Source organism: Ochotona curzoniae, unplaced genomic scaffold (genome assembly GCF_017591425.1).
Source record: "Ochotona curzoniae isolate NIBS_2020 unplaced genomic scaffold, NIBS_Ocur_1.0 contig_3037, whole genome shotgun sequence".
In the NCBI taxonomy this organism is placed as follows: Eukaryota; Metazoa; Chordata; class Mammalia; order Lagomorpha; family Ochotonidae; genus Ochotona; species Ochotona curzoniae.
Window position 1 is genome coordinate 4,212,568 of NW_024465699.1, and position 60,948 is coordinate 4,273,515.

General features: G+C 52.2%; 1 protein-coding gene across 1 annotated transcript; it reads left to right on the forward strand.

The window, feature by feature from the left end:
* The first annotated feature begins 25,742 nt into the window (after positions 1 to 25,742).
* On the forward strand, positions 25,743 to 57,825 carry STEAP3 (STEAP3 metalloreductase). The gene is made up of 5 exons (XM_040979118.1): positions 25,743 to 25,771; positions 42,108 to 42,607; positions 43,387 to 43,914; positions 52,576 to 52,740; positions 57,457 to 57,825. The coding sequence occupies exons 2-5, from the start codon at positions 42,116 to 42,118 to the stop codon at positions 57,736 to 57,738; spliced, it is 1,467 nt and encodes a 488-aa protein (XP_040835052.1). The 5' UTR covers positions 25,743 to 25,771; positions 42,108 to 42,115; the 3' UTR covers positions 57,739 to 57,825.
* Positions 57,826 to 60,948: the final 3,123 nt, after the last annotated feature.

Sequence of the window (60,948 nt, forward strand, 5' to 3'; positions counted from 1 at the left end):
AAACAAGACACAAGATACTGGAATTTTTTTTCTGTCATGTTTGGAGAATTTGCCATAGTTTTCATTTTTTAATAAAACCAAGAGCAACTTGGGGAGTCTTTTTGCTCCCAGGAAGCTGTTTCATGTCAGGTGATTCGGGTTCAGATAGATACAATTACTCTCTATTCTTTTCTTTTTTTAAGAATTATTTATTTATTGGAAAGTCAGATATACAGAGAGGAGGAGAGACAGAGAGGAAGATCTTCCATCCGATGATTCACTCCCCAAGTGAGCACAACGGCCGATGCTATGCCGATCCGAAGCCAGGAACCAGGAACTTCTTCCGGGTATCCCAAACAGGTGCAGGGTCCCAAGGCTTTGGGCCGTCCTCGACTGCTTTCCCAGGCCACAAGCAGGATGGGAAGTGGAGCTGCCGGGATTAGAACCAGCACCCATATGGGATCCCGGCACGTTCAAGGTGAGGACTTTAGCCTCAAGGCCACGCCGCCTGGCCCCAGTTACTCTCTATTCTGAGGGTTTTGATTTTACAGTGCCGGAAGAGGGAAGACCCAGGAATCTTCATTTGGTTTCTTTCTTTAAAGATTTATTTCTGTATATTAGAAAGGCAGATCCCAGAGAGAAGGAGAGATAGAAAGATTTTCTGTTCACTGGTTCACTCCCCAAATGGCTACAACAGCATGAGCTAAGGTGATCTGAAGCCAGAAGCCAGAAGCTTCTTCTGGGTTTCCCAAAAGGACTTGGGCCATCTTCCACTGTTTTCTCAGGCCACGAGCAGGAAGCTGGATGGGAAGTGGAGCAGCCAGGATACAAGCCAGAGCCCATATGGGATGTTAACCCAAGCAGAGGATTAGCAAATTGAACCATCGCACCAGACCCAGGAATCTGCATTTTGAACAGGTGATCCAAGTGAGTCACATGCTTCAGGCACCCAGCAGTCCTTCAGAATGTGCTCTCTGCTCCATGCTGGGAAAACAGGACCCATGCCACACACTCCACGCAAGATGGGGAAGTTCAACTGGGGACATGCCTGGCTTATATCTGAGAAAGAGCAAACAATCTCAACACCAACGCACGCCCAGGGCAAGCACACATTGCCCCAGAGTTACAGGGGAGTGGAAGGCACTTTCTGCTTTGGTACATTAGCTATTGGATAGTGTGGAGCAGAAGCCCAGGCTAGGGATGAGGCTGCACGCTCTGGCATCTATGGAGGTCAGGGAGTTGGAGTCGGAATACATCCTGTGGCATGGCTACCCAGCACCACGGATCCTTGCTAACAGATTCAGGAGGTCTGGAATGGGTCTGCTTGTTCTTCCTTCTATGGCTGACTTGGGTGGTCACAACCCCAACTTTCTGCCCATCAGACTGGGTGGCTGTTGAAGGCTGAACAGGCAGATGTGACCTGCTTTGGATACGAGGTGGACAGAAGGCCCAGCATCACAGCACTACGGTAAGGGCCTGGGAGCACCCCCAGACACAGTGAAGGGCTCCTCTTTCCTTCTCCATCCTCCCCACCCCTGGCAGGGAGGGGCTTTTTTTCCTTCTCCTGTTCTGGAGACAAAGGCCCGTTTCCGGTTCTTGGTTCTTTTTCCTGACGTCTGTCTTTGCCTGGCTCCCAGTGGATTACTCAGAGAGCAGGGCACCAACAACAATAGCCCAGGGAACAGTTCCAGGCCTTCTGGGCAGGGATCCATTTTCCTGTTATTTCTTCCTCCCATTTACTTAATGACCAAATCGAGTGTCATCCCATATTGAACAGCCATGAACAGACCCATGATGAGGGAAAATGGTCCAGCCCTTGCCAGCAAGGGGCCCTGTTAGACCCAGAGATGCTTCCAGGCTCTGCCCTCCCCCATGCACCTTTGCACCTGCTACTGGGGCCTGAGTCATCCTTTCCAGATTGTAATCTTCTACTCTACGGCTGCTGGGCCCCTGTCTTCAGCCATGAACCCCAACCCTCACAAAGACTTCTAAGGCAGGGCCCAACATCCCCTGCTCTCCCAGCAGTGGCAAAGGCAAAAAAAACACCGCGCCAAGTGTTTTTCCAAGTATTGTGTCCTTTAATCCCCATGGCAACCACAGAAACCAGAGAAGTTCAGTGATTCCTCCAAGGCCACGCAGGGAAGCAAGGAAAAGAGCTACAAACCTGTGCTCTCCTTACCACTGCCCCATCTAGTCCTTGAGGCCACCAGAGGGCTCCTGAAACCAAGCTCTGCATTGCCCTGGGCTTCCACGTTCTAGATCCACGAGCAACTGTCAGGCCTACATGGGCCCTCCTGCAGCCCAGCACAATGTCTCTGCTTCATGGTATCTAAGTGGCACCCTCTAACCTTGGCTCTTACTTCTTATATGTTGTACCTGCTCAGTCTGGGTCTCTAGCCCACCCCAGATCCACAATTCCCCATGCAGAAGCTTCCCTCATCCTCCACCAACTTCCTTCACTAGCACCTACCTGCACTGTGGCTCATTGGGCCTCTATATCTATGCCCACCCAAGCCAGGAAACTCCAGGGTCAGCATTGCCTCCAGCCGCCCGGGCTTCTATCTGCACAATTCAGTGTTTGTTTAACTGGCCAGTCCATATGTCCACTTGAACCTCACCCAGAAGCCACCTCCTCCATTTCTCCCAGTAGCAAGTTCCCCCCAGTTCCATTGTCTCAACATGCTCTCTGCTCGGTGGCTGAGATGAACTTTTGACCCATGAAGTGCTTCTGTTGGAGGAACTTGAATAAAAAGCTTCAGTGGAACTGGCACAATAGCTCAACATGCTAATCCTCCAACTGCAAGTGCTGGCATCCCTTATGGATGCCAGTTCATGTCCATGTTGTTCCACTTCCAATCCAGCTTCCTGGTTATAGCCTGCAAAAGTAGCGGAGGATGATCCAGGTCCTTGGGACTCTGCACCCACATGGGAAACATGAAAGAGCTCCTGATTCCTGGCTTCAAATCAGCTCTGGCTATTGTAATCACTTAAGTAAAGGAGCATATGGAAGATTTCTCAGTATTTCTCTCCTTTTCTCTGTAAATATGCCTTTCCAATAGAAATAAATAAACATATAATTTTTTAAAAAAATGGTATCATTGGGGTGGAACGATAGCTCAACTGGCTAATCCTCCACCTTCAAACACCAGGATCCCATGTGGGCACCAGTTCATGTCCTGGCTGTTCTACTTCCTGTCAAACTCCCTGCTTATGGCCTGGGAAAGCAATGGAAGATGGCCCAAAGCCTTGGAACCCTGAACCCGCTTGGAAGACCCAGAAGCTCCTGGCTCCTGGCTTTGGATCAGCTCAGCTCTGGCTGTTGCAGCCACTTGGAGAGTGAACCAGAGGATGGATCTCTCTCTCTCTCTCTCTGTGTCTCTCTATCTCTCTCTCTCTCTCTGTCTGCTTCTCTCTATAACTCTACTTTTGAAATAAAAATAAGTAAACCTTTTTTAAAATAAAATTACATCGGGGCCCGGCACAATAGCGTAGCAGTTAAAATCCTCGCCTTGAACGCACCGGGATCCCATATGGGCGCTGGTTCCAATCCCAGCGACCATGCTTCCCATCCAGTTCCCTATTTATGGCCTTGGAGGGCAGTTGAAGATGGCCAAAAGCCTTGGGTTCCTGCACCCATGTTGGAGATCTAGAAGAGGCTCCTGGCCCCTGGCTTCGGATTGGCTCAGCTCCAGTCATTGCAGCCACTTGGAGAATGAACCATCAAATAGAAGATATTCCTCTCTGTCTCTACTTCTCTCTGTATATCTGCTTTTCCAATAAAAATAAATAAATCTTTAAAAAACTAAATAAAATTACATCATTGATAAATTGTACCAGTATTTTTAAAAATAAATACGTAAGAAGCTTTGCTGAAAGAAGCTAGCAAGTCAAGAGGCAGGCCTGAAGAAGATGCACAATTGCCTTCATGGAGTTTGCAAGCAGCCAGCTGTCCCTTGTCAAGGGACCACAGAGCCAAGACTGGACAGGGAGAGAGAAGCGTCAGGGGTGCTGCAGCAGACCCCATGAGAATGGCCTCATGAAGCTCTGCTGCCCTTCAGAGCTGTCCCCAAAGGAGGCCAAAATACCAGCTGGACTATGGGCTGTTCCCGGAGACACCCAGGATTTGGGGTCAGACACCCACCCTCCATTTCCTGGGAGGATGGCAGTGTTCCTGCCATCAGCTGGGAAACTGAGTGCCTCGATGCAGAAAGGGGATCCGGAAGGCCTGCCCTGGCATATGCTATAACAGGGCATGTACATAGATGCCCAAAAGAAGGGATGACCAGGCCCAAGATGGAGCAAGAGGGAAGAGAGCAGGAGCCAATCTTCTCATTTAGCCTGGGCTTTGAAATGCAAGGGAGGTGTTAAGGAGACAAGCCAAGTGCCTGGAACTTCTCCAGCTCCTCCTCATACAACTCCCATCTCGGCTGATGCTTTCTCAGCACTGGTCTTGTACTCAGGCCTTGCAGTGCACAGCATATTCAATCCTCCAAGAACCCCAAGAATTAGATGACTATTATTGCCCCTGCCTCACATAAATGGAAAACAAGACTCAGAGAGGTGAAGCGTCTTGCCCAAAGTCATGCAGCAAGGAAAAGGTTAACTCCTTTGCCCCTTCTCTCTAGAGAACACTTCAGCCTTCCCTGCTCAGCTCCAACCCACAAAGGCTCTCTCATCCCCCTGGGGGAACCAACCCTTACCTGACCTCCTGACTGTGGGCTGCCCTGAGCCAAACACCTTGATTTCTAGCTCTCCCCCTCCCTGGATCAGGTCAGCCAGCAGGTTGTGTCATCCCTAGGTTGAATGTCTGTCTGCCTGTAACCACAGTCACACAACTCCAGGAACACATGACCTTGCTGGGCTAAACGTCACTTCATATCCTTAGTTCTGAACTTGCCCTTTGCTAACATCTCCCATCCCATACTGGTCTGCAAAGTAACACATCTCTCTTCTGCCCTGCAGAGAGATGCCTCTCCTTTGTCTGGGCTGACACAGCTGGTCCCATCTGATCTACTTAACTCAGACAAAAGCCATTAGGTAGATTCAGGGGTACTCAGTGCCCAGCAACTTGGCTATGAAATAATACACTCACTGCTTCCACTGAGGGCAGTTCAGGGAAGAGGCAGTCATTTGTGCTTTGTGCTCCTGGATGCTGTACATTGGACATCCACACAACTGGTTGAGAACAGGCAGATCAAAGAGTGAAGGGAGCAGGACAAAGGAAAGAAGCTATGACATCAGGCTCCAAGCAAAGTCCCACCCTCACATTGAGGGATGACACCAACTTGAAGTTCACCAGCTGGACCTTTGTCCCATCACCCTGTCCAACACAGTGTAAGGGCTGTGGTAGGAGGATGCCAACTCCCCAGCACTCCCGGGCCTCAAGGTGTGCAGCAGGTGTTCTGGGTGTGACTCTGGAGGAGTCTGCTGGAGGGAGTCGCAGATGCAGATGATTAGACACAAGGTGGCGCTCAAGCCAGGAAAGGACGCACAAGCATGTGACCAACGGTGTATGTGGGCATTTTAGAAGTTGGTGGGGAAATGCAAATGAAAAGGTCATTCTATTACAGGACAGGCAAATCTGCAAACCGTGTGTAGCTTTTTCTTTCTTTCTTTCTTTCTTTTTTAATTGGAAAGGCGGATATAGAGAGAGGAGAGACAGAGGAAGATCTTCCATCCGATGATTCACTCCCCAAGTGAGCACAACGGTCGATGCTATGCCAATTCGAAGCCAGGAGCCTCTTCCGGGTCTCCCACAAGGGTGCAGGGTCCCAAAGCTTTGGGCCGTCCTCGACTGCTTTCCCGGGCCACAGGCAGGGAGCTGGAAGGGAAGCGGGGCTGCCGGGATAGAACCGGCGCCCATATGGGATCCTGGGCGTGCAAGGCGAGGACCTTAACCACTGCGCCACCGCGCCTGGCCCATGTGTAGCTTTTTCATACCATGCACCTGCCAGGAATTTTTTTGAAGATCTCTCGTATCTGCTTCCTCTTTGCTCTAGAAGCGACAAAGCCTTTGGGGTCTCTGGCTTGTGCCGAGTTCTGTGTTGCTCAGTCGATGAAACTCACATGTCATGAAACCATCCATCAGGAGTAAAGTGTCTCCGAAAGCTCCTATTATCTGTAGTCCTGGTTTAAAGTGAACATCTTGCCCAGTGGTTATAATATTGGCTAAGATACCCAAATCAGGGGCTGGTGTTTAAATGGTGCAAAAGTTGAAACAACTGCCTGGGAGAGCAGCAGCATTCCATATGGTGCCATTTCAAGTCCTGGCTGCTCCACTTCCACACCAGCTGCCTGCAAATGTGCCTGAGAAAGTAGTTGAAGATGACCTACATGGTTTTTTACACCTGCTACTCACGTGGAAGATTTGATGGAGTTCTTGGCTCCAATTTTGACCAGGCCCAGTCCACCCATTACAGCCATTTGTGGAATGAAGGTTTCTTTTTCTCTCTCAAGTCTGCCTTTCAAATAAATAAATCATTATTTCTTAAAAATGATGCCCACATCACATATTGGAGCGTCGCATAAAGTATTGGTTTGATTCAGGGTTCTGGCTTCTCATTTCAGCCTCTTGCTAAATGCAGGTGCTGGGAGTGTGTGGTGGTACCCCTTCCCCCCGCCCCCCGCCTCACCGGGCGGGTGGGAGACCCGGATTGAGTTCCTGGCTCCTGGCTTTAACCCTGTCCAGTCGTGATCGCTGCAGGCATTTCAGGAGTGAAATAACAGGAGGAGTTCGCTTGTCTCTCTTTGTTTCTGTCTTTTCAGATCAGCTCAACTCCAGCTGTTGTGGCCACTTGGGGAGTGAACCAGCGAATGATCTTTCTCTCCGTAAATCTGACTTTCCAGTACAAAATAAACAAATGTTGAAAACAAAAATCTACACTCATGAAAGGCATGAGATTTCCCCAAGAGGAAAGAACCCAGGGTTTAGAAGCTTGGGATCCTCCCCAGAGCCTGGAAATGGAAACTAACTAGATTTTGAGAGACTCTCTAAGATACCAGGAAGATGCAGTCTCGCAGCCACACTAAATCCGGAGGCCCCTGACCTCCTAGAAGACTCCCACATCTCAGCCTGGCTTGGAAACCAGGGGGCACACTGGAGGTTGGGAAGCTGTCAGAGTTACCGATGAGAGCAGAGCGCCAGAGGGCTCCCCAGTCCTTGCCCCCCTGGGGTGCTCACCCTGCGAGGCAGCCCCAACTGAGACACACACAGTGGCCTCACTGGTCTTGACACATGTAGGCCTGCAGCCAGTTTGAGCTGATATCAACAAAATAAAAACAATGTGATATCCTTCCGCCCCCCAACCAGAACTAATCCCTTCCTCTAATGCAGTGCCCCAGTCCTGGCTCTGCATGCTCGTCCTCTCCAGACACCCTGATCTCTTTCTAGGGGAAAGATGGTGGATGTTTGTTTGTTTGTTTGTTTGTTGTTTTCGCGATGCAGCTCAGGTGCCTGGCAAGGGTCCAGCACCCCGTGGGTCTATTATAAATGAAATCTACTATAATCAATCTTCCTCCACATAGGCATATAAGACGCACACGCACTGTTGCTTGCTTGCATGTCTGCATCCACACGCCTCTCTCTTCACCTTTCCAGCTCTTGCAAAGTGTTGCATAGTAATAAGATTGGGTGCATGAATGAATGGAGGGCTGGATGGATGGACAGATGGACACATGTATGTGTGGTTGGGAAGACAGACCAGCAATACTAGCACTGGTGACCTAGTGAAGGAATGATTGTCCCAAAGTGATCCGTCTATCTGGGCCATGCCATTTCCTGTTGGCTGAGCAATGCACATGCCACAGGGCCTAGCAGTTCCAAATGCGAGGCAGTATGTGGCCAGAAGAAAGTGCCCACTCTGCCCGCTTCACCCTGACAGCTATCGCCCCAAGGGCCTGCAAGTCAACAGCTCCCCTCCCCAAACCAATTCCCCTATCAAGAAAGAGAAGTTCTAGCAAAGCATTTGCATGCAGGAAATTAGCATTTAGGACATAGACAGGGAAGTAGGAAAATAGCTCAGGAGCAAATCACCAAGCACTACTCTGGCGGTGGGTTCTGACAGGTACTGGCAACTTCACCCTCACCTCTCCCACTGCACATGCCCCCATTGCAAATGCTCGCAGGTGGAGCCAGAGCTCATTCTCCCATGGTGCTGTGGGCTTGCCCCGCAATTCAGTCTCTAACACAGCACCATCAGACAACACCTACCCACATTTCCAATGTGCATACCACTCAATCCAGCTATTCTAGCCCCTAGGAATTTATCTCCCAATAAAGCCCACTATAGGTTTAGGAAATGCACCAACACTGTTGGTAGAAGCAAAGCACAAACATCATTGGGCTTCTGGGGTCAACACTGTGGTGTAGTACGCTCAGCCTCTGCCTATGGTGCCAGCATTCCATACAGGCTGCTCTACTTCCTGCCCAGCTCCCTTTTGCTGGCCTAGGAAAGCAGCAGAAGATGAAGAAGATGACCCAAATGCTTGGGCCCTTGTACCCTTGTAGGAGACCAAGAGAATGGTCCTGGCTCGTGGTTGGCCCAACTCCAGGAATTGCAGCTGTTTGGAGAGTGAATCAATAGATGGACGATGTCTCCTTCTTTCAATGTCTCTCTTTCTCTCTGTAACTCTGCCTTTCAAATAAAAAATAAAATCTTTTCTTTTAAGTATCCACATCATAATTTAAAAAGAAATTATTGGGATTCCAACCTAAGAGGGATTAGATGAATAAATCAGAAATATTCTACTGCTATCAAAAATAGTGAAGGGGGCTGGCACAATGGCTCAATTGGCTAATCCGCCACCTTCAAGCACCATAATCCTATATGGGCACTGGTTCGTGTCCTGGCTGCTCCACTTCCATCCAGCTCCCTGCTTATGATCTGGGAAAGCAGTAGAGGATAGTCCAAAGCCTTGACCCTGCACCCATGTGGGATGCCTAGAGGAGGCTCCTGGCTTCAGATTGTCTCAGCCACCACTCCCAGTTGAAGAGGCAGCAGAGCTGGTGGGGTCCCTTCTGTCACCCACAGCTTGTTCCCAGCTACTAATGATTCCTGGCAGTTTCCTTTCAGCCACCTTGGATTCCAGTGACAACTGCGCTCTGCTCCAGGCCGTCGGAGTCTGGGTGTCAGAGTCACAAATAGGGGAAACTGGGGCAAGAAGGAGATAGAAGCACCTCTCTATGGAGGTGCTGCAGGCTGCTTTCAGCCCAGGTCTTCCATCCCATTTGGATAGCACCCCTGCTGGTTGGTACACACACCTGCTTCAAGGCTTACTTCTGTACAATTGACCAAGCAGCTGCCTCCTTCATTTGCTTACAGATGTGTGAAAGATAATCTGTATTTCCTCTTTCTATGCTTCAGTTTTCCCACCTTAAATGAGGTGATTGGATTGAGTTGGGATGGGTTGGGTTGGGTTGGGTTGGGTCATCTCTAAGGCTACTCCTGCTGCTCTAGGCAGACATCAAGCATTTCTTCTGCAAAACCCTAGCATGCTTGCACACATGGGAAGACAGAAGCACAGAGAGAGAGAGGAAAGGCAAATCAGCCAAAGTTAAAGAGGGAACCAGACGTGCAGGGGAGAACTGTTAGTACTGCAGGACTCCAAAACGCACCACAGGAATTGATGAGCATCCTTTAAATGGAGGCCTCATTGCCTGCATCTCAGCTTTTACTTGTAGATCAATACCCATTAATAATTGGAAATGGACAGACGCTGGTAAATGTCCCCAAAATAACGGGAACTCATCCCTCAAGTCTTGGCCATCCCAGTTCCTGCCTCCTCTGCATCACTGCTCCATCCCTGGAAGCCTTTATGGTCAATCTCTCCAGACATAGGCCACCTTCACAAGTCACTTAAAACCTGTCTTCTTAGCCACTGTCATCAAACAGGTGTGGCTATTGAGTGAATGAAAAAATGCACCCTTGACATCCTTGCCTCTAAGTGAGAATGTTGGGCTGCAATTATCAGGGGGATCCTTGACATCCCTTCTTGCTCTGACATCATCACCATCATCATCATCCAAGACTGAGGGAGTGACACTGGGTTACATCATAAGGCACCTCAGAGCAGTGGGTTGGGGGTGCGGGATGAGTCAGTGTCTGGATTGTTTGGCCCTGCTAGGTCTGTCCCCATACTGCATCTGGTGTTGCTTGGGCTCCATTCCACACCCTTTGACCACCACCTGATCACAGTCAGGCTCCCTGAGGGCTTTCTCTCCCTGTCCAGCTCCAGGACTTATTAGACACCATGATGTGCTGCCTGTCTCATAATGGGCATGCACAGCCTGGGAGAACAGCTCTGTTTAGGACCAGTGGAGCAGTCATCTGTCACAGAGATAGGACTGTAGGGTGCACCATGGATAGGAAGAAAGGAAGAGGTTTCCAAGAGAACAGAGATCAGCTGAGCAACATGGCCCTGACTTGACTTTCTTTTCTTCTCCCTCTTGAGCTGAGCTTTCCTCCTAAATAGCCTTCATGGATGCATATGCACTCATACACACACACTCATGTGTTTGCACACACACACATACATAAGCACAAATATGTACAGGTACACTCACATACAACACATGTGTATGAAATATATGTAGACACATGTATGCCCATACATATGTGCTTACACATATATATACACTCACATGGATATACACACATGCTCATATGCTTGTACATGCTTATGCACACACATTTAGGTGGTGGCTCTGGACTTTGTGAATCTCCTGGCAGGCATATATACCCAGGGGGGTTTGAGCCCGAGCCAGGAAAGACAGGAGGCAACAGTGCTTCCCAGGTATGAATGAGATTCTACGAAGGGCAAAGGGCAGCCAATATGGAACAAGGAGGAGAAAACATTGCATAGAAAACTCAGCAATGAGGCTGGTGTTGTGGAGCACCTGTTCCAAAGAGACCTGCTGTGATGCTAGCATCCCAAATGGGTGCCAGTTCAAGACCCAACTGCTCCACTTCTGATCCAGCTCCCTGTTAATGCGCCTGGGAAAACAGCAGAGGATGGCTCGAGTGCTTGGATCCCTGCACCCTCATGGGAGACCTAGATGAAGCTCCTGGCTCCTGGCTCCTGGCTTTGGTGTAACCAACCAGTTGCTGAGCAAGCAGAGGTCTGTGAAACCAGTAGGGTTCTCAGTCACAGTCCTATAAAGATGGGGTTTAGGCTAGGCCTCCAACCCGCTGTGTTCTGGTGCTGACATTAAGGGCCTGGAGAGGATTCCATGGGGTGAGGAATGCCAGGCAGCCGAGTTCCAAGTCTGTGCAGCCCCCACTGAAGCCCCACATTAGGCTTGTCTGTTCCCCTCCTCACCTAGCTGCCCACCCTGCCCAATGCCCTGGCCAGGTCCTGCAAAGCTGTCACATCCCTCTTCCAGCCTTGCGTGGCTCTTTCACCTACATCTCTGAGATGTAAATGCACAGGGTTTGAAAGGCTGGGAAGGTAAGTGGGCAAGGTTAAGGGAAAAGGAAGTCAAATTCAAGTTGGGACAATCCCCAAATGTCGAGGCTGGGAAAGCTTCTGGGTGCTCTCAGCCCAGACTTTCTAGATTCTCAGAAAAAGACCTTGGAGCAAGCAGGGTAGTCAGAGTGCCCCGACAGGTTTTAAGGAATCCTGTGTTCCTGCAGGATGCAGCAGGAGACCTCTGACCCCAGCCATGCCCTCGGGGAGCATGCTCAAACTCAGGGTGTGCTAGGACAACATTCCATCTGTGTTTCTGACCCACACAAGCTCCAGTGTATGCAACCCGCACAATGGCAAGCATGACACCCCAAATAACATTGCAGCCCAACCTGGGCACCAGCCAGTGTTTGCTGTTTCATTAGAGAGCTGCATGGACAAGCTTATCTTTTAATGGAAAGCAATGAGAGGGAACAGAAGTAACCGCCCCCCCCCATACCAGATCTGCAGCTGGCATTTAGTCTGATGCCTAAGACACTGGCTAGGGAAACCCTCTCCCGTACATAAATACCTGGATTCAACACTGACTCCAATTCCCTGCTAATAGCGACTGTAGGAGGTTGTGGTGATGGCTCTGGTGGTTAGGATCCTGTTACCTACATGGGAGAGACCTGGATTGAGTTCCTGAACCCCAGCTTTGGCCTAGCTCAGTCCTGGATATTGGGGGTATTTGGGAATTTAAGAACTAGCTGATTTTCTCTCTCTCACCCTCCCCCTCTTAGATAGATAAACAAACAAGCAAACAGCAAATAAATAAATTGTATCATCCATTAAAAGGACAAGAGTTGTTTCCTAACACTTCTTTTTTTGCTCAATTGTGGGTACACAGTCTGTGTTTGCTAAGCATGTAAAGGGTTAGGTTGCACAACTGTGCGAGAAAGCTCAAAAGCCACTGCCTTATCCCTCTCTGACAAACTACCAGCCAAACCTTCCAGAATGAACAATGGCCAGCAAAAGAGGAGACAGTGCCTGGTACAATAGCTCCATGACTAAATCCTCACCTTGCAAGCACCGGGATCATGTATGGATGTTGGTTCCCATCCAGCTCCCTGCTGTGGCCTGTGAGGGCAGCAGAGGAGGGTGGTCCAAAGCATTGGGACCCTACACCTACGTGGAAGACCCAGAAGAGGCTCCTGGCTTCAGATCAGCTCAGCTCTGACCATTGCAGCCATTTGGGGAGTGAACCAGCAGAGAGATCTTTCTGTCTCTCCTTCTCTCTATCATTTTGTTCTTTCAAATAAAATAAATAAATATTTTTTTTAAAATGAGGAAACAACCCTGCAGCCCTGCAAAAGCTACTGCCCAAAGGAACCTCTGTCTCCTGCAGAGAGAAAGGACCTGAGGCTGGAGTTCCACTCAGTGCTGCCACTGAAGGATCGGTGTTCCCAGCTGAGAATTGAGAGGAGGAGGGTCTAACTTGACAGTGTCGGAGAGGAAGAAGATAGAATGCCCAGGACCCAGAGTCCCTCGGGGTCACTGGTAAGCATTCTTGTCTTTCAGAAGGAGCATCTAGCTCTTCCTGCCTCCGCCCTTGCCGCTGCACACTCAAGTGGGGTTCAGCCATTCTCAGGCTCATGGCTCATGCATATCCTCAAGGGAGCTCAAGGTCAGGACAAACTCCTTGCTTTTCTTTCCTCTCCCTCTCTCTCCCTCTGCCCCTCCCTTCTGTCTCTCCCCCTCTTACTTTCCAAAGGGCAGACAAGGCTCATGCCCAACTCCCAGTCTCACCATGCCAAGGTACCACCTGCAGGAAGCTCCCATCCAAAGTACATTACCCAGGCCTGTGGTTTAATTTTCCAGCAGCCACTTGCCTCACTAATGGTCCTGGGAAATGAACTGGGCTTCCATCCCACCCCAAGTGTGCTCTGGCCTCGCACACCACACCCACCTCTGCCCCGCCCTGGGAGTATGGGCAGGGTGGAGGTGGGAGACAGAACACCAGAACCATTGCTGCCCTGCAGCCTAGCTTTCCTTACTGCTATCAGCTCCAGTTTCACCTGAACCAAGCGACCGGGATGGCCCCTGCTGAGAGCTTTGGCACTTGTCCTTGAACCTGCATGCTGGAGAAGTTAAAAGCCGTGTTTCATTTTATCTGGGATCCAGTTAAATCCCAAAGCCCATGCTCTGGGGAAAGATTCTTGGGGGACTAGGGGTTGGTGGTGAGGGAGCCTGGGTACCCAGGGCCAGCTCAAACTACCCATGTGGCCTCAGCGAATGCTGCGTTGCCTAGGATATGGGCTCTGACCAGTCTGTTACCCCAGAGACAGCACCCATGGCTTTGAGGCTGGAATCAGCGCCAACTCCCCTCCGATTATACTTTCCCTCCAACGCTGGGAGTTCTAAAACACCCAGAAAACCAGTCCCCATGGGCTGCTTTCTGCAGCCTCAGATCTGGCCGCCACCCCTGAGGCCAACGGTCATGTGTCTGCTTTAGTGGCCACTGGGGACTGTTAGTGCCTCACAGCCTTTGGAGAGAAAATGGAGACCTTTCTTGGCCACAGCACAAGTTAGGACCAGCAAAGATACCCACAAATCTTGGAGCTAACCCAGGTCCCACGCTTAGCATTCATCCTGACCAGCAGCTCTACTCAGCCAGTACTTGTCCTGCCCATATGAGTCCCTGGGACTGGGGGTGAACTGGGGTGGCAGGGGGCATTTGGGGTGTTATGGCTGGAACCCACTCATTGGAATGCTTGTTCTCTCTACACCTTAGAGGCCAGACCAAAGCTCTCCAGACCCAAAAAGAGGAGCCTGTTCTCAAAGGCCATCTCTCCCCTACCTTCCCATGCAGCACCATCTCCCTTCTCTGATGGCTAAGAGAACACCTGTTCCTCCTGCAAGAAACTGCCATCCATCCACCAGCAGAGTGCAACCTAAGAGAACATCAAAGAGCAGAGATAGAGAGATCTTCACTGATTCATTCCCCAAATGGCTGTGATGGTCAGATGTGGGCCAATCCCACGTCATGATCCTAGAGCTTCTGTCATATGATAACACTATTGACTCAAGCAATTTTGCAAAGCTCTTGCATGTGTGTGGAATGTCCCTCCCCCACTGCTTCTTCTCAGCACCAGAGGGCCAAGGCCTCTCCCTGGGAAGTCCTCCCAGGACTTAATGCAGAGTCAGAAGTCAAAATGGGAAGAGAGGGTACTCCATTCCCCAACCAACGGCCATCTCAGGGCACCCAGCAAAAGATCACCTTCATTTACATGCTATTTGCATATATCTTCATCTGTTCTGTATGCCTGGCATGTCTTGTAGCCAATTACTGCATTTAGGCAGCTTTGCATCCTGGGCAGGTGTATCAGCAAAGAGTTGGCCTCCTGGACCTTGGGACAAGATGGCGCCCAAATCCCTCCCCACCCTGAGCAGAAAGTCCTTACTCTGACCTTGTCTTAGACTGTCTCAGAACAACTCCGTAGGCATTTTGCTCTCTGTTTTGCTCAAGTGGTAAGGAGTCTTTTAAACCTTCTCTTAGGTCTCATAACTTCTTTAAGGATGTTTGCATATATCTTCAGACAGCTTCCTATCTCCTATTTGCGAAAGTAAGAATGCTGGGGGTAAACCATGGAGGCCCCCAAGGCAGTGGTTTTGATCTGTCCAGAGGAGGATACTAAACCCCAGCTCCCTTTTAAAAAACTAAGGTTTTGCTTTTTTTATTTATTTTTTTTTTTTATTGTAAAGTCAGATAGAGGAAGAGGAGAACAGAAATACCTCCCATCTACTGGCCACTGCCTTCCCTGGCCACAAGCAGAGATTAGATCTGTCAAGATTAGAACCCATATCTATATGATTGTAGTTGCTAGGCTACTGCACTGGACCCTCTGCCTCCTCTTGTTTCTATTCTTTCTCTTCTCCAGGTACCAGTAGGAACTACTTGGAATGCTCAAAAGAGAGGGCAAATGTCCTACAAATACCTGGTTCACCTGCAGGACCCCCTTTGCATGCCTCCCTATCACCAGCTCCTTCCAGGACACCCCAAACCCCTTCCTATCTGACCCTTCATTCCTTTCTGCAGCTGAAGAAGTGTCTTTTTTTCTGAAGTTTATTTTGTTTACTTGAAAGGCAGAGTTGCAGAATAAGAGGGCTGAAACAGAAAGGGTGGTGTCTTCCCTCCACTGGTTCACTCCCCAAATGGATTCAATGCCAGGAGCTTCCTCTGAGTCTCCCACGTGAGTGCAGGAACCTAAGGACCATCCTCCACTGCTTGCACTGGAAGTTGAGGGAGGCCTGGGCCACTGCTTCCCAGATTACTCCACACCCACACCACCTCCGATCAGGGCTGATCCGGATAGGGGAGTGCTCCTTGTCCCAGGCACTGATCTTCCATCTGCTAAACTTCTGGGATCCCAGGAATGGATTGTGGGGGTAACAGTTGGGGGTAGTGGGGAGTGAGCTGTGATCAGGGCCACCCGTCCATCTGTACTTGGCCTGCTACTGCACTGACTGTCATAGCCCCATGTCACAGGCTGAAGATATAAGCTGTTGGAACATTCAAAGACTTGCTCTTTCCAGGTGCCAAGTTCAAGATTGGGCCATGACCCTGCAGCCATTTGCAGATTAAGGACACAGTTTTGACTTTGCTGCAGCCTGTCTCCATCGGTCCTCTTGCTCACCCAACCCCCACACCACCTGCTGCAGCACCTCCCAGGAGCCCCTAGTCTGGAAAAGCAACTCTCAGAGCTGTGGGGAAGGCTCAAACGCGGGATCCCAGACTCGCAAGCTGGCAGCAAACCCAACAAAGAGAGCATACCATGACCCACGGATCATGGCGGCAGATCTGCCAGCATCCAGCATTCAGGGCTCACCTGAGCTATGTAAACACCGCAAGAACCATGATATGGAGCAACCCAGACTAGGCCAGAGGAAGATACCCACCATCATACATATGGCATAGGTGGGGTGGCAGACCAGGCTGAACCTGTTCACATCAACCGCTGGTGAATCTGAGCGCCAGCATAGAGTACTGGTCAGGCCAGGTTCAGTCACAACACGTACCAGTGCACATTAAGGAATGCCAAGGTGAGCTGAGCCATACCAGATGTGGTTGCAGCGCCCAAACAGCACACGTGAGAACTGTGAGAGGAGGAGGCAAAGCAGACAGGGGAATGTGGGCTCCCCTGCTGGACAACACTCCCACTGGAGAGCTTGAGTTGGGATGGGAGCAGATCAGACCAGGCAGGGCTACAACACCTGGGGGCCTCATGTGAGCTACATTGGGGAAGGGCCAGATTGGGTTGACTGTTCCGACTGGTGCAAGCAAAAATTAGAGTGGATGAGGGTTGGTTGGGCTTAACCACATCATCAGATGGCAGAGGCTGGCACTGGGAGCTAATTCTGTCAACTTAAATGCCAGAACCACCTGGAGAGTGCATAATCTGGAAGTTGGAGTGGCCTAGTAGGGAGATAGCGGGCACCTCCCTGGTGGGTAACCACACCCACTGGAGAGTACAAAAACCAGGACGGGGCAGGGGCAGCTAGACAGAAAGGCACCTGCCAGTATGTGCGTGGGCTGGATAGTAGGTTGATTGGGTTGAACTAGGCTTCAGTGCCCATTGACAATTACGAGAGCTAAATGAGATGTGGGACAAACTGAACAAGTCTGCGGTACATACTAGCATGCATGGGAACCAGGGTAGGGAGCAGGCCTGGTGGGGGTTATTGTGGGTAGCCCCAACTAGGCTGCAGCTCCCACTGGTTTGCATGAGGACCGAGTATGAAGTGGGTAGGATGGAGCTGGACTACAACACCCATTGGTTCAAGTAGAAGACAGGGCTGGAAACAGAAGTGACCCAGCAATTGCAACGACCAGCATGTGCATAAGCTGATTGGCGTGACGGACGGTGCCAGACCCTGTACTGGCAAACTCACACAGGAATCAGGTTTGGGATTATCTCAGATGAAGTTTCTTTGGAGATCCCTCCAACTGAACTGCTGATCTCAGAACCCCAACCATGAAGCACAGACAGTAGATTCTGAATAGATTTCATTGCAATTGGAATGGCGAGATCGGCAGCAATTCAGCCCTGTTGAACTATCAAAACTGCTTGAGCAGGACCCTCGGAGCGTGCCTCACATTGGGGACCTGGGATGGGTGGGAGGCTGGGTGGGGCTTTTCCCTTTGTTTCTCCCTTTACCCCAGAGACAGGGGAGGAAAAATGATGTTAGTGTGGAAACAATGGTCTTGCCCACTTTCCTGTAGGCTTTGACCCTTGGTACCCTAATCAACTAAATAAGATTATTTTAAAAAATAAATTAATTTAAAAAAAAAAACAGGATAAGAAAGAAGACCTTTTCCCAGGGGAGGAGAGAGGTCTCCCTGGAGATACATTTCTTTAAGGAACTGACTGATTTGTTTGTTTAGAATGCATTCAACTTTCATTTGAAAGAATTATAGAGAAAAGGAGAGACAGAGATAGAGAGATCTGCACTTCACTGATTCATTCCCCAAATGGCTAGAGCAGCCAGAATTGAGCCAATCCAAAGTCAGGAACCAGAAACTTCCTCCAGGTCTCCCGTGGGTTCTGGGATCCCAAGGTCCTGAACCATCACCTGCTGATTTCCCAGGCCACAAAGAGGGAGCTGGGTCAGACGTGGAGCAACCAGAACACAAACCGGCACCCATATGGGATGCCAGGGCCGCAGGTGGAGGATTAGCTTGCCACACCACAGCACCAGCCCCAAGGAACTTCCTTTTACAGTTGTCTGCTTTCCTCTCTGACCATTTTTACTCTTGGATGATGTGACTGTTATTTTTTTTAAGGTTTCATTTTTACTTATGGAAAAACAAAGTTACACAGAGAGATAGAAACAGAGAGAGATCTTAAACTGTACTCCTTACATGGCCACGATGACTGGGGCTGGGGTAGATTGAAACCAGAAGCCAGGAGCTCCGTGCTGGTCTCCCATATGTGTGGCAGGGGCTCATGCACTTGGACCATCTTCTGGGCTTCCCCACATGCAGTAGCAGGGGAGCTAGATCTGAAGCCGATCAGCCAGGACTCAACTGGCACCTACGTGAGATGCCAACATCACAAACAGTGTGTTAACTCACTGTTCTAAAACACTGGCTCCAGTGTGTGATTGCTTTTTTTTTTTTTAAGATTTATTTACCTTTATTGGAAAGTCAGATATACAGAGAAGAGGAGAGACAGAAAGATCTTCTGTCTTCTGATTTACTCCCCAAATGGCCATAATGTCCAGAACTGAGCCCACCAATGCCAGGAGCCAGGAGCTTCTTCCAGGTCTCCCACATGGGTGCAGAGTCCCAAGGCTTTAGGCCATCCTTGACTGCTTCCCCAGGCCACAAGCAGGGAGCTGTGTGGGAAGTGGAGGAGCTGCGACATGAACCAGTTCCCATATGGGATCCCAGCATTTTCAAGGCGAGGATTTTAGCTACTAGGCTACCACACCAGGCCTCTTAATAAACACCTACTAAGTGCTAGCAATTTCCCACTTAATGCCCACAACCAACCAAGTGACCCTGAACATGCCCATTTTGTAGGGAAAGCAAGTGGAGCCTCAAATTTGAACCTTGATCCAGGTTTGTACAACTCCAATGCCCGTGCCCATTTCCTTACCATGTGGCTGTCTTAGGGATCAAAACCTTGCCTGTCCCCTTCCTTGAAGTCGGCAGTTCTGGCTGGGTGGAGCACACACAGCAGATCTTGGGCCCAACACCTCCTGCTTCTTGGAACAAAATTTAGCATGGCATTGCCCTGTGCTGGCCACACAGTATGCGAGAGTTAAGGCAGAGCGGCCAGAGATTGGAGTAACTTCCCAGTGCAGACTCTGAGTTCCCAAAGATGCTCCTCCCCCTTCGCCTTTTAAATGAAACCAGAGCAGGGGTCGGAGGGAGCCTTTTTGGTTGCTTTTGTAGATGGTTTTTCTTTGGACTTTGCCATTTGGTCATCCCCCCGTGGCTCCTAGATGAGCAGTTAGCTTTCCTTAATCAGTAGGTGGAAAGCAGAAGAAGGTATAATTTCATTTTTTCAATTGCAAATGTGTGGCCAGTGCACAGGTTGGAATGCAAAAGGAAAAAAAAAAAAAAGCAAGTACAGGGTAGGGCCACCTCTGCCTCTGCCCAGAGAAGCTGGCAGCCTCTCTCCCTTAGGCAGCAAATGACCACGGTTGGCTCCAAGGCATTGGCCCTCTGTGTGCCTTTCCAAGGTGCTACACCAGACAGAAGGGAGCTCTCAGAGACTTCCCTGACATTCCACATGCTCACCTCTGGCTGTGCATGCTCAGGTGAACACCAGAACGTGAGGCTGTCATGCTGCTGAGAAGCAGGTGCAGCTAGAGGAATCTCACCCAGCAGGCCAGAGCGCAGCAAGAGCGGCTTGGGGAAGAGAAGCCGCTCTTGCATCTGCCACTGGCCACTGTGCGTGGACTGTCCCTGCAGTGGCCTTCACTCCCACCTGGCGCCGGGATCCCAGGCACCAAGGGAGGTGCCACAGGAGTGCAGGCCACTGTCCCAGCCACAGGAGCCTTGCACCTCCACAGGCAGGTGGGGTGCAAAGCAAAATCTGCCATTCCCTCTCCGTCACTTCCTCCTCCATAAGGCGGGACTGGCGCAACTACAGGTGCTCGGTGGGGACTGAAGGAGGGTGCTCTTGACGGCACACAGTGTTGCCAGCAAAGGCTACCTCTGTTCCTCACCTCCCCATGGGACCAAGACCAGAGAAGCAAACAACCAAGCAGGTTGAAAAGACACCCCCCACCCCCAGGCCCCGCCCCATGTCCTGGAGGGAGGCCTCCTCTCCACCCTTGACCTCAGCATGTTTGCACATAACCCTGAGGCCAGCGACCCGCATGCACCGCCCATGCTGGGCGGGAGATGTGAGCTGCCTGTCCGTCCCTTGAGCCTGGATTGACACTGGTCACCTCTGCTTGTGTGGTGCTGGGTGAGCTCCAGGCAGCCAACCGGGGGTCCCAGCAGCAGACAGAGCACCACGTGAGAGAAGATGGCAGGGGAGCTCCCGAGAGATCTGGACCCCTGCCCCGTTGCCCCTGGCCCCAAGGACAGTACCTCATACCCCAGACCTGGTGAGTTGGGTTCTTTGGGCAGGGAGGGAGGGATAAAGAGGCTGAGGACCTGTGCCAATCCCCCACTTAGTGCTTCCGGGCTGGGTGGGTTTTCTTTGCTGGCCAAATCCAAAGATGTGTCCCTCTTCCAGCCTTTCAAAATGTGGTAGAGGAGGTTGTAGGGTCACGAGCGGGGAAGGATGGAGGAGGGGTTTGCTCCTGGAGTGCCCAAATAAGCCCTATGTGTTTGCTTATTCTAACAAAAACGGCTTACCGTGAAAAGCCTAACAAGGCAACTAGTAAACCAGATGCAGAAAAGTCATAAACTTGTAGCTAGGAAAGGGGCAAAAAAAGTAGAGTTTAAATGTTTTATAAAATAATTGGAATTGTGAACATGAGTCTGAGCACCCTAGCCACCATGGTGAGAAAAGAAATGTGACCAGTGACTAAAAAGAAGGAGGCATGTTTGCGGTAAAATATTTGTTCGCAGAGCTTTGAGCTTTGTCGGCAAAAGGGCAGAGGCATTTATTCCACATAGACAGCAGATGAAGGGAGACTATTTGGTTCACAGGAACCTTTGAGAAAGCCGAGAGTGTGATTCTGGTCTGAACTGTCCCAGTGTGGACCCAACATGTATCAAACTTCACCATACATGCAGTCTCCCAGGGCGTTCTGACACCACAGACCTGGGGCAGGCCTGAAACTTTGCATTTCCAGAAGCTTCCCAGGCCAGAGGTTACCACTTGTGGAACAGCAAGGGATTAAAACCCAGACTTTGCACCAGGGCCTTTCGGATGCTCTCCCAAGTGAGTAGGCAGGTGCCACGTTATCACAGCAGACAGGGGAAACCTGCTCCCAGGGGCGCGGGGCTGGGGAGGGGAGTGTGCAAGTACATCCACAGGTGCTGGGCCAACTGCCCTCCATCCCTGTTGACCCAATCCAAGATTCCAGCTCTGACGTCAAAATTTATTGGGTGCCAGGGAACCCCATTCAAAAACCCATCTAGTCCTGTGCAGTCCACCCCCATCCCTATCCCTGCCCTCTGCACACCCTCTCCGTTCAGCCCCTTCCTTCGGGACCCTCCCCACTGTCTGTGCTGGCCACAGGTGAATCTCCCTGTAGATACAGGGGTACCTGTTACACCACCAGGCTTAGAGAGAACTCAGGTTTCCACAGAGGGCGAAAGGAGGGCCAGCTTGTGCCAACACGGACAAGTTAACCAAACTGGGGTGCGGAGAGGAGGTTTGGGTGGACACAAAGGGAGAGGCGATTCCAACACCTGGCAGTAGCGGCTGGCCATGCCGTATGTGACACGACAGTTCTTCACAATAGTGTACTGAGCAGAGCAGCCTGGGAATTATCCAGGCCTCAAGCACACTTCTGCAAGTCAGTTCACCTCACACCTTTCCCATGACTGCTCCCTGCTGCCGCTATGGCTAAGGCTGGCCGTGGCTTTCACCTTAATTCACAGTGAGTGAACAGCCCTTCTTCCAGGGGCTTTGAGTCACCTGAAGGTCCTCCACTCAGAGCACAGCTACCTCCTGCCTCCTGGAAATTTGGAGGAGAGTCTCCAGGTGCCCAGTCAAGGTGGGGAGGAAGGTATTGTGGGGATGGCTGCTTCATTGGGGCCACAGTCTTCCATCATTTGGCTCGTGCAGGACCAGGTCTGGATGGCCTGATTGCCGGCGAGGGCTGTGAGAATACATCAGGGCCTATGGCTTTTCATATACGGCTTGTATTCAGTCAATTTCGGGAAATGAATGTGCTCCCTTCCTGAGCTTGGAATGCTGGATCAAGCCAAGAAGCTTCTCTCTGGCCAGCATTAAAAGTCTATAATCTCTTGCTGCACTCCTTTTAGCTAAGGGATTAGCATATGCTTCAAGCAAGGGCCATCTCAGGGGCTCTGGAGATGGAATGTTCTGCTACAATCCCAGGCATCCCTAGTGTGTGTGAGACACCCTGCTCTGCCCAGCCGCGTGCAGCGCTGGGTGCACGGGGCAGCAGTGCGGAGCAGCCAGGAGCCCGAGAGAGTGGCTTCTCCTGAGGCTGAAGATAAACAAGGGTGAAGAGGAGTGTGTGCATTCTGCCAACACTGGGGGCTCCAGGAAGTTTATTGGAAATGCACTTTTGGAACGAGCAAGAGTTTTGCATCAAAGAGATCTCAGTTTTTTTTTTAAGATTTATTTTTATTATTTTTCATTGGAAAGGCAGATATACAGAGAGGAGAGACAGAGAGGAAGATCTTCCATCCGATGATTCACTCCCCAAGTGAGCGCAACGGCCGATGCTATGACAATCCGAAGCCAGGAGCCTCTTCCGGGTCTCCCACGCGGGTGCAGGTTCCCAAAGCCTTGGGCCGTCCTCGACTGCTTTCCCAGGCCACAGGCAGGGAGCTGGAAGGGAAGCGGGCTGCCGGGATTAGAACCGGCGCCCATATGGGATCCCGGGCGTGCAAGGCGAGGACCTTTAACCACTTGCGCCACCGCGCCTGGCCCGAGATCTCAGTTTTATACTTCCATTTTCCATTAACTTTTGGAAGTGGAGAAAGGTGAGAAAAAAAAAAAATCACTATAGGAGGAGTTCATTCTTCTGGGGGGGGGGGGGAGGGAACGGTTACTAAACAGGAAGCATCAAAAAACGGCTTCATGGTGTGCTGGAAGACCCCAAGGGCTAGGAAGAAGAGAAACAGCAGGTGTCTTACTTTGTGCAGTGGAAGCAGAGGCAAACAGCCTCTGCCAGGCTCCATGCTGCTCCAAGAGATCCAGGGAGCTTGACTGGGGAGGTTTGGGGCAAAGGAATGGCCTGATCTGCAAATGCAGTGAAGGGATGGCTCTGCCTGTCTGCCCTGGGCCTGGTTCAGGACAGAAAGACCCAGGGACAGAGCTGGCTGCCGCTCCAGGCCTTCTGGGGGCAGGAGGGGACTCCTCTGCTTTGCAGAGTTTGTCCCCAGACTTGAGGAGCCATTTGGTGAGCTCTCACTCATGTCCACCCCCAGGGCCAGGAGAGACAAGCTTCCACTCCAGACATTTGCAGTCCACAGGAAGTGGGCCGGTCCGTCACCCAACGCCAGAAGCAGGACCCACCTCCATCCACAAGGCATGTGGTAGGCCCCAACACACCTCCCTGCCTGTGCCTTTCCAGAACATTGTGTCAATTTTCTCTTGGCACAAGTCCTCCATATCCCTCTAAGCAATGCCAGCTCAGCTCTCAAATCAGCCTCTCTCCAGCTTATAAGAAAACAGCTAAGAGATTCATCAGGCCCCAAGGATGCTAGAAGGATCCAAAGACCCATCCCAGCATTCCCATTTCCCCAGCTCCATCAAAAGACACCCAGAGATTATAAAAAACCAGAGCAGATTTTTTTTCAAGATTTTTAAAAATTTTTATTAGAAAGTCAGATATACAAAGAGGAAGATCTTCTGTCCATTGCTTCACTCCCCAAGCGGCCACAATGACTGGAGCTGAGCCGATCCGAAGCTAGGAGCCTCAAGTCTTCTCCGGGTCTCCCATGCGGGTGCAGGGTCCCAAGGCTTTGGGCCTTCCTTGACTGCAGGCCACAAGCTGAATGGGAAGCGGAGCCACCAGGACACAAACTGGCACACATATGGGATCCCAGTGCGTGCAAGACGAGGACTTAAGCCGCTAGGCTATCGCGCCAGGCCCCCAGAGCAGATACTTAAGCATCTGTGTATGTGTGTGTGTGTACACATGTGCACACAGCAGAGAGCACCAGCCAGGCCTGGGAACTGGTTTTTGTCTTCCAGCAGCTTACAACCCACTGCCAAGACCACTGCATGGTCGGACCCGGCTGCTTCCCCAGAGAAATGGCCAGCATGGGACACCGCCTGCATGTTCCCCCTCCCCCAGCACTGCTTGGTGGCACAGTGCATGGTGAGGGGAGGTGTTTGTGAATGATAAAGAACCCAGTAGCTGGGGCCCAGCGCGGTGGCGCAGTGGTTAAGGTCCTCGCCTTGCACGCCCGGGATCCCATATGGGCGCCGGTTCTGTCCCGGCAGCCCCGCTTCCCTTCCAGCTCCCTGCCTGTGGCCCAGGAAGGCAGTCGAGGACGGCCCAAAGCTTTGGGACCCTGCACCCGTGTGGGAGGCCTGGAAGAGGCTCCTGGCTTCGGATTGTCATAGCATCGGCTGTTGCGCTCACTTGGGGAGTGAATCATCGGACAGAGGATCTTCCTCTCTGTCTCTCCTCTCTGTATATCCGCCTTTCCAATAAAAAAAATAATAAAAATAAATCTTAAAAAAAAAAAAAGAACTCAGTAGCTCAGACAGAGTGTGGCCTGGGGCCTGGGTGGGCTTCTGGAGAAGCTTTGGGTCTTGGGGTCTGGCTGTGCCTGGAGGAAGAGAGGAAAAGAGGGAGGGAGAAGGATGTTGGAGGCTGGGGGGGAGCCAAGCTACTCAGGGATGGTCTCAGCAGGTGGCAGGGTGGGGGCAGGGCCCCTGCCCCCCCCCCCCCAAGCACCACACATTGTGCCTGGTGGGGTCCTGAGGCCCAGGCCCCCTGCTTGGGGGAGGGGCTGTTCTCTTGCACTTATCTGCCCAACACAAGTTGGTTTCCTGGAACACACGGTCCTGGCTTCAGAAGACCCACCCGGTGATCATGGGCTGGTGGAAAGGGCCCCCTACCCCCCAAGAATACTCTAAAAGAATCCCAAGGATCAGGGCTCTTCCCGCCCCCCGCCCTGCCACCTCTACCCATCAGAGCTTCATCTGTAAAGGCAGAGGCCATCTCAGCAGCAGGTGCCACTCACAGAAGGAGTGAACTGCACCAGGATCCCAAGGGCCTACTGAATCCCAGACAGTGAAAAGGAAGCACCCCACACACAGGCCGGTGGCCTCTCCCCATCCAAACACCCCTGGCCTGTCGTTCAACAGCTGTCAAATAAGTGGGCGTGAATTCGAGATGTACCTTGGGTGAGGAGCGGGGAAGGAAAGACATTAGGGGATCACCATCGCCTGTATGCTCTGCCTTTAGCTGTTGGTCCCAGAGGTCTACTCGCTTTAGCCACGTGTACCCCATGAAGTGGCGCGCAATACCGGGCCAGGGAAGGAGGGTGGCGACCCGGGACGCTGAGGCTGCCCGATTGTGGCCCTCCGGGACGTGGCCGAGCCGGATAAGCAGGCGGGCGGCGTGCTGGCAGGCGGCCACCACCAGGGCAGGTCCGGCCCTTGTGGGCGGGTGGGGCGCGGAGAAAGGAGAGGAGGAGCCAGGGGCCGAGCCGCCGCCTCTGCCGTGGACCTGCACGCGTCTCCGCTGCTACCGCCGTGGCTCCGAGCGGCGGGCCGCAGAGGTGAGTGTCCTGCCCCTGTCACTGCGCCGGCCTCTGGGGACCCCAGCCCGTGAGCCCACCCACCTGCACCTTGCGCCATCCCCGCGCGTCTGCGCGAACCCCCACTTCCCCCAACCCGGGGATCGCGCCACGTGCGCCCGGCAGCGGACAAGCTGCGCCCTGATACCCTCTCAGCCCCTGCGCTTCCTTCTCTAGGGAGTCGTGGGGGAGTTGCGGGCGTCCCGAGAGCTGAAAGAACTGAGCTCCGGCAAGCGCCCTTAGGGGCGGCCCCTGCCAGGGCACAGGTCCTCGGAACCCCCAGCGGCGCGGGCCCGCCCGGCCCAAGGGAGGGCCTTGCGGCCGTGGGCGGGACCTTCCTGGATCGTCGCAGCCCCGTAGGGGACGCCCGATCTAGGAGAGGCTGGGCTGTGTGCGTGCAGAGTCCGCCTCTGCCCGCAGAGACCCCTTTCCGGCAAAGTTCCTCATCCTGTCCATTTCCCCGAAATCGGGGGGCGGGCTGCCCCGAGAGCCGTGGTTGGGACTTTGATCGCCTTGGCCAAAGAGACAGGCTCCAGAAATACACTCCTCATCCCTACCCCGCGCTAGTATCGATTCTAGCGTGGCCGCGATAAAATTCATAGCAAACGTATGTTTACGTTGAGGTGTGTGCCAGGTTCCTGGCTGAGTGCAAATGTCCGCGGTAATCTTCGCAACAGGAAGGCGCTGTGGCTATCTGTTGTTCCAGATAGGGAGACGGAGCCGCACAGAGAGCAAGTTACAGAAGTGAGATTTGAACCCCAATGTGGCTGACTTGGAATCTCCTAGTGGAGAGATGGGCCTTGTCCTCAGGGAATCCTGGGGAGCCCCCAGAATACATGCTGGGGACCAAAGGGTCTCAGCTGGGCGTACCACCCAACTCCAGAGTCTTTCAAGGTTTACCTATGTCCCTACCCAGGGCTGACCCACTCAGCCAGGAGCACCTGCTAGGTCCAGACTGCGTTTTACCCCTCTGTGTCCTCAGCTGCCTGCAGAGGGGCTGGTGAGGAACAGGTGCCTGAGAGATGTCTGATGGATGAATGGCTGTGGAGAGGCAGGCGAGGAAGATCCAGCTTCCTTAGGAGGCTGAATGGCGGACAGGTGCTTCCCACAGGCAACCTGGGAAGGCTGTTGGCCTGGAGTAATGCTGGGTCCAAGGCTGGCCGGGAGCCATGGCTGGACCACCAGTACACCTGAGTGTTGCACAACCTGCCATCTATTCTCCTCCCCACCCCACCAAAAAAAAAGCCTATTGAGGTCCCGGGGACCTGGTCTGGTCCAGCTGCAATTGCAGATGCGGCCTCTCCAGCCCCTGGAGATGTCGAACGTGCAGACTTCCTCTCCTGCCAGTGTTTTCCTGTCCTTGCCAGTGACCTTCCCTGTCTTTCGACTTATCAGAAATCAGAGTGCAAGGCGGGGCTTCAGGGAGTGAAAAAACGAAAGTTCTTGGCCCCAATCTGAAGCTGCGCACCACAGTGCTGGGCAGGGAGGCGGCGGGCCGACTATAGGGGAGAGAGCCTGACTTTGAGGCCACGGGGGACTTGACATGCCAGCTCTCGGAACCATGGCTGCTCATCTGCACATCCTTGCCAAGGCCTTGGAACTTGATACCCCCTCATAAAACAGGAAGGATATGTGCCCGTCTAGAGGTGGGGGTGGGGGCTAATTGTGCAAAGCGCTGACTTGAGGGAGCACAGTCACCATCAGAGGCTTCCTCAGCTGGGACTTTCCAGCCTTGTTGCTCCTCCGGTCTGAACCCCTCAGTTCCTCCAGAGAAAGCTACTGAGGCCCAGATGGTCTCCAAGGCCCCCTTGTCTGCCGCAGAGCTGGCCTCGCCTCCAAGTCCCAAGGTTTCCAGCTCCGTGTCTTGGCCACATGCCTCTCAGCCTGGGAGCAGGCTCTGTGCACCTGCTTTGTCCATCCAGCCTGCACATGGACAACTCAGTGGGTTGGGGTGGTGAAGGGAAGCAGGCCATTCGGGGACATAGGCTCTCCCAAGGCTGGATCCACCCCTTCCTGCCCTGCCCACCCGACCTGGCCAGGTCTCCTTGGGCTGGGCAGGTCCCAGCTAAGGAAGTTGAGCTTGCCATGAAATGCTTCTTAGTATCTGGACAGGAAGGGGCCTCTGAATTTTATTTTAAGATTTTATTTTATTTAAGATTTTATTTCTTTCGATTGGAAAGGCAGATTTACAGAGAGAAGGAGAGACAGAGAGAAAGATCTTCTATCTGGTAGTTCATTCCCCAAGTGGCCACAACAGCCAGAGCTGAGCTGATCTGAAGCCAGGAGCCAGGAGCTTCTTCCAGATATCCCATATACAGATGCAGGGTCCCAAGGCTTTGGGTCAATCTCCTTTGCTTTCCCAGGCCATAAGCAAGGAGCTGGAAAGGAAGTGGAGCAATCAGGATATGAACCAGTGGCCATATGGGATCTCGGCACTTGCAAGGGGAGGGTTTAGTCCATCTGCCTGCCCATCAGCACAGCCTCCCATCTGTGCTCAGCTCAGCCCCTTGCCCTTGGACCATGCACCTTCTACACAGGACAGGAGCACCTCTGTCCCTTGGAGACTCTGAAGAGCCATGCAGCTTTCTCAAGGACTTGTGCAATTCTAACCTCTACTTTCCATTCCAAACTTGATACTCCTAACTGCTGACTACACCCATGTCCAAATTTGGCCATATCCTTTGTTCATCCAACAAAAACTGGCTGAGTCCTCCTCCTGGAAGAATGAGTGCCTTGTGCCCAGCATGGTGGCCTAGCGCCTAAACTCCTCACCTTGAACGCATCGGGATTCCATTTGGGCACCGGTTCTAGTCCCAGCTGCTCCACTTCCCATCCAGCTCCCATCCTGCTTGTGGCCTGGGAAAGCAGTCAAGGATGACCCAAAGCCTTGGGACCCTGCACCCTTGTGGGAGACCTAGAGGAAGTTCCTGGCTCCTGGCTCTAGATTGGCACAGCACCGGCTGTTGTGCTCACATGAGGAGTGAATCATAGGATGGAAGATCTTCCTCTCTGTCTCTTCTCCTCTCTGTATATCTGACTTTGTAATAAAAATACATAAATATTTTTTTAAAAATGAGTGCCTCACCCGTATCTGGATATTTCCTTTAAAAGTTGTTTAAAGTGTTTGAGAAGTAGAGTTACAGAGAGAGAGAGATCTTCTATCCACTGATTCAGTACCTAAATGGCAGCCCACAGCCAGGACTAAGCCAGACTGCAGCCAAGAGCTTCTTCCAGGTCTCCTATGAGGTGCAGGGGCCCAAGCACCTGGCCATATTTCTCTGCTTTTGCAGGCACATTAGCAGGGAGCTGGATCAGAAGTGGAGCAGTTGGGACTCAAACCAGCACCCATAAGTAGGTGTCTGCTTAACCCATGGTTGCAGTGGCCCCACCCATTCACCCAGATGTCACTGAACACAAGTGAGGGAACAGTGTTAGTGAGAGCAAGGAAACACAGCTTAAGTGAGCTGGGATTCAAAGACGCAAATGTGCCTCTTCCTACCCCCTGACACTGCTGGCTGTGCTTTCTATTAGGGATCAGGGTTAGGCATCTCTGATCAGGGGAGATCAGAGAGTGAGTGAAGGAACCAGAAATTCCGTGCAAATTCTCAGTCCTTGGGCAGAAGGTCTTGCACCTCACTAGAAACATAGACTTGATTAGACCAAGGTTCACTGCTTGAGCAGCTTAAGTTCCCTATTTAACCTGTAATTTTTTGTTTGGTTGTTTGTTATTTTTTGAACCTGTCATTGATACTGTCTCAACCCAGATGTTTCGAAGAAGGGAACTTGCATTATTTTTAACATATTGTTTACCCAATACTATGTCAATTAATTCCATAATGTTGTATATTGATACTGAGGCCTTGTTGGGGCTTTTAACTGACTGGATCTTTACTCTGTTAGCCCTATCTTCAGACCATAGAAGGTCTCCCCAAGAGGCCACTGAACTTATCTGGACAATAAGACGCTGAACTTTATGCTAGGCAAGTGTTTGCAAGCAATGAATCTCAACTGAACTTGAACTATGGTTATGCAACAAGGTGGAGGAATCCACCATGGGGGGAGGGGTATGGGAGGGGTAGGGGGAATCCCCAGCGCCTATAAAACTGTACTACATAATACAATGTAAGCAACAATAAAAAAAAAAAAAAAAGAGAATTTCTCAATATACAGCGCTTGCCAGCCAGGCTGTCCTCCTGCCTCACCAGCACCACCTGCAGGACAGGTACAAAGTGGGCTTGGCTTCTGGCCTGATGAGAGCCAGGTAGAAATTGAACAGGCTGCCCTGTTTTAAGCCTTCTTGAGCTTTGACAATTAGGAGATGAAACTGGACAACCTCAGGGTGCTAAAGTTGAACCCAGACATAAAGATAAAGGAGGCTGGGCATTGGGGGATGGGCCTCCTAAGCCTTCCATGGTAGATGGAGCCTCTCAATCTGCCTGCAGACCACAGGGTTCCACAGGATGTGTGATGGCAGGACCAGGAGCTTGTGAGATGGCTGCCAGGCCACGGGGATGGTGCATTTGTGACATTCCTAATTGCCTGGGATTTACATGCATGGGTCTTGGCAGTAGGCAGGTTGACACTCAACAGTCAAGTCACCCTGGGTATACAGCCATGTGCCGGGGCCTGCACAGGGTCACAACAGGCTTATGGGCATATTGTGTTGGGGGGCTTTCCAGGTGACCAGCAAGGCCCACACATGACCAATAACATGGCAGGCCAAGCCTGGGTATGACTAAGGGCCAGGGCAGTCTGTTTTCCTCCCATGACCGTGTCTGCTGTGAGTATGCATGGAGTACTGGAGAGGAGCTTCCCAGGACCATGGGAGTCCCAGATAGAGTGAGAACCTCTGGAGCAGGTGCTACCACCGTCCAGGAGCCCTCCAGGAACTGTTCCTCCTCCCCCGTGCTGTAGCAATAGGAGCAGAGCCCCGAGTGCCTCCCCAAACCCTGCCCCACCCCTTTCCTGTCCACACACATACATCTGCTGAAGCAGGGATATTGGGAACCTGCACTGTAAGTTTCTAGCCCCTCTAATGGCTTCTGGTGTCTCTAACTATTGTTCCCAATCTCTGAGCCCCCCTGGCACAACCAGTGTCTAGGGCCAGACACAACAGGTGAGAAAGCAGAATAGGTCCCCATCCCCAGCTGACATTGTGTGGTGACCAGTAGAGCAGCCACAGCAGAGAGAGAGAGAGGCCTGGGATCCTGAGTGAGAAGTGCACACAAGAGCAAAGCTGGGAGCAGGTGCACACAAGGGCAGTTCTCAGTCAGGTGCAAGTTTAGGGTGCTCACCTTACTGTTGGACTCCCTCATCAGAACAGCCTACCTTCAATCCTGCTGCCAACATGGGGCTGAACCTGAATGACCCCAGGTCTGTCAAAGGCCGTCCACCAAGTGCATAGCTGCCACTGCTCTCAGAGCAGGGAGAGGTTGTTGGGGGCTGGAGGGAGTTGGCTGAAGCATCCCCAACGGCTTGGGCTGTATCCTCAAGGCAGGGGATTTGGATGGGCCAGGTCAAGGTCAAGAGCTAAGGTGGAAGCAGCGGCACTGGCCGCATGGGGAAGGCAGGACTGGGAGAAGGAGGAGTGGTGGACAATAGGTTTTGTGCACGCTGGCTACCTGTGCTGGCCACCGAGGAGATGATGCCTATAGGAGTGGTGCTTAGATAAAAGGGGCCTTGGGCACTGTGGAACATCAAGTGGGCAGTGATGCCTTCATTGGCATGAAAAGCTGACAAAATCTTCACTAAGCCAGCGACAGCCAGGGTGCCTGCAATCCATTACCCCCGTAGGCATTGATAAATGATCACTTTCTGCAGTCATTATGTTGGGTTTTGTATGCTGCAAAGTAAACACCTCTCCCTCCCTCCCTCTCCTCCCCACTGCCTCCTCCTGTGCATGCGTGAGGCAGGGTGGGGGGGATGGTTGCCATTGACTGGGTTTTATGCATCCTGGGCTCAGCTGGCTGTCCCCCTCAGTTCCTGTGGCTGAGGCCTTGGAGTCTGAGCCACTAATTATCACCAGTGAGGTTTCCTCCCCAAACAGGAAGTCTCCCGGCAGAGCTCTTCACTCTCAGTGCTCTCTCTGCCTGAGCATCAGTCACCACTCCCCGTCTCGTCCCTGTGGCCCGGAGCTGGAGTTTGCAGGCTCCTGGGGGTGGGGAGGGGGTGCAGCCCAGCTGTGCACGCGACTGGGAAGCCACAGGTCAGAACCAAAGTCAGGCTGGAGAAGGTTGGAGACCCTTTTGGCAGCCTGATGTCACACCTGCCCGTCGGAGGAGGTGAGTCTGGCTGGGCCCACCCAGGTCCAGGGTGGCATGGGGAATGGTGGGCCTCTGCCTTCAGCCCTGGCAGCCCCTAGCCTGCCCCAGGGTGTGCCCTTGCATGTCCAGGGGGTGGGAAGAGCTCAGCAACTGCCAGAGAACTTATCCACCTTGGAGTGAGAGATAGCCGGAGCACGGGCTCATGAGGCTCTGAAAGCTTGGGTATCAGTGGAGTCTTGGCTGTTAGGAGCATTTGCAAAGTGAAGGGTTCAAAGATTGCTTAGAGTGGTGCCTTCGGTTAGTGAGAGAAATCAGCCTTCTGGACCCTGGTATGTCTGTCTTTTTTTTTTTTCCAAAGATATGCATATTGGCAATGCATTTCTGTAGATGGCAGGTCTCTCGGGGATTATAAATTTTACTTATTGGTAATCATTTTTTGCATGGGCTTATCACGGAACCGCGGCTGCAAGTAATGGAACCGGATTTTTTTTTTCTAGAATGACTTGAAAATTGCAGTGTTTGTAAAAAGCTCCATAAATTATTCATTCACTTGGAGTTTGCAAAGGGGTGGGGTGATCAACTTCTGTCTTCCCTGAGACCAAATTTCTGTGTATGTGTGTGTGTGTGTGTCCATGTGCCTAAACCATCTTTTCTTTCTCTGCCTTCCCTTTAAAAATATAATGATTTTCTTTATACTGTCTAGATAAGGATTCCAGGCAATATGACCAGAAAAGTAACCGTAAATGATTCAAGTCCATCAGAAAGGGACTTCCCAGAGGAAGCACAAATGCACCAAATAAGCTGCATGTGACTGTCACCCACTTGTAAATCCTGATTGAGACTGGGCTCCTCTGTCATGTCTTTCTGCAAGCCCACTCTAAAAGGCTGGGCAGAGGAACCTGGGACAGGTAGAGCCCCCCAGACCCCTCAACGTGATGAACTCAGAAGAATCAAGGCCTGGGGAGTGTGCAGCTGGCATAGGGCAGCTGGGCTGGAGGGCACCGCAGATTTGTCACAACTGCCTTGGATGAGAAGACTGGAAAATGTGAGTGACAGCAGAGAGGAAGTGACTGGATGGCAGTGTCTGGTGCCACTCGGGTAACTGCTTGTTACTCATACCCATGGTGACCATAGGGGCAGCTGGAAAGCAGAAACTGGAGGCCACTAGAGCACCATGGAGGGAGGTCAGGCAAGAGCCAGCTATCGGGCTGGGAGGAAGTTGCTTCGGCTGTCTGGCCCTCCGTCTTGTCACCTGCGAAGTAGAAGTTGTGACAGCCTTCCATAGGGCACGGCGATCTCTCTGCATTTGTGGGCTGGGCTCAGGCTGTTGCTGCATCTCTCCAGCACTGGGGCTTCACCTGCAGGGAACAGAACCGAGAGCTTAGCAGTGAGCTTGGAATGTGTCTGACAGTTGAACTTCTGGTCACCTGACTTAACTGTGCATGTGGTAAGAATGCATACCTGGAATTTGGGACTTGGCTGTTTCCCTGGGCAGCCCTGAAGATGGTTCAGTCACAAGGGGAAAGCAGCTGAGGCTCTGAGGTGCACTGGGTCGCCTGGCTAAGGCATGTGGCAGGAAAGGGGCATTCAGTGCATTTCCCACTGAAGGATGGAACCCAGGATACATCCCACACGTATAGAGAAGGAAGAACTTTCTAAAAACCGTGGTTCATTTCCCCCTGGCCAGGAAAACAAAGTGGAAAGAACTGGGGTGAGATCAACATTTGCATTTAGGATGGAGGGGAGAGGGGCCATGGTCTGACCATCCATGCCCCTGGGCCGGCCACATCCTGTGTCTTGGGCTGCAGGGAAGCCTGGCAATGGGCAGAGTCCTCACAGATTCTGCCCCAGGGAGGAGCTGAAATATGCTGTTGGACTTTGACTCCTGCTTGTTAGAGAAAAGGGCGGGTAAGATTGAGTATATAGGCTGAGCACAGGATCTCACAGGGTGGGCAGTGGTAGACTAGGCTGGAAGGATGGGCCAGGGAAACTGCACAGCAGCTCGTCGCCACAGCAGGCCCTGCCTATCCCTCACAACCTTGCCCACCCTCACTCCCATAGCTGAATGTTCACCGTGCCCTGGCTCAGATGCCCATGGCCCCAGAGTCGGTGACTCATTCCATTGCAAGCCGCACCCCGACTCACCTCCCAACTGGCATTTGATTTTTTTCCATTTTGGCCAGAGCCGTAGGATTTTGTTTTCACATCTGTCCACAGGGTTCATCCAGACCCCCGTATGATGCTTGCCCAGTACTAGCAGCATCACCACAGGCCATGGCAGGGTTTAGGACCTCATAGCATTTCGACTTCCCCACTCCTGGGTGTAGGATCACCCCGGCAGGGGCCTGGCAGGAGTAGCCAAGACTCACTCGCACCATCTCTTGTCCTCAGTGTTCCTGCAGGGTGCCAGGCCTCAGGCCAGGTGATGACACCAAGTTCTAAGTGGGTGCTCTCTGGTAGGGTGACAGGAAAGTGCACCAGTGTGTGTGGTCTGCAGCAACATGGCAGAAGGGCACAGTGAATCCCACAGTGTGAAGTATCCTTTCTGTCTTAGGGACAGGAGGTACAGGAGAAAGGTGGGGCCCGCCCAGCTCCTGTGAAAGTTACAGCTGGCCCGCAGTGGGTGGCTGAGCACTCCTCCCCAGCACAGAGAGTTTGGCCGACTTCAGTGTACCCTAGAGACCACAAAGCAGGGTTCCCCTCACTCCCAGATGCTTCCTGGAAAAGGCTGGGCAAACCAACGCAGGGGGGAAATTGTGCTCAAGATCCAGGCACAACTTGAGGCAAGCCAAGCTCTTCTGGCAGAATTTCTGGAGCTGGCTCTGGCTATCTTGGCTGCTTCTCTCCTCCCTGAGGCCCAGCCAGCCCTGACTCTGCAAAGTCTGCCCCTTGGCAAGGGTAGGATGGGAGCAGCCACAGCCTGTGAGACCTACGGGCCCCAGGCCTCGCAACGCGTAGCCTCCCTGGAAAGCAGGAAACTGCCCGACCCCAGACGCTGAGGCTGCAGAAGAAGCTGGCACCCGTAAGCTTAAAACCAGCAGTCGGGCGGGACTGAGCGAGCAGCATGTAAGGGGTTGGCTTTCCTCCTGCACCTGAGCTCCCTGGGCACTCACAGCCACCAGCCGTGCCCTCATGCCAGCACTTCTGGCCACCCGCATGGCTCCAGGCCCCTGCTCCATGCTAAGTGCATAGGAGCTTCCCAGGGCATAACTGTCCAAGAGGGGGCTTCCTGGGACACACTTGGCTGCACTGACTGTTCAGTGTAACGGCCCAGTCTGTGCACTGTACTACTCTAGAGGGTGCCCTGCATGCGGATCCCAACGAACCTGGTGGGTCCTAGAGTATCAGTGTCTCCATGCTCTGTGTGGAGCCCCTGGCCTTGTGCTAACCCCTGGGTCTTTTCCTTTCCTCTTGTCAGTCAGCTCTGATCACTATCCTGCTAGTGTGTAGGGGTGAGGGAGGACAGGAGGCAGGGAGATGGTAATGAGCTGTCCCAAGAAGCAATTCTTCCAAGCCAGGCTGTCCAGTTGTGGGAGGGAAAGAGCCTAGAGAGGAAACCACTATTGGGAACCCCGATCAGCCAGCCAGGACATTCTTCCTCACACTCTTCCTCCTTCATGGACGCCCCCAAGTCTGAAGCTGCATGTGGTCAGGGCACTGACACATTAACCACTTTTTCATCAGAAAGATACCCTGTTCCGGACAGCTGCGGGGTGTGCAGGGATCGGGTGCAGGCAGCTGATTCCAAAGACAAAGAGCAGACAAAGAAGAGACGGTGCCTTGTGGGGGAGATAGGGCAGGCAAAGGGAGAGCTGGGAGAGGAGTCAACAAGGGGCTCCGCCACGCAGGTGGTTTGTTCACTCACACACCCTAAGCCTCATCCCTCGGGATGCCATCTGCTGCAGTGGTTTTCAAGGCATCATTCCTGGACCGGCAGTATCAAAAAGAGAATTCTGAGCGTGAGGAGACTAAGAGAATGCTGGTGGAACCTAAGGGATACTGATGGGTGCTAGGCACCGTGCTAAGTGATGCTTCTAATGTGGCTTGCACTCGGTTCCACCTACAAGGAGTTGGAGCCCAGGGAGGAGAGAGACAGGAGTACAAAGACGGTTGCCTGTGGTATGGAACCTCTGTGCCCCTCTGTGCCCCTCTGTGCCCCTGTACCCGCTCCACTGCCTCCTCCGGGCCCCAGTCAGCAGCACTTGATTCTCTCCCCTCTGTCGGGAGGCATGTGACCACACAGGACATTAACTCAGAGCAGCATTCTTAGAACATTTTTAAGTAAGTTTTTTTTTTTTTTCCAGTTGGCAGACAGTACACTATTGATTCAGGCACATCTATTTCTGCTTTATGCAGACAAGAGGATTTTGGAGAAAAAAAAATCTTCGAAAGGCAGGGAACAAAATGGAAAATGAGTGAATTTAAGAGGCCTGGAGAGAGGTATTTACTGATTTCACAGAATACGTCCTCCAGATCATGAAAATAAGTGAGTGACATCACCCGCCTGGGGAGACAGGGGCACCAACCCAGAAAGGTGCTGGTGTCTGGCCCACGCCACGCCTGGGTGAGGAGTGGTCAGGCCATGTTCCTAAGGCAGGTGACTCCGGGAAGTTTAGCCCAAGACCCTGGATCGCGTATTGAGCTATGTTCTGAAGGCTACACTGCAGGGAACAGCCTGGCTGAGGGCCAAGGATTAATCTGATCCTGTGCCTAATTAAAGGAAGGAGAAGCCAGGAGGCTGGAAAGGAACTAATCCCAACTAATCCCATACTTTGCAAATGGGCAGACTTCTGGCTACCCATCCTTATAGAAACTCGTGGACCTGTGGGGGAGCAGCCAATGATGCCCCCTGCTTCCCCACCCATTAGTACACACCTGCCCCTTTTTACCGACCATCCCGGGGACTTGTGGATGGGCCTCAGAGCTCAGATCATAATACCTGGCATGTCCCTGTGCAGCTGTCTGCTGGCATGGCGGGAGTCCAGAGGCATGGCTATTGGAGCCAACGCTCAGTGTCTCTTGAGGTCAACAAAACTGCTCACCCCGAGGCACTGTCTCCTATACAGCAAAGGCAGATTCTGGCCTGTGGCTTAGACAGTGCAGGAGACAGTGAAGTGACCCAGTGAAGCCACACGTGGTGGTGAACTGTTAGGCCCACTAACATGTGTTGGAGGATCCATACATTGAGTTCACTAAATGTTCTCCAGCTCTCACTTGTAGTTCATTCACACTCCTATCAGGCTGCATGGCATCTCCATTTCTATTTAAAACAGATTTTCAAAATAGCCATTGGGTCTCCAGGACCCACGCGTGACACTTCCCACGCCATACAATGCACGCATCTAAAGTGTACACTCCAGTGGGTTTCAGTCTGACCACAGCTATGTAACCATCACTACCGTGGTCAATTCCATTTTATGACTTTTTTTTTTTAAAGATGTGTTTATTTGAAGGCAAAGTTAGAAAGAGAGAGTTCTCCTTCTCTGATTCACTTCCCAAATGCCCACAACAGCCAGAGCTGGACTAGGTCCAAGCCAGGAGTCAGAAACTCCATCCGGGTCTCCTTCACGGAAATCAGATGCCCAAAGGTTTGGACTAGCTTCCATTGTTCTTCCAGGCGCATTAACAGGGAGCTGGATCAGAAACACAGCAACAAGGACTTGAACTGGTGCTCTGATATGAGATAGCAGGTGGAATCACAGGCAATTGCCTCACCCTCTGAACCACAGCACTGGCCCTGCCCTTTTACTGCTCAATTTCAAGACTATGATAGCCATTCTGATGGATAAGCCATGGCAACTGATTGTGGGTTTCATTTGTGTTTCCCTGAGGGTTCATGAGGTTTGAGTGTCTTTTCACCTGCTTATCAGCCATTCCATTCACCTGTCTACCTTGGAAGAACCTCTTCTCAAATCTTTTGCACATTTCCACATAGGTTGTCTTTTTAATGTTGAGTTGTAAGAGTCCTTTATATACAAAGCAATGCGTTGCTGCTAGCCAGGTTTGCAAGATCTCTCTCCCCTTCTGCAGCTGTCTACATTTTCTAGATTTCTGACATAGCAGGGTCTAGGGGTGAGGGTTGGGGGACTTTAACAGACTGATAGCTCTGAGGCAGCAAGGTAAGGGAAGGAGGGAAGGAAGAAGGAAGGGAGAGAAGAAAGAAGAGAGGCAGGGGGCAGAGTCAGCTGAAGAGATGAAGCTTGAAGGCCTTGGGGGTAACCCTGGGCTTCGGTATGGGGAGCTGTCCAGTTTGTCTTAAAGCGGGTGCTGCCTGTGGACCCTGTAGGATAAAGCACGGCTCCTCCATGTCTGAAGACATGTGAGCCAACCACAAGGAAAAGCAATGGGGGACCACCCACATCGTGCCTGAGAGCAGACCCTCCCAAGCCACAAACACAGCCTGGGTTTGGCCCCACTAGGAACTGGGAGGGAACTGTGAGCTTGGGCACACCCCAGCCCGCATGCCCTTTTGTCCGCTATTGCAGGAGGTGAACGAGACTTGGTGCGTGCCTGTCTGCCTGGCTGTGCCTGCCTGCGTGGCTGCCATCTGATCCCTTGCTGTTCCTTCTCCAGTAGCTATAAATAGAAGCCCTGGGGCAGGCAGGGTCCCTGGAGGTCCAGGCAGGACTGGACAAGCCCTCCTCCTCAGTCTATGAATACAGTGCTGGATCTGGGGGCCAGGCCAGGACTAGCACCCCCTGTCTTGTTCCTACCTCTACCTCAGTCCATCAGCAAGGCCTTGAGCAGAAGATATTCCCATGGGCCCTGCCCAGGCAGCACTTGGAGGTCACCATGTGCACCCACAGGCACCTGCACCTGCCAGACCTGTGAGATCCAACTCCAGGCTCACACACATGCTGGTCCTGGCAGTGCCCCTTAGGGAGATCTGATGGCTGTCTTCAGATGAGTGAACCCTGGCACAGAGGAGCCAAGCAACCTGCCCAAAGCCACCCAGCCCCTTAACCAGCTGCTTCCCTATCCATTCTGGGTCATTGGGTTCAGCGCCTCACCAAAGAGAAACACCCCAGGGAGCTTCAGTCCCAGGGGCAAGGACAAGATCAGCCCCGAGTCTCTAGTTCCTGCCCATGGCTTCTATCTGCCTAAGGAGGCAACTTCAGTGGTCACCCCCAAACACCTGGTGATGCCTAGTCTGGGGTTCAGCATACACTGATGGGCAGGCATGGGTAACATGTCTCTTTAGAGCCCTGACAGTTTCAGGGTCCTAGGATTGGTGCATGGCAGAATGAGAATGAGAGCCGAATGAAGCTGTCCAGCAGCAGTGCCTGGTTCTCCTGGCTAAGCAGCCTCAAACAGGATATTCAGCACCACCCTGCCTGTTTGTCTGCTAGGGGCACATGGTTCCCAACCTATACTCAGCTGGGCAGGGCGTGCAGACAATGCAGGCCAGAAAGATACTGTCATCTTTAATGGTGGTTCTTCTCCACTCCCCACCCCACCCTGCCCACCATCACTGGAAGATGCCCACAGAACCAGACAGAAAACATCTTGTCCCATTTTGCAGGCAGGTCAGGCAGGGGCTGAACAGAGGGAGTTCCTGGCTGGTGCCCACCATGTCTGTGCCAGAAGTGATCGTGCCTTAAGTTTGCCTGTCCCTGCTATCCTATAGGAGAAAGTGGGCTGAGTGTCAGAACCACCTGATTTATTTTTTTCAAAGGATGTGTTTGAAAAGCAGAGAGAGAGAAAGTGAGATCTTCCATCTGCTGATTTATTCCCCCAAGGACCTCATCACCCAAGGCCTGGGCAAGCCTAAGCCAGGAACCAGAAACTCCACCCAGGTCAGGGACCCAAGCACTTGGACTGTCTTGCACTGCTTTCCTAGGTGTATTAACAGGGAGCTGAATCAGAAGCCGAGCAGCTAGGAGTCGGTGCTCTGACCCGCACTTCAGGCATCTACTTAACCCACTGCACCACAGTACTGGTCTGTGTCAGAGGCTAAGAAACTCCCACACTGGGCACTGCAGGACAGGAACTGTGTTCTTGGAGTTAATCTTGGGTGTGGTGGCACCATTATACTGACCCGTCTCAGCCCATGCCAACCCAGTCCCGCTTCTCTCCCAGGCATCTGTACATCTCACTGTCCTTAGCTGGGCGACAATACTGAGTGATGTTTAGATTGCAGAGCAAATACCAGCCCCCAGGGCCATTCCTCCCCTCACTGACCATCTGGGCCCCTCTAGCAAGATCCCCCCCTTCTCTGAGTCTTGGTCTCAGAGATAGGGGAGACTTGTACCTGGTACCTGCCATTCTTGTGAGAGCAACATGACTTTTCCTAGAACAAGGAACAAAAGATCAGAGAGCAGGGTTGGCAGGCCATAGGTGATCCAGAGATAGGAGCTGCTTCCAAGTCACAGTTTCTAAAAACTATCAATGGTCTAAGATATAGTATGGGACACTTGCCTGGGTTTGAGTCTCACTCAGCTTCCAATCCCAGCTTCCTACTAACATGCACCCTGGGACGCAAGCAAGCAGTGGGTCAAGTAGCCAGGTCCCTGCTTTCCATGCGGTTGATCTGGCTTGACTTCCTAACTCCCAGCTTCCACCTGGCCCGATATCTCTTCTGCCTCCCTCTTCTCAAATAAATCAAGACAAAGCCAGAAAGCTTAACAGGGTTGTGATCTCTGTAAACGGGGTGGAGGCTGGAGCCCAGAGAGGCGTAGGAACTTGCCCAGGGACACACAGGGGATTCCTGGCAGAGCCCAGCCACAGCCTCCTGGACCTTCCATGAGAGCCTGTCCTTCAGACTGCTGTGGTTCATTCCTTGTTCAGAAGGTACCAGGGGAGTTGCTCTGGGAAAATGAGAAGAGGGCAAATGCTACACCTGCTGTCTTATCCACTCCAAGCAGGGCTCCTGCACCCCCTCCGTCTACCAGGCTCCAGCAGCCCGTGAGGCTGTGGATTTCTGCTCAGTGTGATGCTCTTACAGGCATAAGAGCAAGTGACCTGCGGCTACCAAGAAAACTGATAAGATAGAAGCACTGTCAAAACATATAGGGGAGGAGCACCACTGTGGCAGGTTAAACCACTGCTGGTGATGCCAGGATCACGTATCAGAGTACTGGCCCAAATCCCTGCTGCTCCACTCCCAACGCAGCTCTCTGCTGCTCCACTCCCACCGCAGCTCTCTGCTAATAATGTGCCTCAGAAAGCAGCGGAGGATGGCTCACTGAGGTGGGGGCCCATGTTGGAGTTCCCAGCCCCTGTTGTTGCAGGCGTTTGGGTAGTGACCCAACTGATACATTTTTTTTCTTATCTGTGCTTCTGTCTCTGTCATCCTGCCTTTCACACATACATCTCTTAAAAAAAAAATAGGAATTGCATAATGCTTCCTTTTTTATACACTCATGCTTCTTCCATAGCACATGAAATAACAAGACCCAGGGAAGGTCTAATGCCTAGCTTAGCCTTACAATAGTGTTGAGTTTGAAAAGTACTTGGAGAATCCTCAGAAGTGAGTGTGTGCTGTGATGCAGATCAGGTGACTCGCTATTGCTGACGCACTCGCAGGCTCTGTTCATGCTCCCGTGATCATCTGTTGGCTTGCACACTTGCCTGAGGCAGCACGTGTCTGGTAGATGTTGGTAACAACGTAAATGTCATCTTTTCCATCCAAGTTCACTGGGGACTCCTCCGTGTTCACTCATATTGCAGGTTCGACAGGAAAGATCCCCAGTCTGTCTTCAGGCCTCATTCAAGGCCAGATCTCCCCAGTCCTACCCTTGTTGAAGAGTAGGGTTACAATATTCATTCATTCCTTCTGCAAATGTGAACACTATTCTACCCAACAAACAGTGAGATCCAGAGTCAGATACATCCCTGCCGTCAGGCTGCTTGCCATCAGCCTAAGGCACAGCCTGAGAGGCCAGTCCCAGAATGCAAGGCAGAGCCAAACACAGGACCTGTGTTTATTTTTTTCAATCCTCAAGATAATACACAACGAATTCATGTTGTTAGGTGACCAATGGGCAAAGGAGGGAGGTAGGAGTGGGCCTGGTCCAGGAACCCCTCGCTGAGCAGGTGTCGGTCTTGTTTTACAGCTACTGGGATGTCGGGAGAGATGGACAAGCCTCTGATCAGCCATTGCCTCGTGGACAGCGATGGCAACCTGGCTGAGGCCCCCAGTGGGGCCCCCAAAGTGGGCATCCTGGGCAGCGGGGATTTTGCCCGCTCCCTGGCCACTCGTCTGGTGTGCTCTGGCTTCAGCGTAGTGGTGGGAAGCCGTAACCCCAAGCGCGTGGCTGGGCTGTTCCCCGCTGCAGCCCAGGTGACTTTCCAGGAGGAGGCGGTGAGCTCCCCAGAGATCATCTTTGTGGCTGTGTTCCGGGAACACTACTCCTCGCTGTGCGGGCTCAGTGACCAGCTGACCGGCAAGATCCTGGTGGACGTGAGCAACCCCACGGAGCAGGAACACCTCCAATATCGCCAATCCAATGCCGAGTACCTGGCCTCCCTCTTCCCCAACTGCACTGTGGTCAAGGCCTTCAATGTTATCTCTGCCTGGACCTTACAGTCCGGCCCCAGGGATGGAAACAGGCAGGTAGGTTGTGGGTGGATGAGTGGGAAATGGGGTGGGCGAGAACAGATGTCTTAGGAATAAATGTAAATGGCACATTTGCACTGAGGACCTCACTCACTTTTTACAGCAGTGTCTCCACTAACCTTGCCCCTACTGAGCAAGTCCATTTGACAGAGCAGGTAGCTGAGGGTCAGATATTGCAGTGGTCCTCCTCCATCTGGTCTTCCACATATGTAGTAGGGGTCCAAGAACTCGGTCCATCTTCTGCCCTTCTAGGCACATTAGCTGGAAACTGGACTTGAAGCAGAGCATCCAGGGCTCAAACCAGTACACTGATAAGGGATGCAGATATCCCAAAGTGGGTGGCTTAGCCTGCTCTGCCACACGTCATCCCCGCAGCTGGGGTTCTGAAGAGGGACTGTCAGTGTGTCCCGGGATGGGCCACTTAACCAGCCCCCAGAAAGTGGCTTTCATGCCCAAAGACCAGCTACATTTTCCTGGAGGAAGCATGCCAGACTTGGTGTTATGTGCTCAAGAAAGTACACCGATGCTTCTAGCCCCAGTAGCTGCCTTGTTGGATATTTTACCAATGTTAGTGAATTGAGCAAGAGACTCAGTGCCAGCAATTTCTGTCCTTGAGTGGTGGACCTTCTGAGCATCCCAGGCCAGAGGCTGGGAGACCACAGAGGAATAGCTGAAAACTTCCCCACACCCCCATCCCAAGGTACCGATTGCTGCCAGCTCTGCAGTTAACTGAGCCCCACATTTGTCTGACGATCCCCCTTCTTATCTCCTTCCAGGTGCCCATCTGCAGTGACCGGCCGGAAGCCAAGCGTGCCATCTCAGAGATGGTACACACCATGGGTTTCACGCCCATGGACATGGGCTCCCTGGCATCATCCCGGGAGGTAGAGGCCATGCCCCTGCGCCTCCTCCCAGGCTGGAAAGTGCCCACCCTCCTGGCCCTGGTGCTGTTTGTCTGCTTCTATGCTTACAACTTCCTCCGGGATGTGCTGCAGCCCTACGTGCAGGAGGGCAAGAACAGGTTCTACAAGATGCCCGTGTCTGTGGTCAACACCACACTACCATGCGTGGCCTACGTGCTACTGTCGCTGGTGTACCTGCCCGGTGTGCTGGCAGCTGCCCTGCAGCTGCATCGTGGCACCAAGTACCACCGCTTCCCCGACTGGCTGCACCAGTGGCTGCAGCACCGCAAGCAGATCGGGCTGCTCAGCTTCTTCTGCGCTGCCCTGCACGCTCTCTACAGTTTCTGCCTCCCCCTGCGACGCTCACACCGCTACGAGCTGGTCAACCTGGCCGTCAAGCAGGTACGTGTTCCAGGCCCTGCTCCTTCTGCACCCACCCTGTGCCACTGTCACCACCATCCAGGTACCAAGTGTGTCGTGAATCACAGGTGCAGCTCTATGAGATGCTGTTGAGTGTATCCTGCTCTAAATAGGCAGTGTCCGTCACCTCTAGCAGAGGAGGCAGAAGGACTGGCACATACTGGGAGCTCCTATCTGTTGGTTTCTTTTCAAGATGCCATAATGGGTAGGACTGAGTCTGGGCCAGAGCCAGGACCAGGAGCCCAGAGTTGGGGATGGAGTTTAGGTCTCCCACATGTGGCAGAAACCCAATTTTTTGGGTCTCCCAGGGTGTGCATGAGCAGGAAGCTGGGGTCAGGGATGGAAATGGGAATCTAATCCAGGCACCGGGTGTGTGAAAAAAGTACCTTTTTTTAGATTCAAATAAAAATAAAATTTTTTGAAAGGCAGGAGAGACAGGGAGAGAGTTCTTCCATCCACTGGTTCACTCCTCAAATATCTGCAACTGCTGGAGCTGGGCTGGCCCAAAGCCAGGAACAGGGAGCTTCCTCCAGGTCTCCCACAGACTTGAACCATCCTCTGCTGCTTTCCCAAGTCATTAGCAAAGAGATGAATCAGAAGTGGAGCAGATATGAACTGGTGCTCATATGCAGCCAGAGGCTTAACTTACTATGCCACGGTGTCAACCCCAAGGGAAATAAGTGTCTTAACTGGTGGCTTGGCCACCAGGCCAAATACCCATCTGCCCAACTCCAAGATTTTGACTGTCAGTAAGCAAAACAAAACAGATGGAATTCTTTACACTGTGTGGACACAGCCTAGTTGGTGTGGGCTTATGCCAAACAGAGCAGAAAGACATGTCCAAGATCACGAGTGCTCATGAGTGCAGTACAGCAGGGAAGGGCAGGGAGTGTCGGTGGAAGGATGTTTGGGGGAGGCCTTGCTGAGTGAGTGGGCAGAGACCAGGGGAGCCAGGTGGTCAGCGGAGGCGCAGGAGAAGGTGTTGCAGGCCAAGGGGTAGCAATTGTAGAAGCCCGAGGTAGACATGATCCTGGCATACTGCACAGCAGCCAGGCGGCCTGTGTGCAGCCAGCAGTTCTGTGGGGTAGAGGCCGAGCCTGGGGGCTTTGAAGGCCAAGGAAGGGAAGCCAGGAGCCAACAAAGGGGCTTCAATGAAGGAATAAGGAAACTTTTGATGTTTGTCCTGCCCGGCAGAGAGGGTCTAAGGCCAACCCTGGGAGGCCAGACACAAGGAGGCTGTGCATGAACTTGAACATGTGGGGAAGGGGAGACTGGGAGTTGGATGGGCAAGGCAGGGGCAGGTGGTCCAAAATAACTCCGGGTTGGTGGTCTGAGCATCGGGGAAGGTGGGCAGGCTGCAAGAATGAGTAATTTGAGCTTGGGTTTATTGTTATTATTATTATTATCATTTTAATTATTATTATCCAGTGCACTGCTTTGCACCATTCATTTTTTGAAATGTCATGTGGTGCTCTTGAGCTAGCATTGGAGAGCTGTGTGGTTAGGGGCCTCGCCAGGTAGGGAGACAGGCAATGTCACCCAGCTCTCGCACTCAAGGAAGGACACCCCACAGCTCCCTGCCGAACCACAGGGTCTACAGCAACAAATGCACGTCCACATCCATGGTCAGTGCACGGGTCCTGACCAGTCTAGGATCCGACTCATTCCCACCCCTCATCTCTGCCAGGGCATCCCTGAAGCATCTGTTCCTGCCCACATGTGCCAAGTTGCCATTCCCTGGGAGGGCATGGCTCTAGTGGCCCAGCCCTCAGCCCCTTCCTGCCCTTATGGGTACCAGCTCCTCTGCTGGCGGTGTTTCCACTGCCCCATCCCTTGGCACCCACAGATACCTGGCATCCTTGGCATCTATGGGCTGAGATTCTCTGAGGAGGAAGGAGGACCTGCATGCTCCAGGCACAGAAATGCTGGAAATGAATGGAAATGAATGGAAGGAGAAAAAAGTAATAGTCAGGAACCCTTAAGAAGAACTTGCTGTGTTCCAGGTGCCCTTCCAGGAACTGTGTGTCCCCACCCTGAGCTCCTTTCACCCTAAAGCAGTTACTGTACCACCCTGCAGCTCAGAGGGATTAAGTAACCTGACCAGTCACGCAACACTGGGATTCTAATCCATACTCCTAACCTTATGGCTTTTTTTTTTTTTTAAGATTTATTGCTTTTGGGCCTGGTGCAACAGCTCAGTGGATAAATCCTTGTCTTACATATGCCAGGATCCCATGTAGGCACTGGCTCATGTCCCAGCTGCTCTACTTCCCATCCAGCTCTCTGCTTGTGGCCTGGGAAAGCAGTAGAGGATGATCCAAAGCCTTGGAACCCTGCACCTGCATGGGGGACCTGGAAGAAGTTCCTGGCTCCTGGCTTCGGATCGGCTCAGCTTTAGCCCTTGTGGCCACTTGGGGAGTGAACCAGTAGATGGAAGATGTTTTTCTCTGTCCTTCCTTCTCTCTGTAAATCTGCCTTCCTAATTAAATTAATCTTTAAAAAATATTTATTTTATTATTACTATTTGAAAGGCAGAGTTAGAGAATGGGGGAAAAAATGTTCCATCTGCTGGTTTACTCCCCAAATGCCTGCGATAGCCAGAGCCAGGCTGGTGCAAAGCCAAGAGCCAGAAGCTTCTTCCAGGTCTGCCATGTGGATGCAGGAGTCTAGTCACTTAGGCCATCCTACACTGCTTCCACAGGCTCATTACCAAGGAGTTACATCAGAAATGGAACAGCTGGAACTTGAACCAGTGCCCATATGGGATTCTGACACCAATGCCAGAGGCTTTACCTGTTCTGCCATGTTGGTGGCCTTTACCTATATGGCTTTCTGCAGAGGAAACAAACCCAAAACTAATAATCGAGGGACTGCTCTCCTCTCGGGTCACTCATTTGCTGAGCACCTGCTGTGTGTCATGGCTGTAGAAAGGAATAAGAGAGATGCACCTGGCCCTGTCCCCTACCCCAGCTATGGTCTGAAAGTTCCAAGGCCAAAGCCCTAGACTCTGGTCCTCCAGCTCATCAAGATCTTAACCTTGGTGCCATCACCAAGGCCTTGGTGGTGCAGAAGAAGCTCTGTCACACACAGCTGATATTTTATTTGTTCAGAGGATATTTTCTTGCATCTCCAAAGAGCAGATGGCTCAGCAAGAAACTCCGTGGGGCTCCTCAAAGATGGAGTACAGGAATTGCTGCCCAGGAGGTGGCGGATCCAAGGGGAGGGGCTCATCTCTGAGCTGGCAGTGGTGGGGTAGGTAGCCTTTGATGCTGTCCGCCCCCGCTGCTTCCCATCCCTGCAACCCAAAAAGTGACTTTGTCTAAATTCTCTGCCTGGCCAAGAGCTCGCCTGGACATCGTGTGAACCCAGAGCCCAAAAGGGTGGGTGCGAGGTCATTTCCTCTGTGGGACCCTGGCAGGCCCTGGTGGAGGTTGCCAGGCAACCACTCCCCTCTTTGAGGCAGGCTGCCTCCCTGGAGACACACAGAAGGCCTGCTATACAGAAGGGCTTGAACTTATCCTGAGAGTTCTCAACAGCAACCCTCACTGTTTCCTTCACCTGCCCACATCCCAAGCTCCTGGGAGAGGATGTGGGGAGCCTGGGGAGATGAGACAAGGCAAGGGTTCAACTGTAGCAGTCTGGAAGCTACATGAACCTGGAGACGGTCCAGCACAGGCTCTCGGTTCTGCCTGGTGTGTGGCTTTCCATGACTCTCTCGGCCCTCTGGGTAAAGGGAACAGCTTGGGGCCGATTCAGGAAGTTGCTCCAGGATTTGCTGAGGGCCCTCAAGTCTGAAGAGGTGGCGGGAACCTGTATCAAGAGGCACAGAAAAGCTTTGAGAGTGAGTTTGTCAACAGGAAGATGGCCCACAATAGCAAGCAGGTGGACAGGGCTTTCTGAGCACTTACACGGGCCCAAGGGACTGCATTCCAACATCTAAAGCAAAGATCAAGATCAAAGCAGGCGTTTAGGCTGCCTGCTGATTTCCTGTTCCCCTCACCCAGATCTCATCAGTACATGGCTGTCAGCTGGGAAATTGACTGTGCCCTGTCATGGCCCTGAAGCCTCTGTGACCCCTGCTGTCTTTGGAGTCATGGAACACCCTTGGCAAGGGGGCCATGCCCCATCCCCTGCCTCATCTCCACTTGTCCTCTGATGTTTCACATGCTTCTGACATGTCATTCCCCTTTGTGTGAGGCACCCACCCTGGGACCCCTTATAGCCTGGCTGGCTCCCAGACTACCTATAGGCCAACATTGTGGCACATCAGGTTAAGCCACCACTTAAGATGCCAATATCCAACACCATATTAGAGTGCCAGTCCTATTCCTGGCTATTCTGCTTACAATCCAGCTCCCTACTAATGCTTCTGAAAGTAGCAGAAGATGGTCCAAGTGGATGCCAGGGTGGAGTTCCAGATTCCTGCTTCGTTTGAGTTGGCCCAGCCCTGACTGTTGCAACCATTTGGGAGGATGAACCAGCAGATAACCTAATTCTCTCTTTCTCTCTCTCTCTCTTTCTGTCTTTCCTTCTTGTCTCTGCTTTAAAATAAACTTGTTTTTATTTTTTAAGATTCAACATAATTCATAGATAGAATTCTAAGATTATGATGATATTCCCTTCTTTTCCTCCTCTTCTGCTTCTTCTTCTTCTCTCTCTCTCTCTTTTCGAGATAGCATATTTTAAATTTACATTAGTCTACAGCTTAATGCTCCACCAAAGGCTTAACAAATGAAAAGCAAAAAAGACCAGGGCCTGGAGTGGTTGCATAACAAGTTGAGTTATGGGTGCTGATTCAAGTGTCAGCTGCTCCATTTCCAATCCATCTCTCCACCTATGTGCCTGGGAAAACAGCACAAAATGGCTCAAATCCGTGGGTCCCTACACCCATATGGGAGAACCAGAAGAAGCTCCTGGCTCCTGGTTTGATTCTGGCAGAGACCCTATAAAGATGGCATGCCCCCTGCCCCACCCCTGAATTGTATTAACCTCCTGCAGCCTGTGTCCCTACTTCCCCTGGAATCTGTTCTGCTGTGTGCAAGTACTTTTCCCCACACCCTGCTTGTCACCCATTTGCGTGGCTGTCCTTCTGCTAGACTTGCTGTCTCGTGATTTAGTCAGCCTCATCCTGAGATCTGTGGTTTCTAACAGGTGTGTGTGTGTGTGTGTGTGTGTGTGTGTTTTGAGTGACTGATGGTGAAATAGATCACCCCCAAACACCACCAGGCGTGGTTTAAAATCAATACCTGTGAAACTTGGGGCAAGATTGAGTCAAACTGCCTGGCGATCATGGAGGCCAACAGTACCAGCTACTTTGTGCATGCTGTGGACACAGCAGTGCTGTTAACCACAGAAGGGCCAGTCCAGAGCCTTGTAACTTCTCTCTTGTCAGCTTCCAAGCCTGAGGCACTGCCACGCAAGCTACCCCTGCAGCCTCCTCTGACATTGGCAAGTGGAGGGGCACTTCCCACTACCACCCACTCTGCAATCAGCCTCACCGACCCCCATGCCCCTCAGCTCCTGTGGCACCTGGCCTGCCTCCTAGAGGGTGAGAAAACCCCACTGTGGAGTGCCAATTCTGAGTGCTGACCAAGCCCACCCTCCTTGGCCAAGCTGATCTGTTCCACACGTGGGAAAATCAGGAGGAAAGGGACAAGGTGGCTGATCTGCCTTCTGGAGGCACTTGGCATGTCCCAATCAGGATTTCCAGCTCTGACTCCTAACCCTAGCTCCTTGCTAATGCATATCCTGGGAAACAGCTGTGACGACTCAAACCATTGGGTTCCTGCTGCCCACATGGATGGCCTGGATTTCCTCCCTGGCTCCTGGCTTTGATTCATTGGGGACATTTGAGGAGTGAACCAGCAAGTAGAAGTTGACTCTGTTTCTCTCTCTCCCTTTGCCTCACAAACAAATAAATAATTTTTTTAAAGTCTACAATGTAGGTAGCCAGGTATGCCCCCACTCCCTGGGGCACTCTGGATGCAGCACCACAGCTCAGTAAGTTGGGAACAAATCTTGACAGATAGGGTCTAGGTACTTAAGCAGGCTCCTCACTGTAGATGGTTCACCTGCCCACCCTTCTCCTCCTTCCCAAGCATCTCTGCAGAATGGAAATGCTAGAGGGGAAAAAACAAAAAACAAAAACCTTTGCCAGGCACTGTGCTGCGCGCTGTCATCCACAGCCTGATGTGTGACATGAACTGCCTGATCGTCCCGAGATGCAGACAGCAGTGACTAATGAGATGCCGCTGGAGAACAGACACCTCGAGAGAGCCAAGGGAGGAGGGGGTGAGAGCTGGGCACCACAGCTGCCATGGGGCCCTCACTGTCCTCTGTAGTGCCGCTTTGGCCGCACCTCCCAGCCAAGGCCAGCTTCCTTCCACCCCTGGGGACACAGGTCAAAGCAGAGGCACAACCTTGTCCACATCTTCCAGTTAGAGAAACTGGGCCAGATGTGGATGCTAGTCAGGACAAAAAGAGGGGGTCATAGGGCTTGCAATGTTCTTTTAAAAAAAAAACAGATTTATTTATTTATTTATTTATTTATTTATTTATTTATTTATTTGAAAGATAGGGTTACAAAGAGAGAGAGAGAGAGAGATCTTCCACCTACTGGTTCACTCCCCAAATACCCACAGCAGCACCCAGGTGGGACCAGAGCTAGGATCCGGGAGCTTCATCTGGGTCTTCCTTATAGGTGCACAAGGCCAAGCTCTTGAGCATCTTCTGCTGCTTTTCCCAGGAAACTGGGTTAGAAGTGGAGCAGCTGGGGTTCAAACCTGCACCTAAATGAGAGCTGGCACTGCACATTCCCAGCCCCAAAGCTGTACATCTTTTTAAAAAGGAGAACTGGGACCCCCAGACTCCAGGTCTTCCATGACTCACAGACACCAACATTAGCCAGCCTGCCCTAAAATAGAGTCGAGACAATTGTTTCCTCCAAATTACAGGAAAAAGGTGCCGGATGAGTGGCATTTTCCATTTCTTTCAACTTTCTGTCTCCTAAGCCCTTCAGCAGTTAGTTGCTCAGCCGCTGGATTCATCATTTAATATTTTACCTGGTAACTGGGCTTATGTTCTTTTTCGGCTGCTGCAATAACTTTTCAAAAATCTCGTGTGAGTCACGGGGTCTTGGAGGCAATGACTGTCTTGTTCTGCAGAAGAGAGGACTCAAAAGACCTGCACTTCCTGGTCTTTCAGCTGCACCTGCAAGAACACTGCTACCTGGGCCAACTGTAGGATGACATTCCTAATGCCAAGACCTTGATCCCAGTTCTTGCTGCATGTGTGTGCTGAAGTGGCTCAGCTCTGGGCACTTGAGAGGGAGGAAGGGTTGAAATCTTGGGGCTCACAGAAGTTCCAAGGTATCCTGGGAGTCATGGAGGGAGTGGGACTCAGAACTCAATGAGGGCTACACTGTCATCTGTATCCCCTGGGACTGGCACACAGCAGGTGTTTCCTAAATGCATGGAAAAGGAGGTCAAGGTCAACAGGAGGTGACCAGGGAGACTGGCCCAGTGGGAGACAAGTTGGGAGAGGAGGCCATCAGCAGGGCAGGAGCTGGACAGAAGAGGCTCTGCCCTACCATGGATGCAGTGAGCACTCCACCAGGTAATGGAATCATACTGGCTAGGACTGTGTTTCCTGCAGCCAAGTCAACTTTCTACTCTTGGCTGATGAGACTGCCAGGGTTGTCTGGTCCCCAGGCAAATGTGAGAAAACCTAGAGAATCCATTGTCTTTGGAGGCACACCACAGGGCTTTTCATCCTAGCACTGGCAACTACGCATGACTGTGGGTGTAAAATGGGAGAATGGGGGGTTTCTACCTCAACTTCATGGGGCAGTTGTGAGGATTATCTTTTATTTGAAAGGCAGAGTTACCAAGAGAGAAGGAGAGTTAGAGAGATGGTCCTTCCACTGGTCCGCTTCCTACATGGCCACATCAGTCAGGGCTGAGCCAATCTGAAGCCAGGAGCCAAGAGCTTCTTCTGTGTCTCCCAAACACTTAGGCCAACTTCCACTGTCTTCCTAGGACATTATCAGAGAGCTAGATCAGAAATGGAGTAGCCAAGACTTGAGAGATACCCATATGGGATGCCAGTGCCACTGGCAGTAGCTTTACCCTGCAATGTCACAGTACCAATCTCAATTATGAGGATTAAGTGAGTTAATGCGTGATGGGGCAGATGTTTGGCACAAAGGTGAACATGCCATATCCCACATTCTGGCACCTTGGTCCAGGTTCTGGTCCACTCCTGATTCCACTTTCCTCGCAAGTGTGTACCGTGGGAAGCAGCAGGTGATGGCTCTAGGAGTTGTGACCCTGCCACTCATCTCCAAGACCTGGATGAAGTTCCCAGTTATTCTTGGCTTTGGCCCAGTTCAGCTCTGACTGTTGACAGTATTTGGAAAGTGAGCTGACAGTTGGGAGCTCTTTCCTTTTGTGTCTGCCTTTCAGATAAAAGAGATGAATACACCATAGATCAATAAATCAGTTAATATCTGAGAAATGCATAGAAGACAGCCAAACCCAGGTGAGGTGCTCGGCGGGAGCAAGGTGCAGTGGCTTGCTCTGCGAGGTGATGCATGCCCACCATGCTTTGTCCAGTGGCTCATGGCTTTCCTTCTGTCTATGCCAGGTCTTGGCCAACAAGAGCCACTTGTGGATAGAGGAGGAAGTCTGGCGGATGGAAATCTACCTCTCTCTGGGCGTGCTGGCCATCGGCACGCTGTCCCTGCTGGCTGTCACCTCGCTGCCATCCATTGCCAACTCACTCAACTGGAGAGAGTTCAGCTTCGTGCAGGTAAACTCCACCTCCTTCCCCAGTGCTGTGCTGTGGCTTTTCCTACCTGAGCCCTCGGGTTCGCGGGGCAGCGGGGAGGGCAAGCTCAGCCCCCTGACTCTGGGGTAGCACAGCCCAGGACATGAGGAAAAGCTAGAACAGAGCACGAGACACTGAGCAAAGCACATTCAGTTTCCATGGTTCTTGAGTTTCCTAAGCGAAATTGTAGTACTAGCCATCTGGGGTTGGAGAGAGCTTCTGTTGGTGTGAGCAGAACTGGTGAGCTGGGGTGAATGTGCCCCACCTACCACCTGTACTGCGTGTCTCTATCTAGCTCTGCCCTGCTCTCGAACGTGGGTATGTGGAAGGTGTTAGGACCCTGCCTCCTGCAAAGGACAGCCTTCCTAGAAAACCCAGAGCAGGGGAGGTGCACTGTCCAATGAATCCGAGAAAATATCTGAGTGAGTCTAATACACTTCGGTAGATCCATGAGTTGTGGGTGAGGTGGGGTCTAAAGCCCCAGTCCAGGTCCCTGCAGCCCAAGGACAGGTATAAATAGGGTACACAAAATGAACAGGTTTATTTAAAAGGTCACGTGTGGGCATTGCTCAGGAATAGAAGGGGCCGGGGAGGAAAGAACGGAGGTGGTTCGCAAGGAGAGAGAAGGAGAGAGAGAACTCCCTCTCGGTTGCTGGAATTAGAAGCAGTGAAAAATGGCTTCATGGCACCTGTCCTAAGTCCCCCAGGTGAAGGGAGACGCATCCTGGGAAAGGGGTCATTTGACTGACAGATAGGCAGCTAGGATTCCATAGGACCTGGGAAGTAGGGCTTGCAGCTCAGAGCCCTAATCTCCCTCCCTGCCTTATCCCATATCAAAACATCCCTCCCTGTCTTATCTCATGTCAAAACATCCCCAAAACATCTCCAGCCAGCAGCCTCCCTCCTTCCCAGCCTGTTAGTGGCTAAAGAAGCTGAACACATTTGTTTGTTCAGCAAGCACTGACTGAGGAAAGGAGACAGGCAGAGTCACGTTCTGCTGATAGCGACAACAGTGACGGGACCAGTGTCTTACGTTTCTTTGCGCATCTCCCACTGTTGCGCACACAGGGAATGTGGTCAGTGTTGGCGGATTAACTCATCCCCTCCTGTGGAGGGGAGCTGACTCACGCTGGATCCTGTCTCGCCTGGGATCAGGGCAGACAATGGCTTTCCTGTTCTCCCCACCCTCTGTGAACAAACATCTGTCAAGCCCCTTCTGTGTACAGCAGGAATGCTGAGAGGCAGTGAAGGTGCGATGCTGGGACACAACCCAGATAAATGCTTCCTAACAGAGAGATGGGGGGAGGCCTGACCATACTTCACAGAGTCATGGCTGCTTGCTTTGGCTGTGTGTCTGCGGATGAATCTCACTGTTAGCCGAAGGGGGGACATGCATGCATTTTATTTATCTGCGACTAAGCCCCCTGGGTCACGCACCCAAATCTAGGATTTTTCTGTTCCCAGCTGGAGTCTCCTAGGTATATCGTTTGTCCACAATTAAAGCAGGACTGGAGGCGGTTCCCCTAGCTAGCCAGTCGCTCCCTTAAGCAGCTAGAGATTACCTGCCAGGGCTCAGGCTGCCGAGGGAGGGAAAAAAGAAAAACCCAAAACTAGGGGATTTGATTGTGCGAGCAGAAGTGGCTGGGATGGCGGCAGTTGCACCCTACTTTGCATATTGAAGAGTCCAAATGAAAATAGGAAAGTCTTCAACCATGGCCAGTGTGTGAGGGGAAGTATATTGTCGGAAGGCAGGGTTTTACTGAGGGAAAACAAATGGTTCTGTACTCCACCTCCAAAACCCAGCTACTGCATCTCCTGGGAGCACTGAGCCGGAAGGGGCCCCATCGGCACCTGGGGAGCACGGATCCTCTCCCCACCCCACCCATGACCTTGCTCTGTAACCATGTCCACTCCCTGACCCTCAGTTTACCCCCCGGATGGAAGGTTCTACAGGAATTTGGGGATCCATAGCAAGAAATCATGTATAAAGCATTTTGTTATTAGTCCTAGAGTATTGGCCCCATTTCCATTGGCCCTGGCAAAGCCACCAATTGCCCATCCTGATTTCAGTGGGTGGTGACAAGACAGAGTCAAGAGGTCGATGTCCCGGGCAGTGTCTGTGAACTGCAGTGGACACATATTACTGGGTCAGGCATGTCCAAATGTCCTGCTCCATCAGAAACATCACCCCCTCCCCGGTGTGCCCAGGTCCACGCATGTATAGTCAGGAGGATTTGCAAAGAGCAGGATGCATGCAGACACCCCCCATGGCCACAGCCAGCTGATTGTTGAGAGAAGCTATGACTTTCTTCCATCAAGAGGCTGTGGCTCAGGGAACTTGGCTATGGGGATGTGGTGGCTGTGGTTCCCAGGGTGCATGGCTTCCCCTTGGGTCTACAATGATGGATTTCTTTAAACGCCATCCCAGCAGTGAACTGACTTGATGCTGGTCCCCTGCACCATTTTCCTCCTCAAGCTATTTTCAACATTTTCATTTTGCTGCGTTTCTTCAGGCATTTCTGTTTGGTTCAGGCTATGCTAAGTGCTCTTCATTCAGCCATCTGATGGCCAAATTCACCCACACAGAAAAGCACAGTTTTCAGCTCTGAGCACCTAAGTCCACTGGACTGAGAGGCCCTGCCTGTGCCCTTGCCCGCCCCAGCTGATACCTGCATTAATGACAGAGACCAGCCTGACCCACGATCGACCACAGACGCTTCTCACCACAGTAATTGAACACCGCCAGTGGCCGCCTCTGCCGACCCAGCCACTGTCCTGCTTCGCTAACAAGCTTGTGTGTGATAAAAATGGCTCTCGCCCCTGGGGTTATTAATTGCCCCATGACAACGCCTCTCCTTCTTTTGGCCTTCACTGGCTGTTCTGTGATGTTAAAGTTCTTGCCAAGGAGACAGAAAGTCTTGGAGAACAAACCTGCCAGGAGTTTCAAGGTGCATCCCCCCATCCCAGTGGGACTGGCTCCTCTGCCAACAGTGGCAGGGAATATCAATGCACCCCCCTTACCCTTTACCGCAGTGGGACTGGCCCACCCCCTGCTGACAGCCCTTGCTGTAAACCTTCTGTCATCTGCACTGGGCATGAGGTTATGTCCGGGGGAGGGGTGACCCTTGCTAGCTGGGTCCAGGAGCAGTGTCCTTACAGTGTCCCCTGGCAGGATCACAGGTGCCCAGGGCAGGGGGCCAAGGACGGTGCTCCACATGGGCACAGCACTCCAGGGAGACACTTGGTTCTTCCAGGGGTCGCCAGAGCTGCTTCCTGCTCTGTCTGGGATCATCCTGTTGTGCAGAGTGTGAGCACCCAGAGGCCCTCAGTGGATCTAAGGAGCAGGGAGACCCAGAAGCTCTCCAGCCTCCTAACCCAGACCTGGGGACCCCCCCCCCCCGCATACTTCTCAGCCTCAGCATCATTGGCTGACTTTTGACTACTATCAGACTTCTTACTGGGATGAAGTCTCTGGAGGTGGGGCATGGACATCCACAGGAGTGCAGCTGTCGGGTCCAAGTGTGCACCTGTAACCTGAAAGCTCTCAGGGGTAGATAGCGCCTTTCAGCTGAGCTAGCCGTGCCAGTGACTCCACAGTGAGTAAGGGTGGGAGATTCATCAGCTTGGGGACCTCAGGGTGAGTGACAGGTGCTGGGGCCTTGTCCCCCTCGAACATGCTGGGGACCTTCTCAGTCTGCCACGATGAGGTCAGAATTCAGAAAAAGTAGGAGTCACTTGGGTTGCAGGAAACCAGTAATTTAAAACAAAAACAAAACAAACAAAAAAAGAGATTTATTTACTTATTTGAAAGGCAGAATGACAGAGAATGAGAGATGTTTTATCTGCTGGTTCACTTGCCAAATGGCTGCAGCAGCCAGCACTGGGCCAGGCAGGCCAACAGCCTAGAACTCCATCTCTGTAAGTTACCTTAACATCAAGTCACTTTCAACCTGGCCTTGCCTGGCGCCAGATGTTAGCTGTGAAATGCTTTTGGTGAGGCTGCCAGGCACTTGTCACTGCAGTATATGTTAAAATACATGCAAAATGGTGGCCTGTGTTGTGGTGTAGCAGACTTAGCCTCAACCTGTGGCACTGGCATCCCACAGTTCATGGTGCCGGTTCAAGTTCAGGCTGCCCCACTGCTGATTCAGCTCCCTGCTGATGGCCTGGGAAAGCAGCAGATGATGGCCCACGTGCTTGTGGCCCTGCACCCATGTGGTAGACCTGGAAAAGCTTCTGGCTCCTGGCTGAGGATCAGCTCAGCTCCTACTGTTGTGGTCGTTTGGGAAATGAATCGGAATAGATGATCTCTCTCCATCTCTCTGTAATTCTACCTTTTAAATATATGTGTATTTATGGTGTGTGTGTATATATACACATATATAGTGTGTGTGTGTGCAAAATTGTCAGTTTTTTAAACATTTTGGAACACCTAAATTCACCCGGCAGTCACAAGAAGTGCAAATTACACCTTGGGGGGGAGGGTCATTGCTGTCAAATGTGCACGAATGCATCAGTTTCAATGGTGTAGAAGCATTGTTCCCATTTTCCAGCTGGGAATCCTGAGGCTCAGAGCTAGGGCAGGACTGGGATTTGAACCCCGAATCCTGAGTTCCACAGGTACCGCTCCAGCAAGTGAACAGAGGAGACATTGTCAGAGCTGCTCAGACCTCATTGCCAACCTCTTTTCCTCCACAGTCCACGCTGGGCTTCGTGGCTCTGGTGCTGAGCACCCTGCACACGCTCACCTATGGCTGGACGCGTGCCTTCGAGGAGAGCCGCTACAAGTTCTACCTGCCGCCCACCTTCACGCTCACGCTGCTGGTGCCCTGCGTCGTGATCCTGGCCAGAGGCCTGCTCCTCCTGCCCTGCCTCAGCCGCAGACTCGCCAGGATCCGCAGGGGTTGGGAGAGGGGCAGCGCTGTAAGGTTCATGGTGCCCACCAACCCGGCACTGGTGGAGAAGACCAGCCACGTGTGAGGGGCCACATGGGAGCCCTCGCCCAGAAAGGGGACCTGCTCTGCATGTGTGCGGGAGTGTGTGGGTGCAGTTCTTCTCCTCTGGATGGTGTGGGGGCCTGGGTCATTTACACACAGACAGGTGTGGTTGGACTCCCTGGGACAGCCGCAGGTGCATGCAGCGATGTGTGCACCAACACACAGCTACATGATGACCACAGTGTCTGTACAGCACTTGTTTCCCATCCGGAGCGGAATTTGCGTCTCTGCCTACCCAGCAAGTTGGCTCTCTGAGATTTCAACGTGCAGGTTTCACTGCCAGGGCTGGATGTTAGGCAAAGAACAGAACGCTCCTCTGTACATTGCACCTTGTGCAGGGGAAGCTGTGACTTGGTTGGGTTCCCATTCATGGATGCCCCTGCCCCAGCCCTCTTTCCTCTCTTGCCAAGACTTGTGCTGAGCTGGTACTCAGGGCAGGGGGTTGGAGGGGTGTCAGGAGGAGGGGCAGGGAAGACAACAGCCCTGCCTGGAGTCCAAGATGAACTTGATTTGCCGTGGGTGGGGGTAGGGGTCCACTTGCTCCCATCCTTCAGCCTTGGGCAGCAGTGGGAGGTTCAGGGCACCTGGAGGGCTAGACTCTGGGTCCTGTGTCCATGTTTGTCCTTTGTTCTGATGCTTCCTGCGCTGGGCATGTGTGTTTTCCGGTTTGTTTGGGTTTTTGTTGTTTTTTGGGGTTTTTTTGTGTGTGTGTCTCCCCTAAAAGTCAGAGCAAATCAATCCTCCTGCAAGAGTATGCGGTCCCCTCTGGCCTGGGTTACACTAATGAGCCCTGGCTTGAGGACAGGTGTGATGTGTCCCAGTGATAACTGCCTTGGCCACCTCATTGTGCCTTCTTACCTCTCCGGTCCTGGGTGACAGCATCATCCCAGGGAATGCCCAGGGCAGATCCCTTAAGAGTCAGCCAGATGCACAACTGGGAGAGCCTGCCATGAGGGCCACAGGACCGCCCCGTGGACAAAGAACAGAACCCCTTCCAATGGCCATGTGCAGAGCCCTGCCTTCCCATCACGCCAGAGGAGCCAGCCTGGCTGCAGACTCCCACCTCCAGGCTGCAGTCTGCCTCCTTTCCCTGTGACTTCGCTGTCTGTGGCTGGTTGGCTCATTGTCAGCCACACTCTTTGAAAATATTACTCTTCGTCTTGGCTCTTCCAAGAGAGAAAGAGAGGTCGTATAAACTTTATTGCAGGAGCATTGTGATAGAATCGTTCTGTTTTGTTCTGAGCTCTTGGTCACCTCTTCTGCTGCTTAATGTATCCATTAAACTTTAGTCAAAGTAAGTCTGTATAGGGAAAATCATAGTATATAAAAGATTCTGTACTTCACCCCCCATGCCAGATGTTTCCAGGTGTGGAGGCTAGTCTAGGATGTATCCACCCATGGATATGGGGGGTCTGCTGGCCTACATCTAATTAAGCAGAGGGAGGTTCTTTGCTAGGTGAGGCTGCAAAGTTAAAAATGCTTACTGCTGCACCAAAGCACAGCAGAGTGGCCCATGGCCAGTGTCCTCTGCTCATACAGCGCCCTTCCTCCAGCCACCAGGGGAGGCAAGGCAATCTTTGAACACAGAGCAGTGAGGTGGGTACCCATGGGTGTCCTGGGCTGGGAGCTCTGTCTGTGGGATAGAGAGAGCAGGGCTGGTGACAAGTGCTGGCAAGTGCAATGCCAGGCCTCTGTGTCATCAGCCTGTCCGTGCAGTGCACTGGAATCCTCCAGTGGAGAACAAAGAAGAAGAAGATAAAAAGCCCAGGGTGGGATTGCCCTGTGAGGCCCGGGACAAGTTTGTCCCATGAGGTCCAGGACAAGGAGGGTGAGGCAGTTTGGGGCGCTGGTTGCTTCCTGTCAGCAGCCTGTCTTGGTAACTGACCCTGATGGAGCGGTCCCTGGATTACAGCATTGTCCTTATAACAAAAACACCAAGGCACAGCAGAGCCCAGTGCATTGCCTTCCTCACAACCCCACCTGCCCACAATCCTGCTGGAGGGCTCATCAGAAAGGGAATAACACCACAGTGAATGGCAGGAGAGAGCAGAGTGGGGCAGAGGGCCTGTCACCTGCCACTGGACAATCGGCTCATGAGAGCCGGCGGCGGCCATGCACTTGACCCTGAGTTTGCATCTGCTACTGTTCTTTCCTACCTCGCCAGGCAGTCAAATCCCCAGTAGAACAAGTCACTTCCTGGGAAACTCCGTGTGCCCCTGGCTGCACAAGTGCCTCAGCCCACACGCTCCCCCATCTCATCTGTGCAGTTCAGTTGTTCTTAGAAGCTTGTCTAAGCTGCAAAAATAAACATCTAACCTCCCCTGAGTGTCATGCTTTTCTTTCCAACCCATGGAGCCCTCTGGTTAGAACCTGCTGGCCAGCGGGCTACTGAACTATGCAATGTTAGCCACTGAGGCAAGGCAGATGTGTGGATCCACAGCCGCGGGTGTGGCAATGAGGAAATACGGGGAGTGGGGAATCCAGTGACCCAGACCAGTTTGGGGAGTGCATGGCTCAGCTTGCTAGCAGTAGAACTCAACGCATGAAGCAAGCTACTTAGAAAAAGTGGTTGGTTTGGACTCAGCACCTCAGAGGTCCGAGTTGCAGAGGATACCCATAGGTTTGGCCACCAACGAAGATGGCAGTGGTAACAGAGCAGGTGCAGAGGAAGGATCACAGGGCAAGCATGGAAGTGGAAAGTGGCTGGACTTGTCTCGGGCATTTGTAGCTGATCACTTACAAGTACTTCTCCCAGGATCCTAAGGACCCCCACCCACAGGAAGCTGACTTGCTAAACATCCTAAATGGGTTGGGCCCTGCCCGATAGCCTAGTTGCTAAAGTCCTCACCTTGACTGCACCGGGATCTCATTTGAGCACTGGTTCTAATCCCGGTAGCTCTGCTTCCCATCCAGCTCCCTGCTTGTGGCCTGGGAAAGCAGTCAAGAATGGCCCAAACCTTGGGACCCTGCACCCGTGTGGGAGACCCAGAAGAGCTCCTGGCTTCAGATTGACTCAGCTCCAGCCGTTTGTGGCCACTTGGGGAGTGAATTAGTGGACAGAAGATCTTCCTCTCTGTCTCTCCTGCTCTCTGTATATTTACCTTTCCAATAAAAATAAATAAATCTTTTAAAATTTTGTAAAGAAAAACATCCTAAGTGGGTTGTTTCTACCTTCTTAGTATCAACTCTTACC

Excerpts from the sequence above, each read along its gene's own strand:
- STEAP3 (XM_040979118.1), top strand. The coding sequence starts at position 42,116 with ATGTCGGGAGAGATGGACAAGCCTCTGATCAGCCATTGCCTCGTGGAC. Across the intron at positions 42,608-43,386 it reads CCAGGGATGGAAACAGGCAG|GTGCCCATCTGCAGTGACCG; the intron begins GTAGGTTGTGGG and ends ATCTCCTTCCAG. Across the intron at positions 43,915-52,575 it reads TCAACCTGGCCGTCAAGCAG|GTCTTGGCCAACAAGAGCCA; the intron begins GTACGTGTTCCA and ends TGTCTATGCCAG.